The sequence below is a fragment of the Artemia sp. Qi Xiang Cuo genome, chromosome 1 (assembly GCF_049724085.1).
Source record: "Artemia sp. Qi Xiang Cuo chromosome 1, ASM4972408v1, whole genome shotgun sequence".
NCBI lineage: Eukaryota > Metazoa > Arthropoda > Branchiopoda > Anostraca > Artemiidae > Artemia > Artemia sp. Qi Xiang Cuo.
The window spans coordinates 55,766,607-55,838,695 of NC_142794.1; the positions used below are offsets into that span (position 1 = coordinate 55,766,607).

Here is a 72,089-nt window from a genome sequence, read left to right on the forward strand (position 1 = left end):
TTTGGAAGATACCCCTTTGGCTCGTGTCTACAAGTTTATTTAGGTTTGTGTGTAACTCAAACACCGTTTAACTTAACCCCCATTCAATTCAAACCCATGCCACTGAACCCCATTCAACCCGACCCCCATGCGAACTAACTCAACTCAACCCCATTTAACACAAACCCCATTCAAATTTTAGGTTAGGTTGAGATAGGGTCGCGGTTGAATTAGATGTGAGTTGAGCGGCATGGGGTTGAAAGGAATGGGGCTGAGTTCCATGGGGATTGAATTTAATAGAGTTGCATGGGGGTTGAGTTGAATGGGAACTCTGTTTACAATGTTTTCTTTTTTTTGTAATGGCTTCAAATACAATTTTTACTTTCCTCTTTGTATGTCCCTGAGGACATACACAGACAGACAATGCTCTACGTAATTTCTGCTCAATTTGAGAAAACTTGACGAAAATAACGTGAAAAATCTTAAACTATTATTATATTCCGTGACGTAAAAAAATACTCAATAAGTCTTTGAATTCAAAAGATCAAAGAAAATGTGCTTCAATAGTAACAATGAATACTTGAGAGCGGTAACTTAAAAATCATTATGCGAACATCAGCTTCGGCTAGACGCCACAAAGACAAAGCACTAGCCAGTTTCTTCAACGAGACTAGTCATCATTAAAAGCTATTGAAAATCTGTTGTGTGACTATGAAATTTGACTGAAAAGACAATGAAATTTTACGTGCCTTATGTCGGATAGCTTGTCAATGAAAGCGGGTAGCCCCACAGGAAACTCCCAAAGCTGCAAAATAGCCCAAATGATATTTCCTTGGAGCCGATTTCTACTACTACTAACTCACTGCAACACCAAGACGACTGAGGCCAACAACGCTGCGCACGCTCTTCCTCCATCCCAATCTATTCAAAGACTCCCTCTTTACACCCTCCCAAGAAGTTCCCATTTCCCTTAAATCTTTCCTTGCGGCATCCTCCAGCCCCATTCAGGGACGACCTGGTTTTTGTTTGACCCTAGACGGATGGCCGACAAGAATAAGCTTTGGCAATCTGTCATCCTTTATCCGTAGAATGTGTCCTATCCATCTCATCATTTCTTGCATTATAGCCCTAGAAATCAGGATTGAAGCACATTTTTTGCACCGCTTACTGCTGGAGATAAAAACAGTAGTCTTCTCCATTTTTCTGAGTGCCCAAGCGTCAGAACCATACTTGACCACTGTCATTACTGTAGCTTCCAATATTCTAAACTTGGTTCGCAGACTTATCTTTCTATTATTTCAAAACCTTTTCAACTGTAAAAAAATACCCTGGGCCTTTGCTATTTTACTTTGAAGATTTTCGCCGTACCCACCGTCTTTACTAACAATAATACCTAGGTATGTGAAGCTGAGCAATTGATCGATCTTCTCATTACCAAACATCACCTTTCCCCCTTCCATTATTCCTTGTCTTAGCGACTTAGTCTTCTTGGCATTAATTTGAAACCTATTCTTGCATCCTTGCAATCTGAATCTTACAAAAAAAGAAAAAGAATAGAATTAAATTCTACAAACTTTAATTGAAAAGTTGCAGAAATACATATTAAAACATAATATTTGAAATTTTGAATAAAGATCATCACAATACAAACTTTGAGACACATAGCAAGCACTGGCAAGCCACAAAATAACACTCTATTTAAATAGTATCACTGACCAAAGTAAAAACAAAAGGACTTCTCAATAAGGACCAAGTCTACGTTTACAATGCATGGTGCCCCAACCAGTGACAAGTCAACTTCTAAAAATGAATTCATATGAGCGAAAATTCAGCTTTTTTGCGGTTATTTGTCTTTCTAGGGTGATAATAACTTAAGATTTTGAGCTTTAAAGCTAGCTTCAGAATTGCAAAAGATAATTCACATAATAGGGCATAAGTGTGCAACTCTCAAGAAAAAAGAAGTGGTTTTTGTCTAACAAAGATTGTTTCTGGAAAATGCTTTTTCTAAGAGCTCGAAGCATTGAAAGAACTTGCGCCTTCGATTATGACAATTATGTTTTATTCTAAGTCACGGAACTGTTAACAAAATGCATTTTACAAATCGGAAGATCTTTCGAAATAGAATTACACACTTTATTTGGGACACAATGTAAACGTCCCTTGAATGTAAAAAGGGTCAAAGTTTCTATAAGAGCGTTTTTTTTAACCTGCTTTGAAAAAATACTAAAAGGGAAAACTTTTCGGCACTGGTGCGTTATATGGACACTTTTAGGTATTGTACAAGGAAACCAGTCATGAAAAAGCCGTCAAAGAGGTTATTCACAAGAGACCGCTATACATAAATGACTGCAAAGCCGTGGTTTCTCAATGAATCACAATATTTAAACGATTATTTTTTGGGGTTTCATGGGGAAAATGTACTTAGGTTAGGTCACGTATTTAATATACGCTATGGTTAATATACGCCCTTAATTACAAATATATATCCCAAATTTGTTTTTAAACTATTATATATTCATCATATTTTATTTCATTAGCATTAACCAAACTTGACTTTTAAGAAGTGTCCATATAACACACCTGTACCAACTTTTCTTTCAACTTCGTAAACAAAAAGTAAATTTTTCCCATAACTTAGTTCTGCAGATGATGTTATGGAGGTAGGACTTGTCTGAAACTCCCCCAACAATTTAAAAGGTATCTCAATTAAAAGCTACATCAGATTAAGAGTCATCCAGTTACTAATAACTAATTATAATAGTATGATAATAAAGTATTACCGTAATTCTAGAAATTATTTATTCATAACAACCAATTCGTAGGACTAAAGACATTTTCCTCCTAGCTTCTCATCATTCAACTCATTAAGATATGAGCCTTTCACAAGGCAAACTGGCTTAACTCATTCTTCAAGTATTTTTCAGTTTAGTGTTAGAGCACTTGACTGGCTGGCTCAAAGCTTTGCTTGTCCCTATTGAAATCCTTTAATTATAAAGACTAATAACAGAAGATGACAAGATACTGATCATTTTTTTTTCTTTATTTTATGCCAATTTCACTTATTTCTCACTCAAATGTAGGTTAAACTCATTCCACCTACTTGAATATATAAATAAATGAAGAAATGTTTCCTGACAAATGCTTTGTATGCTATAGTCAAAATCAGCATAAATGAATATTATTTGTTACTGTTGTTCTCTCTTTGTTTCATAGAGTGATTAGCAAGTAAATGGCTCAGATATATGGACAAAATTGCACACTTTTCAATACATTCAACAAGAGTGGCATCAATACACGGAAACAAAGGAAGGGGGGAGGAGAAAATAGGCTTTTCAGAATCTAGAGGGAGGGAAGGCAATTTTCTTCTTTTTTCAATTTCGCAATGAAGATACCCAAAAGAATACCATTTTCAATGGAGATAACAAATAAAGGTAATTTTCCAAGGGGAGAGAAAGAAAGGACAAGCGCAACCCTCCCCTAATTGATGCCACTACTCGAAAACTTTTTTTTCAGCAGTACATTTAAGAAACCATTGATACTCTCGGCAATTAGCCACCTAAAAAAGCAGAACTGAAAGTGAAACACTGATAGAGAATCAACCTCTAAAATATGGTACCATGATTTCTGTTTTAAGCAGCATTACTGTAAAACTATAAGAATTAAAAAAATATTGTTCAGTATAGTGATATTCAACGAAAAGGACTAGTCCATTGTACGAAAGTCATCGCATTCTCCACCATCATTTTCATCAACCTCCAAATCAGAATATGGAGAAATGCCATTGGTGCAAAAACTTGATTCATAATCCTTTTCGAGGTGATCTCGCCTTCTATAGAATAGTATATAAGCGTCTTTCGAGATTATATCATCTGACTTGACAGAATCAACCAAAGAGTCATCAAAAAGACGCCAGTCTAAAAATATATATAAATAAACAACTTCTTTTATATTTTATTACCCAAGTAAAAATAAAAAAGATAAGAACGAAAATAATGGCCTAAATACATTTTATTATATTGAAAATCTTCTCCCAAATTTAATTACTCCTTTTTTATCAAGCAGTTCGTGGTAACGAACTGTAATTAAGGAGCGATGCGGCTCAGTAGTAACCGAAACTCTAAAAAATAAAGTACTGATAACAAAAGATACATCAAAACTTCAAAAGAATCAAATTTTGATGCTCATTCAAAATATACAAAATTCATCAAGATTAATGATACCCATCAAAAGTTACGAGCCAGAGAAAATTTTCCCAATTTTTGGAAAATGCGGGAAACAACTCCGAAACATCAAGTGATCTTAATGAAAATCGCACCATCAGATTCAGCCTATCAGAGAGCCTAACTATAGAGGTTTCAAGCTCCTGTATACAAAAATGTGGAATTTTGTATTTTTTGCCAGAAGAATGACCACGGATGCGTGTTTATTTGTTTGTTTGTTTTTCCCAGGGGCGATCCTATCAAACCAGTGTTCCTAGAGGGTCGGAAGAGGGCTCGTTTGATCAGAAATCAGAAGTTCTAATGACCCTTTTAAGTGACCAAAAATATTAGAGGGCACCTAGCCCCTTCCCAAGCCCTCTTTTCCCCAAAGTAACCTGATCAAAATTTTGAGACACCCATCTTATTTAGCATAGTCAAAACATGTAGTAACTATGTCTTTGAGGATAACTTGACCCCCCACAGTCCCCGAGGAAGGACTGCAAGCTAAGAACTTTGCCCATTGTTTACATATAGTATTGCTTACTGGGAAGTATACAGATATATTTCGGAAGGGATTTTTCTGGCGGGGGGAATGCGTGGGAGAATCTTTCCATTGAGAATTTTTCGCGGGGGAGCAGAACTTTCCATGGAGGGAGAGCTGAATTTCATGTCATTATTTAAAAGACATCCATAATTTTTTTTTTCAACTGAAAGTAAGGACCAACATTCAAACTTAAAACGAACAGAAATTATTATATGTGTCAAGGGGGCTGCCCCCTCCTCAATACCTCGCTATTTACACTAACTTTTAGAACTTTTAAAAAGGCTTACTGCTCTAATAAGTATTCTTCAATAATTTGAACAAAAGTCTAACTTTAGCGTAAAGAGTGAGGTATTGAGGAGGGGGCAACCCCCTCAAATACGTAATAATTTCTGTTCGTTTTAAGTTTTAATGTTGCTCCTTGCTTTCACTTGAAAAAACTTGTTTTTTTATTTGATTTCGCACTAGATTGCATGCAAATATGTATAAAGTATATATATATATATATATATATATATATATAATATATATATATATATATATATATATATATATATATATATATATATATATATATATATATATATATGTATATATATATGAGGGCAATTACTTGTAACCTTCTCCATCCCTACAGTTGAGCTTTAAACATGACTTTTGTTAAGCCAAATGATTGCCAATACTTCCACAAAAGTCACTAAAGAGACATCTACCTAATACAATGTGTTTAATTGCCGTAATTTTAGTAGAAAATTTTGATTTGAGTTTCTGCAAGGATTTGAAAGGTAACTAAAGTCTTTCTTTACTTATGAAACCTAAATAGTTATCCTGGGGATTTTTTACTGATAAATCCACTTCTTGGGAGTGGTTTGGAGTAATCTTTTAAACTTGTAATCAGTTCTTACAGGTAGGCCATCTATTTTCTCGGTCTCCCCACGTGAGAATACTGCCCATAAAACGGGGCAAAATAGGTTTCTACAGACACAAATGAAGATCCGAAATCACAATAGTGCCAGCCTCCTATGGAATTTTGTTACCCAGAATATTAACATAATAGCCACAATGCGTTTGAATACATTTTGAATACAAGAAGTATCCAATGACACAGTTAAATAAAAAAGAAAACAGTAACAAAGAGGAAAATAAAAGGCACTTCAAACAGTAATAACAAATCCTTTAGATCATGTTCGAAGACGATAGCGATAACTGTATTGACCCAGATGATTCAGATCCTTCCAGCAACGAAGGAGATGATTGAGGCCTTCATTTCAAGAAGAGGATGCCCAATTTGGCGTCGTGTTGAGCTCAGCAGTTAGAAATATACATGAAAAGGTTAAAACAAAAGACATTGCAGACCAGGAGATGCAGGAAACTGACCAAGCACAATCATTTTATCATTGTTTATTTAACAATTAGTCTAATTTTTTTAGTTCTTTCCAGTAATGGTTAGTATTATGGCGATTTTTGTCTTATGTCGATGTTTCAACGAACAGAAACCAGTGTTGGAGAAACATATTACTCATACTAAAACTCAAATGACACTTGTGCGGTTTACATAGTTTGATAGAGAGCACCTCTCTTATTTGTAAACCTTGTTTAGCTTGATATTGTGATTGTGTGAGTGTGATGATAAATACAAAAAAGACTGCTCGACATTTGAATCATTTTTAAGTAAAGCGCAAATGACGCTCTGGCCTCCGAAGGTTCAGGGGGCGGTAGTCCTACTCCTGTTTCTGGTAATTTCTGTTTTTTTGTTCAGTATGAATTGATTATTCATTTTAGTTTCTGTTTCCTTAGAATTTATTTGTTGATCTACAATCGGATTTGTTACTTTAATGTTTGATGTAATCATTAGTTTTATTTATATATTGGAATATAAAAATATATGTTTTGTTCGTTCTAAGTTTGAATTATAATATGACTTTATTTATACTCGTCTTAGGTCATAGTTTGCACTTTTACTTTTCTTTGAAAAATGTTTTGTTTGGAATGTATTTTTCTTTCTTTAATTCAATCTGGAAAAAGAAAAGAACCGGATTTTCAGTTTCTCCTTATCTTATGAAAATAACATGATCTATCATACAGCGTTTTTAAAGTGCCTCGGTCGAGTGCCTAGATTGGATGGTTGGTTTTATCTTCTGCATTTCGTTTTTTAGATTTTCGGTTACTATTGAGCCGGGTCGTTCCTTACTTACAGTTCGTTACCACAAACTGTTTGATATACAGAATAATTGTACCTGAGACATTAGGCATGTTCTAACAACAATTTTTTTTTTAATGGTTATGCATCACAAAGCCAATATTAAAAGCAATGCCACCGCTCGTATTTTCCATAAAAAACTTATTATCCATTATTCAGTCAAAGTTAATTATTTGTCGGAGGTTCCGATTCACAGCATATTAAGCCTGTAGAAACGGTCATGGCATAATAGTTTTGTGTTTGCACTGTAATAATTTGATTTTAGAAATCAAAATAGATGTGACATAAAGGCACACTGTAACAATGGGTTCTGGGACTTCTGGATAGTCCGTAACATTCTTCATTGTGCTTATTATTCATTTGACATGTTACTTCATAATTTCCAGAATTTATAAAGAGGACTGCAAAGCGGTAAGCTAAAATCTTTTCTCTGCTGAAAAAAGAACGTAAATTGTAACGATTTCTCGGCCCAAGCAATACTTTCTGCACGGTTGGAGACCAGCTATCCAGTGCATCTGAAAATCACAGAAAAGTGTAAGCGAATCCACTAAAACAACCCGAATAATTGTTGGATAATTTTGAACAATAACACAAGAAAAGGATTATGTGAAAAATTAGGATTAGTTTCTATGCAATAAACATTAATAGAGACGCCATGAAAGGTGATATCTCTCATCGGTTTCTTACAAACATTTTCAGGGATAGGGTAGCCTAGTAAGCTAAGGTGAAATTTTTTTTTCAAGCCTTTAAGTTATGGAATTTCCCACCCATTTAAGATGTTTCAGTGAATTATTTTTTGACACTTCTTTTTCAACAAGCTAGCAGAAACTTGTTAGCTAAAATGTCAATCAACAATTAAACGGTAGAAAAAAAACACTTATATCTAAAATCGACTTCTGTCTATCATTGGTGGACCCGGGATTTTTTTTTCTTTGGGGGGGGGGGGCGCAAAATAGGTTGATTCGATAAACTTGCGTTAGGAGCAAGTTTAGTGAACGCAACCCTGAGTTAATTAAGTAAATTACACTACTTTAGACTATGTTAGGGGGGCGCCCCCTGGATCTGCCACTGCTATCAATACTATTGCGAGTAAAAGCAAAAGAACTTGTTTCCTTTTTTTTTTTTTATCAGAACTCAGACCAAAAGACCAAGTTTACCTTATTTTATTACACTGATTACCAATAATTTTAAATTGTTGTACTTGTAAGTTCTGACACCAAGAGCTAAAAGTTTGTTTATCACCATTATAACATAAAGATTAATTTTAGAAAAAATTCTGGAAGTTTCAGCCAACATTTTTAAGACAAAATTTAGATTTTCCGTCCCGGGATCAAATTGACGGAACTGGCCTTACCGGAGACAATCCTTACATTTGGATTTAATTAAGACTAATTGTTATAAGACTCTAACATAGGTACTTACCAAACTGGCCGAGATCAGTGGATTTTCCATTGAGCAGACGTGCATATGCTGTGTAGTGGCCTCCATAAATACTGCCTTTATGGTTTACAACACCAAACAAATCATAAACAGGACTTTCATTTTCTCCTTGTACAAAGGGTGAGAGATCTAGATTATTCAACGTAAATCCTACAAAAGTATCTATCTTGTTTCTAGTAAAGGAATTTTTAAACGAAAATCGTTTCAGATGAATAATTAAAATTTTGGGAAGTTTCCAAATTCCCAGTTGTTTTGTTGCCTGAACGTGTTCTTTGCATTGTGAACAATACCAGGCTTCCTCTTGACTCAACGTTTCAGGCTCTTGAAACAACTTTAAACAATCTTGCACATGTAATGCATGGTCATTCACAAAACCACTCACTTTAAAATCCAACTGCTTTTCTTTCACTGAACAACAAACAGGAGACTCAGGATTACAACGCCAATCAACCGTTAGATATCTCGTAGACGGGTTCACTAAACCAGTATTTTCAAACCTCTTTTCAATTCCTTCACCATCCTCATTTAGGCACTTCAAATAAAAATAGTCGTTCAGGGATGTTTCACTGACCTCTTCCCCTTCGTTTGAATTCAAGTCAAGAGTACCTTTGATAGGTACAACTTCTACAAAACGATGTGCATGGCTTAAAACCTCTAATTGTAACTCTTGAAAACTAATTCCACCTGACGGGATCCCAACACAAAAAGGAACACCAACAAATTTATATCTAGATCTGGGATGGCATGCGTGTACGTTTATATTTTCTATCTTACATCGCTCACTGCAATAGGCAGCTTTGCATCGTGAACACTGATATCTACAACTATCAATTTTTAGATCACACTTATTACAAGTCATTGGTTGGAGAAGCCTTTGAAACACTAGATGCCAGCTCAAGCCAGGCTTATTGCAAAGTTCATAGGCAACTAAAAAGTTTGAATTTCTAACAAGGATTTCATCGTCTACAACATTCTTCAACATTCCATTCAAAATATCAATGATTTGGAGCTCATTCCTAGATATACCTGTTCGATATGACAGGATCTCTTTTAACTGATGACCGGTTGCATCTTCTTTAACCTCAATAGAATGTTTTTCAGGCCGTCTTTTAGTATCAAGATAGAACAAGTGAATGGTATAAACTTTAGGTAGAGTAGGAATAGGAACAGAGAGTGACAAAAAAGGATCAAAGGTAACAGATTTTTTCTTGCACTGTGGACAAATGAGACAACTCTTAAACTGGCCGTGGAAAAGGTCCACAATAATCGAATCATTTCGCAGCTTATATTTGTCCCACGCTTCCTTTGCTTTCGTTTCATCACTTTCATCACTAACATCTTCTTTGTCTTCAACATAGACCTTCTTCTTGACTCGATTCAAGTCCTCATGTACAGCGTCTAATAAGAATGTTAAAAACTCTTGCGCATCATGTTGCATATATCCCGCAAATTGTGGCACCTTTTGGCTTATAAGCTCCTTAAGTCTGGCCGGAGCTATAGACACTTCAAGTCCTTCCCACAATTTCCTTAGAACAGCAGAAAAATTTACAGCACAGCTTCCGTTAGTGCCCAGTGGGTTATCCCTGTTAATATCTTTCACGAAACTTGAAACTTCAAAATAATTTTTCAACTCAATGGTATTTATAAGACACTGAATGACAGAGTTTAGATAACAAGTATTGCCAATATTATCAAGACCAACGAAACCTGACCGGTGTTTGGCTGGAATTCTGTTGAAATTGCCATTAGTGATTGTTTCCTGCTCTGAAATACCGTTAAGGTTTTCACTGGAGCTTAAAGGAGTTCTGGCTGGATTTATTTTTTGAACATTAGAAGAAGACTGGAAGGATGTCTGAGTAGGATGAAGTGTCAATCTATTCCAATTTTCTGCACTAGTTTTAGTGAGAGAAATGGCTATTTTCACTGAGTGCACAGTACAGCTACAATCGTGTGGTTCTATTTCACCAAACAGTTGAGGATTCCAGACAAATGCAGTATTATAGTTCGCAGAGTTGTGGCAAGCGTGGAATGCTGCATTTCTGAAAAGATGAAGAGATAAGTATCTGTCGAACTTAGGCTCAAGTTTTAGGCAGGTTTTGACAAATAAAAAGATTTATTGTGACAAAGAATCATGTTTTAGGTACAAAGAAAGGAAAAGAAATAAGATTTCAGAGTTGTGATACTAAATCACCATTTCAGTTATACATTCTTTTTCTTCTCATATCTTAGACATGATCCGAAAGAATGAAAAACCAGAATACTTTTATAAGAATACTTCAACTTGTAATGTAGCAGATTGAAGGCAAACAAATATACGAAGAAAATAGATAAGAAATTAGAGAAGCAATCATTTTCCATTCGGCACGGAAACTTCATGCAGTGATCAAGTATTACAGAAGCTGCCTAGGGAGGTTTGCTCCCTAGGTCCAGGCTGGAAAGTATAATTTAATTCACCTTTTAACTGGTCAACTGCCAATGAAAAAATAGCAGCCAGGAATATATCCATCTTCATTGAAACGTATTTTTACTAAAATCTAGCACTGTTCTTCTGGCATTGACAGTATTTAAAATTCAACTTTGACTTCAAAAGGTTAAAAGGTCTAGTACACATTTAAAAACGAAGCAAATAAGATGAATATCATTTATTTTTTGAACGTTTCGCAGATACACACAGCCTTTCACAGCGGAACAGAAGAGCCATACCCTACTTGCAAATGATCAAAAACTGCTAAAGAAGCAGAAAAAAGCTGCATCTACACAAGGAACGGTACAAGGTTTCATTAAAATGCCCATTGCCGAGAGTTGCAATGGATCAGTCAATCAGCTTTGTTTGTCAACAGAAAAACCTCACTCAGAAAAATCTAAAAAAAGAAAGAAATATCAAAAGATATATAAATATCAAGAATTCATAGCCATAAAATACGAATTCCAGGTATCAAGCTTTTGCGTTTAGCTGCAGATAATCTGTAACCAAAAAATAACGCCATCGCCTTTGATTTCACTGAGTTTTCTGTTATTTCAAAAAGTTTCATTTTTTTTCCTTGCAAAAAGCATCATTGTTTATTTCTGCAATCGGACAAAGTGTCATTATTATTTTTTTTTTTTAGTGCATCTACAGACTGCACCAATAAAAATCGCTCCCATAGAAACACATTGGTTCTTCTAAATTTTGCCACCTGACAGGTGGCAAAATTTTATCATATTGTCTTTATCATTGGATAAAGTACCATTGTTTTTCACGTCACTGAAAAAACTGCCATCGCTTTTTGTACTTCCAATGTCAGTTGTTTTTATATGTCATCAAAAACTATTTTTGTTTTTATTAGAATCATTTTATCTGTTATAGGTCAAATTAGTCCTCAATAAAGGAATATTTGGCCCTCACCCCCAAAGGAAAGAATTTGCTAGACCGAAAATTATTCTAGTCAGCTAACGATAAGGTTTGTAAGTTTCTGTGAAAATGACTTCCATTGAAATTGCAACCATAGAAGATTGCGACTATTGAAGACACACTTACGGAATATGACACCCATGAAAGATTTCAGCCGTGAAAAACTACATAGACACAACGATGTACCTACAAACATTGCAGCTATAATTAATTCCAACTGATGAAGATTACAACTATAGAAGAAACGACCCTAGCCGAATTCTGGCCATAGTAGTTTTAAGAATGGCGATACAAAAATAATGAGGATTTTTGAAACAGTTTGTGAAGTCTCACGGAAAAAAGTTAGGAACGCAGCTAGAAATACTATTGAAAAAGCTTAATGTTTAATAGAGAGGAGAAGGGGCTCGTAAAAGAATTATCTGAGTGATAGATCATATGAACACAAGAGGAATATAAAGGAAGTGGAGAAAGCATTAAAATGTGAACTAAGGAGGTGTGAAATGGAAACCATGGATAAAATTGCCGAGGATCTGGAAGATGTAGTAAACAGCATAATAGTAAAATATTGTACTGACATGTTAATAAATTGAGAGAGAGTAGTCAATCCGGACTTATCCCAGTCAAGGATAGGAACGTGGCCACAATTAGTGATAAGGAAGGAATTAAAGAGAGATGGAGAGAACACTTTGAGAATGTGTTAAACCGAGATAGAGTTGCAGGAAAAGATGTAAAGCAAAATGAAAAAGTTTGTGATATCTTGGATGTGAAGGTAGATTTGTTTTGTGAGAAAATTAGCGACAGTACTAATATGATTAAAAATAATAAGGCCCAAGGTGCTGATAGTGTTGTAAATAAGTTTCTTAAATATGGTGGCTCTGAGGTTAAAAATAAGTTGCTGAAGATTATGAATATTGTTTTTGGAAAAGAGCAAGTACCTAGCGATTTTAAAGAAAACCTAATTAAACCACTGTATAAGACTGGTGATAAGAGTGAGTGTAGTAATTATCAAGGCATTAGCCTGGTCTCTGTAGGTAGCAAATTACTTAGTAGTATGATACTTTTTAGACTGAGACATGCAGTAGACAAATTTTTCAGAAGAACAGTGCGGTTTTAAAAAAAGTAGAGGATGTTTTGACCAAATTTTCATTCTAAGGTTAATAATTGAAAAATTGCTTAAGTTATCAAACACCTTTGGTACTCAGTTTTATAGATTATGAGCAAGCGTTCGATTATGTTAAAAGAAGAGCTTTAGCGAAGGTCTTATCCTTGTACGGTATACCAGACAAATACATTAAAGTTATTAGCGCTATGTACGAGAATAACACTGCTTCAGTTATGGTAGAAAATGAGGCTAGCAGCTGCTTTCGTAGTATTCCATCTCCCTTATATGGATCATTTTGCTGGAATTTGTCTTAAGGAGCACAGGAAAGGCAATGGGAGAACATGGAATCAAATGGTGAGGAAAAACATCCCTGGACTTAGATTATGCTGATGATTTAAGTGTGAAGTGTGAGCAAAATGAATGAACTTTTAGAGGTTTTGCGAGTTCAGGGTGCTAGAATAGGTTTGAAAATTAATGTGAAGAAGACTAGGTCGCTAAGGCTAGGAATAAGTAAAGATGAGAAGGTAGCGTTGTGTAACGAAAAGATTGATCAGGCGAACAGCTTCACTTACCTTGGTAGTGTTATTAGTGAAGACGATGGGAACAATGAAGACGTTAATAGCCAAAGCTCAAGGTGTTTTCACAGTTAAAAAAAAGTTTGAAAGAATAGGAAGATAAGTCTGCAAACCTTGATTAGAATATTGGAATCTACAGTGATAATAGTGATCAAGTTTGGTTCTGAAGCATGAGTAATCCAAAAAACAGATTAAGATTTTCTTGATGTTTTCCATAGAAATTACCTACGGGTTGTTCTGGGTACCCGGCTGGCTGACCGCATTTCAAACAGGAAGCTGTAAGAAAAGTGAGGTTCAATCACGCTATCTAAAGCTATATTGAGAGAAGGGTTGAGATGATTAGGGTACGTTCTGCGGATGAAGGATGACAGATTGCCGAAGATTGTCCTTTTTGGCCAAACGTTTAAGGCTAAATGGATATTAGGTCGTCCGCGGGGTGGGAGGATGTAATAAAGAAAGATTTAAGGGAAATGGGAACTTCCTGGGAGGGTATAAAGAGGGAGGCTTTGAATAGATTGGGACGGAGGAGGAGCGTGCGTAGCTATATTGGCCTCAGGAGGATTGTTGCTGCGGTGAATTATTAATAGTAGAAATAGCAGTAGTATACTTTTTGAAACGACACTAAAAATAACTAAAAATTAAAATAAAATTTGGCCATCAGACAACGGATCATTTCTTTTTTACATAACCTTTTCCCTTGACACTGCAAAACTTTGACTGTTTTTATTTGTCCTAATTTTTCTATACCATTGCAAAACATGCCACGGCGCCAATTCTTAAAAGCGAGAAAACTCTTTGAAACTGTCTACGTTCGTGGGAAGTTTTTTCTAGGGAATTAAACTGAACAGAGTACATAAAGGGCATAGGTTGTAGCTGGATAATATTATTTGATGTTGATATATCAAGCAATCTTTCAGTCGGTGTCAATAATGATAGATTGCCCGATCACAAAAGATACATACATATTTTTTTTCTTTAATCATATTTCATCCCTTTTCCATGTGAAAGCAAAAGCATCCCTTATTTTACATGATCACTTCTAAGCTAAAGGGAACACCTTTAAAACAAACTAACGTTCATTAATATTGTCATGACGGATGAGGGGGGGGGGGGCTTTACACCGAGTGTATAATATTCACAACCTCCAGAGGATGCAATTTTCATGATTCCGATTTTTCTTGATTAATAAACATTTTGCAGTTTTTTAAAAACAAATTACGGCGAAACGGGAGTTCTTCCTTAGTATGGGGGAGGGGGGGGGGTATGATATTTGACCAACAAACAAGGAATCCTACACACAAAAGAATAACACTCTTTCCAGGAATCACGGGTTAGGGGGCATTTTCCGAATTTAATGTAGTAAAAATTTGTTGAAATAGGTGTTCGGTTTAGAAGTCGGGATACACTGCGTTGTCATATTTTGAATACTGATTAGGCTACATGCAACGCCAAACGAAGATTGTTTTAAAATAGAATTCCAGTTTTTCTCTCAGCAAATACTAAGAATCTTACTATTTTGAGAATTCCTGTAAGTTATAGAGGAGAGGAATAGGTCTACTGAATTTAATTGAGACATAATTTTATTTTGACAATAGAAATATGGAAACGATGGAAAACATCCTGTCTCTCAATTATTATATCAGATCAAGTGCACCTCGAGGTTAGATAAGCACTGGACTATCCAACATTTCCACTTCTCTAGGACTGACGTAGTCAAGGTATCCCTGTTAGATATTTATTAACAGATGCCGTCTTATCAAAAGAAAAGAATCCCGAAAGTATATTATCGCCGAATCGAAAGTATTTGATGCAGATAGAAAATTAAATTAATTCTGAAATATCCTTCTTTAGGTTCTTCTTTTTTTTTTATTCCGATTCTTCCCCCAAAAATAGGTCTAGTTTTCCTCTTAAGGGCTATGGCGAAGGTCACGTATCACGCACATATAGAGGGGGGTGGGGGGATTTTTCAAAATGATATAAACCGAAATTAGTTTACTAGTGTCGAAATAAAAACCAAAATAACACAAAAAGAAACCTCGAGTCCCCGTAGGTAGACTATATGTCCCTTATTTCAATAATGGCTTTCACAAAAATTTTCTTTTATACTTCAAAGGAAGTAGCAGAGAGTGAGTAAAACTTAGTGGAATCAAGTCAAAGATAAATCCCAAAATATTTCTGAAAGTTTCATTCACCTGGATCAACTATTTTCTTTAAAATATTAAAGAAAGTTTGCATGAAAAATAATTTAATTACCATGAGCACCTTTAATGATTTTCACTCATTCGCATTTTGGTCAAAATTGTTATTTTGTGGCATAAAGTGGTACTTTGTTATGGCGCTGACTTAAAAGGGCGCTTAAACTTCTAATTTCTGTTCAAACGAGTCACCTCATGATAAACAATGATCTATGGTTTGATACGATCACCCTGAGAAAAAAAGGAGACAGAACAACTGTACTACCCATGTTAAAAAGCTGTTTCTATCGGTTTTCAAAATGGGGAACTGTAAATCTCCGGCTTTAGACAGAAGGCTTAGACTTTTACAAATCAATTGGCTATCTCAAAATTTACTTTCAAATTGATGTTCCAAGGTGCAAAATAGAGGAAAAAAGCACTTTGCTGCGGCATGCTCTGTTTCATTATTAACAAAAATGTACTAGACATTTTCATTCCCTTTCAGATAAACTTTCTTCCTATATTTTTGGATCCCTGGTTCGATACCATCACTCCTGGGGAAAAAGGAGACGCATCAGTGCTACCCACACAAATGTGATTTCCCACACAAATGTGATCACTCATAACGGGGAAACCGATCAGGAGATCGGTATCTGCAGAACGCGGACCATTAGTCAAAAATAGGAAAAGTTTTTTTTTACGCTTCCAGCCTTTCTAACCCAGAAATGGCACCAAAAATGTCATTTTTGGCACTATACGGCACTTTATGATGGTGCTATTAAGATGACTTTACAAAGAACACACTTTACGATAGAGGCCATAGCTTTGAAATAAAATTCTAAACGGTTTTCTAAGATATTACAGTGCCATTATTTTCTCGTGTTATTGGAATGGGGGTGTGAAAACCTCCAGCTAGAGGTTTTCAACCATGATGATACCAATGGTGCTCTTTTCATTTTTATTCACCGTCATTTTTAATGCATTTCAAGCTCTTTTTCGAAATTTCAATAAAACTATTTCCGCAATATATGTTTACTATACAGGCAAAGCGGAACAATAGTTACTATTTCTGAATTAACTTTAAAAAAGAAAATTTTAAAAAAAAGAAAAGAAAAAAAAAGAAAATTTAAAAAATCTTAAAAAAGAAATTTTTCTCACTGGACAGTTATTTTCGAAACACACTTTTGGAACTTTCGCTTAATATGGGCCGTGGTTCGCTCTTTGCAAGGTTATAGCTACTGCTGCAACCATGATACGTCTAGGAGCACAATGTTAAGAGCAAGTTTTCAGCTAAGTGCAAAATACGCAATTTTTTTTAATTTGAAGACTAATATTGATGCCTTTATTGGCGACAAATTTTTTAGCATCTCTTTTTCTATTAAAAAAGACCATTGTTCCATTAAAAAAAAAGTATTTTAAATTGTCAGCTGATCAACAGTAAAATTCCAAATAGGTTATATGTACATACTTTTATTGCTGGATATTGACTTGAATCCAATCTATCTGCCAGGTTTTTTCCTCAAATCTTACAAAAAAAAAAGGTCTCAGGTGAACGAAACATGTAGGGCAAACTGATATATTTATACATAAAAAAAAATGAGAGTTTGTTTTGCCTTTGTTAGGGCTATCCATAGGCCTCTGAAACTTTAGTTCTCCTTCTCATGGGACAGAAATGTCCTCAAAAAATAGTCCTTATAGCCCGCATTATAGTGAAAGCCACATTCCCTCGCTGCTTAGCGATGATTCATTCTACAATTTAAAGAGGCCTCTCATTAACCTAAAATAATTGCGTCATCCTAGTGGAGAGCTTACCTATTTTCGTTTGCAGAGGCAAAAAATAAGACAGAGGAGTATCATAAATGACTCACACATTGAATCTCAATACTAAAAATGTGTGAACAATATTTTTCTAAATTTGCACCTCTTTTAGGAAATGATCGGTCTTAACCAATTAATTTTTTGTACACTAATTATATTTGTGAGAAGAGAAATAATCAGTGGTAACTTAAAATCTTGTACTTAAGATCAGGGCCGAAATATATACACATCCCTAAGCAAGGGTTGGAAAATTACGCTATCAAAGGGGAAGGCTGATTTCTAATTTTTGTGTTTTCAAGCTAAATTTGACAAGCTATTTGGGTGTAATTTTTGCACAATGTAATTATTTTCCTAATCCTCGAGGGCGGTGCAGTCCGTTCTCTTTGCTCATTTTCCGTTTTCTTCTAATATACAATATTACTATTTTTATTGGTTTTGAGCGTCTCTTATGTTATATAAATATCTCCAATGATTTTCGTTTTCAATTTATTTTAATGGTACTGATTTATTGTTTTGGACAAGTGCACTTTTTTAAATTTAATGTCTATTTGGCACTTGCGAGTTTAGTATTGATAAAAGTAACACTTACCGAGTCTGAAACTTAATTTTAAAAGATGAGACATCAAAATCAGCTTCAAATGTTTCTGGAAGCACTTCTTTTATGTAAACCTCGACGATGAGCTTACGCGAATGGTTACGCTCAATTACAGAATGCTTCATATCGCTCAATAATATTGGGCTGGATGGTCCTACATCAGTAAGGACAGTCATTATGATACTGAAAAATTTAGATAAAATTGGTGCATTATGGTTAGCTAAAAAATTATTGATGAACGTATTTTTTATGCTAAGATAAGCATAATTTATTTCAACAGAGTTGGCTGACCTAAGTATGTACTATTTTAATAAAACAAACTAACTCAGAGTTACAGTTGCACATCTATAATTATGAAATTAATTTGTCCATGAATGCAGCCTTTGAAGAGCTTAAGAAAATTCTTCTTAATTGTAGAAGTAAATGTGTCTCTTTGATTATGACATTTAGGGGGTAGGCATTGGCAGAAACCAAAATGCTCAATCTTTGGGGTCATATACTGGGCTTAAAAAGCACAACCTCAGTCTCATTTACAAATCAGTATTGGGTGGCGGAGAAAGAGTATAAGACAACCAGAAATAATGTTAACAGACTACTGAGGGAAAACTTTAATATAATAGAAATGCAAATAATCCAACCTAGAATAGTCACAGCAAAAAGACTTTGGAATTATGTTCACAGAGATAAAACTAACCTTACTCCAAGCAATTAAAAATTTTATACATCCTTGCTATCAAATTGAAATATAATATGATTCTAGTAGTTCCTCAGTGAAACCACCTTTTCATATTTTTTTCCATGAGCCGTAGGTGGTTAAAATAAGAAACAACCAGTCTAGCATATCCCTAGCAATGCTATCTGATGAGCGAAATTTTATCGATAGCCTAATTGACACCTAGTGAGGCATATAGCTCAGTATTTCGATGGAACCACGTGCTGTTTTTTAAGAAAAATTAAGCAAGTTTAAAATACTTGGTAATTGTAATATCTTTAATATTGTGTTCTTGCCAATTTGCTCTTTGTGTAGTAGAGTACGAACTAGTAGTATCACAGTTTCAGATCTGAAGCATGATATTGGACATGAGAGGCTGGTCATCCCTGATGACAACCTTGCAACATATGCTAAAAATTTGTTTCTTGTTGTTGTTTTTTGAGTGGTTTGAGTTTGAGACCTCTTTGGCAGCTCGACAAAAAAAAAAAAAAAAAAAAAGCAATTTCCACAAAACTGGGTCTACCATCTAAAATCTCAAATTAAATTTGCTCTTTTCAGCTAAATCGTTATGGCACGCCGTCCTTAGCAGACACAGGATATCTCAAAGTTATTTGATGACATACCTTCAGATACAATATCAGAACTTACCATGTCATCAGAGGATGATGCTGATGATTGGCTGCCAGACCTTCCAGTTTCAAATGCTGAATTACTGAGCCACTTACTTGCTGGAGAGCTATCATCAAGTGACGACGAAACCGATAATCAAGAGCATGGAGTAACGGAAGGGAACGACGATCCAGAAGCAAGTAACGACGAAAATTCTCTTCCCCTTGGAGTTATAGTGAATTTATTGCAAAATTATTGGAGCTTAGTTTATACTTTTTCAAGAATCCTTTGTATTCTTGGGCTCCTCTGAAGGAGAAACTACTATAACAAAAGGATATTACCATACCATTTGATTACCTCATCAACGCTTTCAAAATAAGAATAATTGCTACCATGACAATTGCCCCTATTCCTAATGGTGCCAAACATAGCCCCAGGATATAGGCCTATATAAAACTACATGACAACATTATAGCCTAGCAATAAAGTTATTATTTACAATATTCAGACAAATTATTACTTTTAGGCTATTTTTATTCATATTTTTAAATCTATTCTTATTACTGCAGGGTGAACTGGAGTAAGTCTGACCCCTTATAAAGTAATTTTTTTTAGCTTAATTTGGCCCCAACATTGTTATGGAGCTGCTGTCACAATAAAAACTATTTGACATTGCTTTTGGCCATACAAGTAATATTCTTCACAATCAAGAAAGTGTGCAAGTTCTTTTGTTTCTATTAGCAACTGCAACAAAGTAACTCATCTCAGGGAGGTCAAACTTACCCTAAGTCCGGGGTAAATCTGATACTCCCCAGCAGGGGTGTAGCTCCAGCATCTTTATTGGGAGGGCAAGAGGGTTCAAAGCTAAGATGATCTCCACTTTCTGTTATTGTGTTATACACCAAGACATCAATGGGAATCAAATCCAATCCCTTTTCAATACCTTCTTCTTCTTGTTCCACTTTCCATTGTTTTTTAAAGCTGGTTCTAAGCCAAACAAAGAAAGTAAGAAGCTCTGCCTTTTTTTGGCTTTATTAGCCTGCTATAATTAAACAAAATTGATACAAATTATATTTTTAACAATGTTATAAAACACATCAAAGTTGAGACCTGTTACAAAGCTGGTTTTTACAGAACTGGCTATGGAACTGAAAGTTTGGCCATCTTACATTGCTGAGCCTACAGAGATGCTTATTCTGAATTAATAAGTTATAGAACATGTAGCAGCCCAGCTATCTCAATCCTGGGACCACATGTGCATGCGTTTTTCCACCTGATGGGGGGGGGATGTACTAAGTGGTTAAAAAGTAAAGATAGCCTGTCCCTTCCTTAAGTCTTCAATAGGACATTTTTCTTCACATGATAACAAAGAAAAGTTACTAAATTCAAAAACATTACAGAATATATAAATAAATAATGCACATGCATCAAACAAACATAAATGAGGTAATAGACTCAGCTTTTACTTAGGCATTCAGCAACGATTTGCTTTAGATAACAATAGTGCACTGTAAACAAGTTTTTTGGCGGGTGATGGTGGGTTTAATAAGCACAGCTTTTTTGCCAGCTTTGCCATTAAGGTAAAAATTTAGAATTGTGGCCCCTGATAAGGAGACATATTAAGAAAACAATTCTTACTTTAAAACATGTATAATGATCCTAGTTAATATATTATCAAAGGGGAGAACCTTTACCATCAAGTCTTTCCTCTAAAAATCCTTCTTTTTCCAGCTTAAAAGAAAAAGTTTCCAAAAACTACCATGCTGAGATTCAATGTTTAAGCCTTTTGAAATTGCCGCTTTGAGCTGCCAAATAAGTTGTTTTATAGAAAGCGTTCATGCTGGTCTTTAGTATTCATATTTGGATTTTTGCCACTGCTATTAATATTCTGCATTTGTTCCACTGCTCATTAAAAAAAAGGTTTTAAACAGACTGGTACGAACACTATATATAAAAAAACGTATTTGGCAGCAATTTACCAATTTCAAAAGACTTAGGAATTGAATCTCAATGTGTTAAATTTTAGGAAACTTTCTCTTAAGCTGGAAAAAGAAGGATTTTTAGAGTAAAGACTTGATGATAAAGGTTCTCTCCTTGAATAATATGTTAACTAGGATCATTATACATATTTTAAAGTAAGAATTGTTTTCCTAACATGTCTCCTTATCAGGGGCACAATTCTAAATTTTTACCGCCATTAATATTAAAGTGCATATCCACTTCCTTCAACTCCCACACCCTTCATAGGAGACTAAAACATGCAGTTCAAATATGCACTAATCCAACAGCCCTGCGCATCATGTCATTCAGTTGCATGGGATTTGAAAATGATGTCTTAGCAACTCAAAAAGTAAATCCTTTAAATTACGGAGAACATTGAAAAAAAAACCATGTGCACTGTGAAAAAGTTCAGATTGGAAATTGCCTCAATTTGTGAGACATAGACATTTTTCCAAATATTCTGTGATTTTTCCCATATTGCATAGACCTAGAGTGTTCATTAAATTGTGATTTACCTCAAATTACAAATCTGATTGCAGTGTTTAGAGACTATTCTTTTAAATTCCCTAAGGAATTGAATTATTTGCCGATTACCATATAAGCATTACCACACGACAATTTAAGAAATTATTTTCGGGCGGAACCGAGAGCATTTCACGGGCAGTCCCCTCCCAAGTCATCAACTTCTGTGAAGCATGCTAGTATCCGTAAAAACTAAACAGCTGAAAAAGAAAAAAACAATCCAAGCTACTAAGAACGAAAATTTTCAGATGGTATCTCAACCTACAGCACCAAGAAAAAGATCAAGATGTTCATCAAACACACAGTCAAATATTGAACAAAACATAATCAAAACAGATCCTATCTCAGTTTTGATAAGGAAAACTAATGGAGAGCCGTTTAAACAAGAAGAGATCCTAAATTTAAGGAAATTAATATTTTCTGCTGCAAAAGGTAATTTTGATGTGCGTCTTCTTAGATCAGGTATGACTGAAATTTATTTTCAAAATGAAAATTGGGCAAACATTTTGATTCAAAAGTCTAACACGTTATCTTTTGCAGGTAGTACAGTCGAATGTAAAATTGTAATAAAATAGGCCCTCCTCAAATATGTGGTATATGGACTTGACCCGAATCTTTCTAATGAAGAAATTCAGCTTGAGCTACTAGATGCATCAGTACAGCTAGTAGAGCCAGCAACTGTAACTAGACTTCGACAAAAGAAGGATGGTGATCTAGTGGACAGTAAATCTGTCCTGATAACCAGCCAAAATGAGATAAAAGTTGGATTATATCTGTACGGCCAAACAGTATGGTACAAACAGTACAAACCGAAACCGTTCCAGTGCACTATTTGTCTGATGCACAGCCATACCAAAAATAACTGCAAGCAAACGATTCCTGCATGTCCACAATGTGGAGGAACGGGTCAGAATCAAGATGCTTGCACAGCACGTGAACCATACTGCAAGAATTGTAAAACAGATAGGCACTGTTACCTGCAAAAGCAAATTTGTCCTTTATATCAGAAAAGAGCAGTTATAGTAAGGTCGTAACACCAAATGAGACTTCCGTACTCTATGGTAGCATCAAGAATTCTCAATTCAGAATTAGCTCAAAGACTGACAACAAGACCAGGTCACTCCAAACCAAACCCCCCAAAAGAGACTGTGAGTCAACTTCATAATAGAGATTTGGAAAGCAGCAGAGGTGCTCACCAAAAACAGCAAATATATGGCATTGAACCTCTGCCATAAAAAAAAACAAACACAAAGAAAAGACACACAATCTTCTCAGAACAGACCACAGACAGCCGCAGATTCAAGCGAGTTGGAAAAAAATTGCAACTTATTAACGCAGCAAGTGAAGTCAATTATGACTAGTAAAGCTTTCACTACAATCTTTGGCCCAACTATTTGGGCATCTGCAACCGCTTAATTACAGCTCCTGAAAAGTGCAATAGCCATCCCCGTTTTGTTGGACAAAAGTGAAAACTAAGAGATAGATGGAATAGATTTGATAAGCCTAAAGTAAGTTAGCAAATGAAAAAGCCCCTCGTACCCGACCTAATTGAAATCATCAAGCATATACATAATAGTACGACGATCTCCTCTCCTTTGCAAGCGACAGTGAATCAATTGATATGGCACATCTAGATGGAAATGATGGACCGTAATGAACTGAAAATCCTCTGACGGAATGTGATTTCCTTTTACTCGACTAAGCTTCTAGATTTAACAAATTGGCTAAGCAAAAATAATGCCGACATTGTATGTCTGCGAGAGACAAATCTACATGAGATAAAAAAGATTAGCATTCCTGGTTTCAAAATATATAGAAAAGATAGGTCTTCCGATCCCAAGGGTGGAGGTGTTGCTGTACTTGTCAAAAATAATCTACCTCCCTCTGCAGTGCCAATTAAACCATATAATCAAGATGTAGATATGGTTGGGGTCATTCTTCACTTAAAAAATGGTGATCACCTTACGATATGTTCATTTTATAATCCTAATGGAAGAAATCTAATTTTTGATGTATTACGCGATCAGGTAACCGGGCAAAAAACAATTTTGTGTGGTAATTTTAATGCCCATAGTCCCCTGTGGGAAGATGCAAATCAGTCAAACACTGCAGGAATGTGCATTGAAAAAGTAACTCTAGAGGTCCCAGTTGCTTTAGTCCTTACACCGTTTGGTCTAAACACCTATTACAATATAAGGAACGGAAGCTTCTCAACCAATAACATACAAATAGGACCAGCATATCTACTTTCACATGTAACAATACACAACGTACAACACCTACAGAGACCATTCTTCTATTCTGACCACAATAAATGATGTAAGATGTGAAACTGGGCCACCTACCTCTAGATTTAATTACAAGACAGCTCATTATGAGAAAGGCAAAGATTGAAACACATCTTAAGTAATACAAATTATGAAGCGGTTTTTCAAGCTCTGGAGGTTGACCAAAAAGCCAAAATCCTAACACGTGTTCTAAAAAAAGCTGCTTTGGAATCCATTCCAAGATCTTCCAACCAGCCTACACTACGCCAACCAAAAAAAAAAACAAAGAAAGTATGGTGTAATGATGATTGTAAAAAGGACGTCGATGAAAAACGCAAACGTAGAAAAATTTTTAATAAGTTTTCTATCCCAGAAAATCGTAAGCATCTCACTCGAGCAGAAACTAAAGTGAAAAAGTAGGCCTAAATGCAAAGAGATCAACATGGAAAAATTTTTCAAATAAACTAGACGTGAAGAGCCCACTGTCAAATGTCCATGCCTCATCAATCGATTAGAGGGGGAAAATCCAAAAGATGGTGTTATACAGACATTGCAGCATAACAGCATTCTCTTTACCAGTAACCAACAAAAAGCGGAAGCCTTTTCCAAATATTTCGAACATCCAGCCCCCAGTAAATTTCCTCATCTCACCCCGCATGTCTGCAAACTCCACAACAAAACAAAGGCCAAGGAGGAACTTCTGGAACTATTTACAGAACGAGAGCTTCTCGAAGTTCTGGAGGAAGTGAATGTGGACTCAGCATCTGGAGAGGAGGAAATAAGTTACTTGATGCTGACCAATTCAGAGCCGAGATTTAGAAAAGCTCTAATCGATGTATATAACGAATCCAGGAAGCAAAGTTCTTTTCCAAAAATATGGAAGAAGTCAATAAGTACTTCTGTGATTAAACCAAACAAACCACCAGAAATGCAATCTTCTTACAGGCCTGTATCACTCTTACCCGTCCTTGGAAAAATTATGGAAAAGATGATAAAGAAAAGGCTTGAATGGTTTTGCAAATGTAATGGCCTCTTTCTGCAGCAGCAGTGTGGTTTTAGGAAAGGCTTAAACCCAATTGATTGTACTCTCATGCTGGAGGAGGCTATAAAAAATGCTGACAGTCAAAAGAAGGTCCTCGTAGCAGCATTTGTTGACTTCGAATCTGCTTTTGACAAAATATTAGAGAAGAGGCTATGTCAGATTTTAAAAACAATGGACTTCCCAGACAAATTCATCTATTTCATCTCTGATTTCCTTAATAATAGAACATTCAAAGTGAAGATCAATGAAGCTACATCCTCTATTGTAGACTCCATCAGGGTTTACCGAAAGGATCGCCGCTTAGCCCACTTCTTTGCCTCCTCTTTCTATCCGAGCTCGAATTTTTAAGTGAGAGTTTAGGGCTAGCAGCCTTTGCAGATGACCTCACCATTTGGGAAGTAGGATACAGCAATAATGAGGCAATTGGAAAGTTAAACGCTGCTCTAAACGAATTAGTTCGATTCTTCAAAGCATTTGGAATGAGTGTATCAGCCCAAAAAACAAAAGCGATGATGTTCAATAACAAAAACATTCCCACTCCAATGGCTCAAATAATTATTGGAGGAGAGAGACTTGATTTAGTCAAAGAATGCAGATTACTGGGATTGAAAATAGACCATCGATGGACTTAAAATAAACAAGTAGAGGTGATGAAAGAGGTCTTCCTGAAAAGCATTGTAATTCTTAAAAAGACTTGCCTCTACAGAATGGGGAAACTCACGAACTGTGTTAGGAACTTTTTACAAACAATATATAAGGCCAAAATGGAGTATGGAATAGTTGCTTATGGCCATACCAATAAAAAAACATGTTGAAATTGGAAACTATCCAGAACATGGCGCTCCGACTGGCTCTTGGCTTGTACCCACACACTTCCAGTGATCGTACCAGGAAGCTAGCAGGAGTTGTCCCTATAAGCGAGAGAATGGACAAAGCCATTGTTAAAAATTATACCAGGATCCAAGCCTTTGGGGGGCGGCACCCCATTTTCACCCTTTTTCATGGGAGCGCTAGGCAGCAGAATAAAATCGGGATCGCATCATGGCAAATCACTGAATAAAATCGCACCACTGGTCAAAATTCAGGTTGATTCTTTTAAATTTCCTCCTCCATGGAAGTTTTGCCAATCAATTGTCAGCCTAAAACTTGTACATGAAAAAAGAAGAATAACTCACATCAACTAATTATGGCTGAAATTTCCAGAAACAAGACTACAGAATTTAAACATTAGATGCAAATTCATACTTGTGAATCCCTACTAGGGAATAAATCTGGCGCAACAGCAATAATTCCACAGACCTCTCTGTCCTTTCAAAAGCCTCTCCCACTGAACTCCTCAGTTTTGAAGGCTGAACTGCCAGCAATAGTTGAATCACTAGATCCGGTCAAAAATATACCTCTCCATTTCAGCAAAGTATCAATCTTCTCGGATTCTCAGACTGCTCTTAAACTACTCAGAACCTTAACCTGGAACGCAAAGGACACTGATTTGCAGGAGATAAGAGAACAGCTTGATTCTCTATATAAGATTATCATAGCAGTGGCTTTCCAGCATATTGCTAGCCATGTAGGCATCCACTATAACGAAAAAGTGGACATTCTTGCCGCAGAGACTGCAAAGTCTATCAACCTACAGCTTGTTCAAAATTATTCAATCGCACTTAGAGATGCAATTAGAAACCGCCATCCTTATAGAAAGCCTCCTCCTGCTTTGGCTCCAATTTTCAAAGAGCCTGAAATAAATCTGGCGTACTTCAAAATAAAAAACTTAGCAGTAATACTGAGAAGAGAAGAATTCAGATGGAAGCAGTATAGTGACCCAAATTGTAGACTCTGCAACCTGACTGAAGAAACTTTGCAACACCTTCTCTTTGAATGCGCTGCAAGTACTCCTGGAATTTATAAACTACATACCCTATCCCAAAATTTTAAACTTCCACTAGACATTAACCTGATTGTGGATGCTCCCTTGCCAGCCTCCATTGAAAAACAGTTTTACAGAGAGGCAACTGATGTGTTAATGAATTTAGATCGAAAGTGGATTATAGCTATTTATGACAGAAACTAAGGATTAAAAGTTGACTTGATTTAATCTATATTCCAACGCTTGACTAATTCCATCTGTGTTACCTGTTTGTGGATATTTGCCAAGTGAAATGCCAATTAAGGCAATCAGAGTACCGTTTGCCATGGAATAAACCAAATATTTCACTTTATGGATTATATAGTGTTTAAAATGCCATATATCAGGTAGTCGCCATTTGACAAATTTGTTAATTTATTCAGAGAAAACTAGACAAGATAATTGCGTCTCAGGTGGAGTTTTCCAGCAAACTAGACTCAATTTCGGCGGAAGTTGCGTCATTAAAAAGTGAAGCAACAACCCGTGATTCAAGAATATTTGAACTAGAATCTACACTAGAGGAGCAGAAGCTTAAACCTGAAGCTCTAGAGAAACTACACTAGACTAGATTAACGAATAGTTCAACTAGAATCTACACTAGAGGAGCAGAAGCTTCAATCTGAAGCTCTAGAGAAACGATTGCTTGCTTTTGAAGTAAAAGACCGAAAGCTTAACTTGTTGATTCATGGATTACCGGAAGAAAAATCTAATGAAACGCCTGAAGCTAATGTGAAAAACCTTTCTGTGAATAAGCTAAGAATTGATGAGCCAGTAATGATAACGAAGTGCTATCGTATTACTTCTCGTTCGGCAAATATTACTGACTCCCGCCAACGCAAAAGTAAACAAAGGCAAGTGAAGCCTTTTCTTGTATCGTTAGGTTCCGAAAATGAGATTCAAGCTATAATGTCAAACGTCGGTAAACTTAAGGCCAGTGGTATCGTTATTTGCACAGACTTGCCACCTGAACTGAATATCCGAAGAAGTGAGCTATTGGCCAAATCACGTGAGATGAAAACGAAAGCCGAAATAACTTTCTCTCGGGTTCGTCAAAAACGCATAGAAATGTGGCTTGAAGTTAAAGGATCTACTTCGTCTTTGTGGTCTAGCTTCCAGATCAGTCAATGGATTAGTTGTGAAATGGATTTTGATTTATTATTATATTCTACGAGTGAAAACAGAGATTTGGATTTATCTCGTCATGATGTGTTTTTTGTACCTTTTCATTATGTATGATTATTTCCATGCTTTCCTTCTTTTCTGTCTAGCTCTAGTTGTGCAAAAAAAGTTCTCGTTCTGCTCGTTTTTTCTTTCCGCAGCAAACAAGCTTGTTGTTGCGCTATCCAAATTAGAGACCCAAATGTCTGTATTGCTATTGTTTAATTTTGATCTAGTTCGGCGACCTTCTCACTCCTCGCATGCTGGGAATTATCTGAGGTACCACCTTTTACTCATTAGCCTATCATTTCATATTGATTTTGGTAAGTTTTATGTATATGATATTATGATGATAATAATTGTTAAATAAGAAAACATCGGACCGGCTCCATGATTTTGAGAAAAAACAACTTGACCTAAATGAATTATTTAAATCGGTAGGATCAACTGGTGATGAATCTTCTCATCTTTTTACCCAGTCTTTTCCTCGCAGTAAATATATAAATAATGACCAAATCCCTCCATTTAATCAGTTAGAATCCTCCCGAATCGCGTTTTGGAATTGTAGAGGAGTGCTTAGTAGTTTAGATTTTCTATCCACATTCCTTTATAGTAATCGTATTGGTATTCTGGGACTATGTGAGACTTTTCTTAGTGATGGTATTAGTTCTTTGGTTGGTGTATCTGGGTACAGGATAGTTACTAGAAACAGGTCTACCCGTTCGAAAGGTGGACTTGCCGTGTTTACTGACCAGAATCTCCCTACCCGTAAAATTACGGATTTTAATGATTTGTATCAAGAGATGGGGTTTGAATTTTTTAATGGTTGAGATCAAGTCTGGTAAGGAGAAGCTACTCCTATGCTTATTTTATCGACCACTGGGATAAAGTGCGTCAAATTTTATTGGTAAGTTGAATGATCTAACACAATGGATGACTTTTAAGAACCATAAAGTGGTTTTTATGGGTGATTTTAATATAGATTTGGGACAGTTGAGTTCAGAGTCCCATGAATTAAGATCTCTACCTGTAGATTTACTAACTACTTTCTTTTCTGCCTGAGTGGTTTCAATAGCAAGAATACCAACACGTATTAGTGAACAGTCGGCATCAGTTATTGACAACATTTTTACGAATTTCAATCTACATTCGAGTTATGTCGTATTAACTGATGAATCGGATCACTCTATGTTACTTGGTGAATTTTTGATAAATAGACTGAAATCTAAGCCGAATATAAAAGTAAGAAGGACTATTGGTGACAAATCGTTACAAAATTTGAGAGCTAAATTGGCTTGTTGCGACTGGACTTGGCTACCCTATTTATTGAGAAATTCTCTTCTGCCCTTGACTCTGCCTACCCCTTTTCGAAAAAGCGCTCCCGGTATGCGACCCCAAAAAAGCCTTGGATCACCCAAGGCTTACTAACCAGTATTGAACACAAAAATATGCTATTCAGGCAATATATTGATAATCCTGAGGTACTTGGTACGAAATTCAAGAATTATAAAAACATTCTGACCACCCTGCTCAGGAAAGCTAAACAGGCTTACTACCATAAGCAGTTTCAAGAAGCAGAAGGATCGCCAAAGAAGACATGGATACTGATGAATGAATGCGTGAATAAACAAAAAACTAATACGTTTCCTGGGACCAAAACCAAGCCTGATGGAACATCTTCAACATCCCAACAAGAAGTAGCCAACACGTTAAATGAATTTTTTGCATGCATTGGAGAAGCAACCGTAGAGGAAGCTTATGACATTTCAACTGTCGTCACGGATACTTATAAAAAATACCTACCTTCACCATCTTGCTCCTCTATGTTTCTGTCGCCAGTCTCTGAGGACGAACTGCTGAAGATTGTTCAAGCCATGAAAAACGGTCACTCCGAAGGTCCAGATGGGTCGTAAATTACCTCATAAAGAAGACCATCAATTGCTATGTCGTCGTTATCGCACAGATTGTCAATTCTTCATTTAAAGATGGCATCTTTCCTACTGTCTTCAAGTCAGCGAAGGTTATACCCCTCCACAAAGGTAGCAGCCCCAAGCTGCCTTCAAACTACCGCCCTATGTCTATTCACTCTGGTTTTTCGAAAATTATGGAGCGTTGCATCTACAGCAGCGTGATAAATAATCCGACTAAGTCTAATTTTTTATCATGCAACAGTTTCGATTCAGGCCTGGCCAATCTACCAAACATGCTATACTGGTTTTACAACAGTTTTTGAATGATGCGATGGACTGTGATGTGATACCAGCTACAATATTTGTGGATGTAAAAAAAAAGCGTTTGACACCATTTGTCATCTGATTCTTCTGGATAAGCTTGACAAATGCAGAATACGAGGTAATACTCTCTTACTCATCCAGTCTTACCTCAGTGGTCGGAATCCATTTGTGGATGGAGGTGCACTAAGATTGGTAAAAACACCATGTTCTGAAAAGGTAGGAGTACCACAAGGTTCGATTCTTGGACCACTACTATTTTTAATATACGCCAATGACCTTCTGGACACTATCACCGATGATGGACTTGCTCTACTTTTCGCAGACGACACGGCTAATTCTGTCACAGGTACAGATGAATCATCCGTCAGAGAAAACCTCTGTTTTGGTCTAAAGAAGCTATTACAGTGGTGTGCTGACAACCTCATGGTGTTAAACTCTTCAAAGACCCATTTTATCATCTTCTCTCGAATTTCACATGCCATACCGTCGATTTCTCAAATATCTGTCCGTTCTAATGGAGAACTAGTTACCATTGCCAGGAAGGAGTCTTGTAAGTATCTAGGGCTAACAGTTGATGAAAATTTATCTTGGAAACTTCATCTTGATAGGCTAAAGATACAGCTAGGAAGGAATGTGGGTTTACTGCGGTATCTAAAATTCCACCTCCCTTTCCCTGCTCTTAAGTCAGTTTATTATTCTTTAATCTATTCTTATTTTAATTATTGTCTGATTACTTATTTAAATACTTTCAAATCTCTAATTAAGCCCCTTCAACGTCTTCAAAATAATGCCCTTCGTATGTTAAAAGCACTCCTTCCTTCCCCACCTTCCCTCCCCGATAAATCCCCTACAAAAAGCCTTTATACATTTTTAAGAATATTGCCAGTTGATCTAGTCCTTCCTGTACATTGCATCCTTTTCAGACTAAAACAATTAAAAGAATTATTACCGTTGGCTTTAAATTCTAGAAACTTGTCTATGAATAGTCAGGTAGGCTCAGGCATCAAAGATATTTTATACAAACAAGATTTTTATTGGGAAAATCAGGCACCCTTCTGATATACCAGCCTTGTTGATCAAATTTGGTATTACATGCTACAGCAGAGTACTCACTTAGCTGTGTGTTTAGCTTCTTTTCTTAATGCAGGTATTTTGAAGACCAAACTGGCTTTCCATGATGTACAAATAACAGTTTAATAGGGATAAATCCTTTTATTAGAAAGTGAAAACTATGAATCATTCTATTCTCTCTACAGAACCGCATACTTCTGTCATCACTAAGCCAGATAAGATAGGGGTTTTGGAGTTGACCCTGTGTAGGACTTGCCCTGGTTAACTCTATTTATCCAAGTTTCCTCACTCTGTAACAGTGAATGTAATTGAATGACAATTCAAGCAATAAAAAGTAATGGACAAATACATCACTTAGGGCTGTGTCTAGCCCCATTAGGAAAGATTGGGCATGAATTTAGAGGTTGGTCTCTTGATATTTAACCATTAGGGGGGTTAAGTAAATTAATGCACTTTTAGGAATAACATACACTAAGTAGGTATTTTAGAATTTTTTAAAAAGGGTTTTTAGAAATTTACAGTCTTTTTTGGAGAGATCAACCACAAGAGTTTTCAGTTATTATGTTTTCAGAGTGTATGTTTCAGTTACTGTATGTTTATGTTAAGTCATCTACATTTTCATAGACTTTTTTTTATAATTGTTTAGTGTGACAAGCTTGTTAAAGCTTACCATATTTTGGTGTTAATAAATAAATAAATAAATAAAATCAGAACCAAAATTTGAGTATATTGTCAAAATAACAAATAATATCGTAAAATTCTACTTTAGCTACTTTTGGCTATCTTGGAAAGGGGTTAGGTTAAGAAAATGAAACTCAAGGATGGGTCTACTGGCTAAAGTATGTCCCAGGAAGATGTTTTGAACAACCTATCTCCACTCCTTCTCTCTCTAGAGGGTCCTGAAATCTGTGCGTTATAAAAGTGAAACCTTGCAAAACAGTTCTCTACTTAAATGAAGTACAACACAATTGTTCTTAACTTCACAGCTTTGCTCAATCCTAATTTATAAGGTTTTATAAATTACAAGATATAATAATAATAATAATAATAATTTATTTTTGACCCACTAACAATTATAAAAAAGTGGAGTAACAAAAGAAAATAAAAAGTAGACATACAAAAACAAAACACATGCAAAACAATATCAATATAAAAACTACAAATACAAATCAAAACAATCGCACAAGAGGATGAAAAGGACCCAACCGCTTGCAGGCCTCATCTTTTAACTTGGAGTCCAACTTGTTATATAACGTCAATATATCAGTTGCATTAAACATTCGAATAATCTTACGGTTTCTATACCAACGTGGCAAATACAAAAGATATTTACAATAACGGAAATACAAAACTAATATCCTGCATATCATTATTATTAAAAAATGGGCGCAAACCTGATAGAAAAAGAATGGAATGGTCACAATACGTAGAATATAGTTTAGCCAATGCCTTACGAGAATGTCGGCCACGATTTGGAACAATTTTAGCATAACCTGCTTTAAGCTTATTCTTAATATCTGCAAGTGCACTAGCACGGATAGCTGAAATAGAAGAGCAGATACTAATCCCGAGCCAACGCAACGCAGGAGGCAGCTTAACTGAAAAAGAACTACAACACAAATCACTACTTGGGTTTTTAGCATTGAAAACTAAATATTCACATTTTTCAGCATTTAGCACGAGGCCAATTTTTTCCAAAAGCTTAGAAACAAACTGGGTAGACTTAGCTAGGGTGAATTTTGAATGGCTAATAAGTAATAAATCATCTGCATAAGCAATATAAGATAAATTAGTTAGACCCATAAAATATGACGGAAAAATACAAGAAAGCACAGGGTATAAACAAGCATTAAAAAGGTATGGTGACAGAACCCCTCCCTGCCTAAGTCCAGACCGAATTGGAATATTACCAAAAAAGATCTCTCCTGACCGAAGTCGAACATATGAATTTGCACACAGAAAACGAAGGACACATATAACAGATGAATTCCCTCCTAGCTGGGTAAGAGAATACCATAGTTGGCTGTGACAAACCGAATCAAAAGCTTTTGAAATATCTAACGCACATAAATGAACTTCAGATCCATCTTTTTGTGCTTGAATTAAAAAAGAAGTAAGAACTCGATGCGCATGTTGGCATCCAATATTTGGTTTAAACCCAAATTGATTGGACACATAGTCAACATTTGGAAGAATTTCAGGAAGCAGGACATATTCAAAAACTTTGCTCAGCGAACAAGCTACCGTAATAGGTCTATATGATGCGCAATTAGTCGGATCTTTCCCACGTTTAAGAATCGAAGTGACACTCCCGCACAAAAAAGAATCAGGGACCAAAGACGTACATAGACAAATTTGAAATAATAACTGCAAATGATAAATCAATTCTTTCGAATCAATATGAAGGTTAAAAACACTAATACCATCAATATCACAAGATTTAGATTTTAAATTATTAACACAACGAATCACACGGTCAGCAGAAACGGGAGGTACATGGCCTTGGTAAATTTTCGCAGGTAATACATAAGAACAGAGGTTAACATATTGAGAGTGAACCGCACAATTCATAACATTAAAAATCTTATTATAATGATTAATCCAAGAGGCATTAGGGATCCGATCGGCATTAGGAGGTGAATCAAATTTCGCAACATTAATCACTTGTTTCCATTGACTAGAGGTCTTCGGAAATTCTACACCATTGTACTTTACTTTACGAATATAACGTTTAAACTCCAACTTCATTTTCTGTTTAATGTCTAAAAGGTGACACCTAAAAGGGCAGCCACACGCTACCCAAATTCTAAGCCAGAATTTTGCACTATTTTTCACAATTTTTAAATTAGGGTCAGATTTACAGATTGAGCCTCTAGTCTTAAGCTTAAAACGACAAAGCGGGACAGCCACTTCTTCGGCTTTTTTCAGGCAGGAAACAATCTGGCTGTAATATATATTCAGCTGAACTCGAGCTTGTGGGGAGATAACACTGGTACAGAGTAAATTAAATGGAACTTTAATTGTAGACAGAAGAAGAGCAAGGGTAGATAGATTTAGAGGTCAGTCTGCTTTATTCCAGTCTCTTTTGATTATCCACTTTTTGTAATTAGTACATAAGTTCTGTTCAGCCCGAGTCGTATTGATGGTGACAGTGGCTGAAAGGGGCAGATGGTCATAATTACGTTCATCCTGGTCAATGTGAATATCACTAATAGAAACACCAGAAGAAACAACACAGTGATCAATATCAGACAATGAACCGCTATTATGTATGTATGAATGGGATGCATCTTTATCCAAAACCCAATAGCCATTAGGTAGCGAATCCAAAAATAAATCAGTTTGTGTTGAGGTAGAGTTTATATCACAGTTCATATCGCCTAAAAGGATCCAATCCAATCCATTACTCTCAACACTAATAAGAAGGGTCTTTAACGATGCACATGCTTTAGTATACTTTGTTAGAGAGGGAAATGATCTTAGGTTGCAAGGGAGGTATACATTAATAAGAACTAGGTTAGCAAAACGGATTGCAATGAAATAATCACATTCACGATAACACACAGGAGATAGCAGGACTAGTGTATGTTTTAATAGGCATGCCAGCCCACCTGAAAGTCTCCCCGAAGTTTTTCGGGCACTTCTAGCGAAAACCAAGTGTTCTTTACTCCTGCGAAGGGAGTTCAAACTTACCAAAGGCAAAAGATGTTCTTTTAGAAACAAAATGTCGAAATTAGATAATTTCTGGTTCAAAGAATCATCCTTATCCTTCGTTCCGTTAATGTTGAATGAGCATATAGAAATTTCGATTTTAAGAGTCATTTTCTTAGCTGACTAGAACGTTTAGCTACAGCATTACGAAGGATTCGGCATTTTAGAGAAAATGAAACATGATTGCCATGACAATTAGCACATTTAGGGGTAGCCTGGCACGGAGAATCGTGCGACGATTCATGCTCTTCTGCACAGCGGGAGCAACGTTTAGGGTTATTACAAGATAACTTCAAATGATTAGGCGATTGGCAATTATAGCAGCACCTTGGTGGACGCTGGAACTCATGAACACGGAAAATCTCATAACCAACTTTCACGCCAAGCTTCAGTGCATTAGCAAGAGCAATTGCATTTTCAAAAAAACACTTCGGCAGTGAAATAATTGCTAATCCGTTTTGCTTCCTTAATAGTTACGCAGCCAATTGGCATGCCAACGTCTAAGGCATGGGATAGACTTTCCATAGTACCGATGTATTCTGTGTCATATATTATCACTCCGTAGTTGAGAATTATAGAGGAAACAGAAAAGTAAAAGTCTTTATCAGCAGTCTGATCAATCTACACCACAATTTTATCGCTGGAGTGCTTTATGTTATGAACACAATCATGACAAGGTATAAGGTAAATTACTTCACGGCGTTTTGCAGGATTATTTTGAAAAAAAACAACATTGATATGGCTTAAGATCCAGTAAATTTTTTATTATTCATATTATTGACTTACAAATAAAGTAAACATACCACTCTATGCCTTTTTTTAGGCTCTTTCCAAATATAACAATCATTTTTGTTGGAAATGAATTTTACTCCTGTTGGGGTTCCACCTGTTGTTTTTTTCTTATCTATGATAAATTAAAGGAAATAGTAAAAATGATCATTATTTGGGTGGGATCAAACTTTTTTGAAGCTTAATCTTTTTCTAGAGCCCAACTTAGGATTACTTCTAGTTCATTCATTTTTATATTCTATTTCTTGTGTAACTATGAGCATGGTTAATGTTGGAATACCTTCATATTCCCGAATTTCCAGAAACAAAAAGTAGAATCCTGCAAAAACGGTAATTTTACTGTGTGAATTGATCATTTAGAGCCGTTCCAGAATTTTTAGCCGTGTCTCTAAAATTCAATATTTTGAGGAGGGGTGGGCAAACTTTGACCTAGCAAACAAGTCTTGTACGCAAATCATTTAATTAACAAAAGTTAATTGTTTTCTTTTTTTACGAGTTAAACGAGTTTTACGAGGAAAACGAGTTTTTGCGACCATTAGTAAAATCGGGAGAAAAAATGTTCCGATTATGATTTAATTGCCAAAATTGATTTGTGTCCAGGAACAGCGAGATAAGGGATAAATTGAGTCTTTTAACGATTCAAGGGCAGTCTTTGAAGCCTTGGAACAGTCGGGTAGAGAGCGTTTTCTTGGCACTTTACTGTTAAGGTCACACTACATGATGCTGCAACTAGCGCTTCCATGTGGAACTAATAACACATTTTTTCATTCGAATTCAACAATATTCAGAGTATTACAATTTGAAAAGTATGTATATCATATAAAATACACATATTGCAGAATGACGGGACGTATTCAACTCTTCTGCTGAATAGGCAATCATACAGAGAACGCAGCGTTTCCACATTAATAGATGTTTTCTCTAGATCCCATGTTTTGAAGGATCGGAATTTGGCACGCTTGTTGACCTGGGTCTTGTGTCACGCGTAAAAAAGTTTGAACCTAAAACTTAGAAACTCGGACTAGCACAATAATTCACGCGTTTCGGTTTTGAAGAATATCATAATGTAGGAAATGGAAATCTAACTTTAAAATATAGATAATATATTCAGTCCTGCTTTAAGAAAATATAGGGTTTGCCAAAAATAAGCAACTAATCTTTGCACCCTTTTTGTATGTTTTTCCAAGAAGCTTTGAATCTAAATCTCTGTGTTTTTTATTTCCCGTCCATTAAAGACCAAGATATTTAATAGAACTATGATTAATTATGATTTATCTAATAATTTGTAATTCACACTATCTTTTATTCTGGTTTTTTACTTTTTGCTTATTTCTTTTCGTCACTTCATTTCGTCTTTTTTATTTTAGACTTCGATTTTGGCGATGGCAGTAGTACCTCTGCTTCTAGTAGTATTGACTATGTCATGAGCGGTGTGGATGCTTCTTGCTCGAAGGGCTCAGACATGACCGAATTTCACCAGCCAACTGAACAGGATTCTGTAGACTCGTCCTGTGTTCTTTTAAAGTTTGATATTGACTTGTATGCCAGAAAACCAGCTCAAAAAGCTTTCAGACGAAGGAAACTACAATCTGTCACCTAGTCACTTCTAGCCGAACCAGAACTTTCCATTTCATTCGAAAGCACTTACCGAAAATGGAAAAACGAAAGTTCGATCCTTTCAGTGCTCTTGGTTACAAACTTTCCCAGAATGGTTGGTCTTCAGTCCATTGTGCATGGGTGTCTTTTGTGCAAAATGCGTTTTATTCACTTGTCAAGCTGCTGGGAAGGGTAGCCATCAGGTTCAAGGCAGTCTAGTCTCGAAACCATACACAGGACCCAAGGATTTCCTTTCAGACATTCGGTTGTATCAGAACTCTCGTTACCATCTTAATTCAATGATTAGCGCCGAAAGCTTTGTCTCCGCTTATGAAAAACGAACTAGGAGCATTGTGTCTGCTATATCGAGTGCAGAGCCTGAAATAAAAAAGAAAAATCGCGAAATTCTAACACCAATTCTGCACGCAGTCCTTTTTTGTGGGCAGCATGAGTTACCTCTGCAGGGACAGAGAGGAGAGTAAACTATGAGACAAAACTAACGCAAATGAAGGCATTTTTCGTGGTGTTTTGTGTTTAATGGTAGAGAGTGGAGAGCAATGTCTAAAAGAACACTTCGAAAATGACGCAAAACATTCGCAGTTTATATTTCCCGTCATTCAAAACGAACTGATCGATTGTGCCGCATCCATTATTGTGCCAAGCATTGTGAGTGATGTAAACAGTTCACTAGCATTTTCAATCCTTGCCGACGAGACTACAGACATTTCCAATAAGGAACAGTTAGTTATTGTAGTCAGATACTACAATGAAACTCATGCTTTACTTGAAGAGCAGTTTCTTGGGTTTCATGTTTGCAGAAATTTCACCGGCTCTGCAGTAGCAGAACAAATCACGCACCAATGCATTGTGTTCAGCTTCAAAATGGAGAAATTTGTGGGTTGGTTTCGATGCAGCCAGCAACATGTCAGGCTGCTGTTCTGGCACACAGGCAGAAATTAGGAAAAAAATCTGCATGTGATCTACACCCACTGTGCATTGCACAGCTTAAATTTGGCTTTATGTAAAACTAGTAGGGTAGGACTTGTTAGGTCACTTGCTACTATATAGCAGATTATATCATTTGTATCATCCTCACCAAAGAGAACAAATATGTTTGTAGAAGTGATCACTGTCGTTTGTCCTGATAGTCCTGTGAGAAAGCTTGTGAAGTTGTGCAAAATGAGATGGGTGGAGCATCACGATTGCATTTTAGTTTTTATTCCTTTGTATTGTGCAAATATTTCTATACCTGAGGAAATAGTTTGTAGCATACGGTTTGATACGGAAGTTATTTCAAAAGCGAATGCGTTGGTTTCAGCAGCAACCGAATTTAGTTTTATGCTCATGATGACTATGCTAGAGTTTGTAAGTGCCATAATGCTCTCTGTCTCTAAGGTGCAGCAAGCCAAAGATTTAGACTTAGTTGAGCGTTGTTGGCATATTAAGCTATGTTCAGATACTTTACTGCAGTCAAAACAAAATGATTTGAAACAATTTTTCAGAATGCCTATGAGCTTGCACAAGAGGTAAATGTGGCTCTGGCTGTTCCAAGGTCTATCTGCCAAAAGTCCATCAACGATAATGAGTCCATCAAGTTTTTTTTTATCGCGAGTCATTGTTTGAACCTTACTTTGCTTCACTTATTGAAGAACTTGATCAACGATTTTTGCGCCATCAGGAGGAATCTTTCAAAATTGGAAGGCTTTTGCCAGCTAACAGCAAGTAATTAAATATTAATGAATTTGTGAGCGCTGTTGCTGTTTACGAGGGATTTCACGGGGGTAGACGTGCGCTTGAATTTGTGAGCAAGTCTTTTGAAATAAAAAAACCATCAACTGTTGCTTTGACTCTTGCATCATGCAATGCAAGATTTTTCCCATGCATTCAAGGCTTTTGACGATTTTTCAGACTTTACCAGTGACTACCGCCTCTGCTGAGAGGAGCTTTAGCTGTCTTAAGCAATTAAAACAATATCTGCAGAGCTCCACGGGCGAGGAGCATCTGAAAGGACTGGCTCACATGACCCTGAACCACAATATCCAGGTCAATGCTGACCAAGTTTTTGATCAATTTGCAGCCAAAAAAGACTGACGGCTGTTACTGTGAGAGGTTAGGTTGTCTTTTGTTGCTGGTTTCTCTAAGTGCAGTTGATTCTGTTTTTTAAACTTTAATTGTGCTTTATCCTCTGTAAACAATGTTAATATCAATACATTTCTTACTTTCATGGCTGCTAGAATAGGTAGACTGAGGCCCCCACCCCTCCAAAACCAAATTCTGGGCAATTGTCTTTGATATAATATTATTTTTTATTTATTTGGTTCTCTAAAACAAGGGTCCCATAGAAAAATATAAGGAATAATGCAATTCTTTTTTTTATATTTTCTAAATTCTGCTGCTTCATGGCAGTTCCAAAACAACTACTCACCCAAAATAGAAACTCTCACTGCTTCTAACTTTTTTTTAAATTCTGACCTTTGTTGGCAAAATTTTGTCCTCCATTCTCAAACAAAAAAAAGTCTACAACTAGAAATACCCATGACAAGTATGTACTTTTTATTTCTTTACCTAGCTACCCCCCCCCCTGAAATCTTGCACTATGATAGATAATTTTCTTGCTCACATGACTGCTATAAAAAGGTAGACTGACAGCCCCCCCCCGAAACAAAATCCTGGATACGCCACTGGCCTACAGTATGGGCTATAGGCTGTAAAAATCAGCAAGGAATAACAGGGTCGAAAGATTGCAAATTTAAAATTTTATAAGCCAGGCTCCTACCTAGGATTGATGCAGTGCATGGGAAAGGTTAGAGCCCCCTTTCATTACCTCCTTTCATCAAGGCTTGGGCTGAACCTAAATCAAAATTAGAGAAAAAAAAGGAAATATGAAAATCTAAAGGGACTGTGCCCTGTTAGACAATAATAAAAAGAAATAACGTGAAATTAATTGTGTTTGAGTTTACAGTGGGGGAATTTCCATATTAGAAAGTATTACAGGGTTTAAGAATGGATAAGAAAAAAAAGTGTAAGTTGGGTTATTATTTGAGTGAATTGATGGACTTAGATATAATCTTCAGTGACAAAGGTTATGAGATTATTGAAGACAGCAAATTAGAAAAATTTGTCAGTTTCGTGTGCACATTTGATAAGGAAGGCGGGAGGAACCTGTCCTATTGAGTAAGCGGCCTAAGAGGAGATTACATTTGGAGTACAAGTATCTAGGGAGGATATGTGATTTGTTTTACAGGGTAGTTCCCCTGTTTGAGTTTAGTCCAGCTAATTCACTAGTGGAATATTTGCGTGGTTTTTCAGTTTACTTGCTTGTCCAACCACTGTTAATTCGTTTTTTTTTTTGGAGATATGTTTCACTTGTGTAAAATTACTTGCTGTGAAAGAAGTCGTTATTCCCTAATGAAGTCAAGATTTTCTGGTTATTTGAAAATTTGGTGAATCTCATTAAATGGCGGTAATAATTCACAATAGTAATTGCATATCAAGGTCCAAGACCCATGGGGAATAAAACAAGATGACTACAAAATAGGGTTGAATGACCTACAATGGGCTGGGGAAAAGTTGGGAGATATTGAATGTTGAGTTGGATTGGAAAAAATTGGGAAGAAATCTGGGATCAGTACTACCAACTCAAATAATATTTTGATCCTTTATGAGGGAGAGGAACCTCTTGGGGAAGATCCCCTGCAGGAAGTCATGAAAGATAGCCCTTTTCCTCAATGCACAACTGGCGGACAAGTTGTGATCCCTTTACCAAGATTTTGCCTCTCTGATCTGGAGTCCTTGGGGGATACTGTCTCCCAGTCACTTCATATTTCATGCAAACCTTTGTCCAGTAGCCCTATTCATAGTTGTTATTCTTCATGGGAATCGACAATTATTTCTGGCAAACTGTATTCATTGGGAGATGTATCCAAATTTCATCTTCAATTAGCATCAACGCATATTCTTCATTTGGTTATCCCAGGGGAGGGAGCCCAGAAAAAAGGTGATTCATGGTTTGCTCAAAATTTTACTTCATTCCCTGTACACTTATCATTTTCACAGGCCTGTGTATTTTCAGCCTTGGATTACTTCAAATTATACCAAGGGGCATTTTATATTGTAATTGAGATGTGGGGTTGTTTCCACAGATGGAAATTAAGAGGCTAGTGCAGCCAATTTTTTATGATGGCTGGCATCATCAAATGTGCCATAACTTTATTCTACACTTCTCCTAAGTGTAAATTTCATGAGAGCGATAAATATTTTGTTTAATCATGCTGTGCAAGATTAAGTTCCACAAATCTTGTGAATTCTTCTGTCTTTGAAATCCCATGCTTGGTGAATAGAGCTGTAGAGACAATAGCTTTGATTGGTTAGACACAAATATGGAACAGCAATGGATAAAAGCCAAGGGGATGGTATAGTTGTGAGGCCATAAGCTAATGTTTACCTGCAGTGGAGATGTCCAAAAGAAGAAAGAACAGAAGATAGACAAGTTTGGTGATTTTCAAGTTAAGAGTTATATTTGTAAAGATGGACCAGCATGGCGCATGGGTGGTCATTTATCTTACAGAGGGAGGGGTTGGGGTCCCACCCCTTGGTTTCTTTTCTTTTTAGATAAATGACCCATTTTCTTTTCTGTAATTACATTTGCCTATAAGATAATTTTTAATCCTAAGTTGAACTCTGGTTGCTAGGCTAGATTCTTTTGCAATAACTAAGCTTTAAAATAAATTCTATTTTGATCTTTCAGGTCTGAGCCATTGAAGGATAAAATTAAGAAAAAGTAGAATGGATTTTGAATGGGTATTGAGAGCATTGGCTAGGGCCAAGCAAAGGTGAACCCCTATGCAAAGTTTGGTGTACAGAACAAATATTATTTTTGAGTTAGTCTATGTTGAGACCCTGTTTGGGGAAGTCTATTTTTTTTGTTATATGTGTGTGACCTTTTGAAAGAATACAAGTAAGTTATTTTCTACAACTGTGCAGACTATTTTTTCATGAACCCTGACAGTGTAGGAAAAGAATTATAAGATACTGTTGTTCGTGTTTACTTATGCTGCTGCCACCAATGTTCGTAGTGCTAGCTACCGCTGGCACCACTTATTGGGGTGTATGTGTGGGGTCACCACTTATTAAAGGCAAAAATGGTGCAAAAGGTTGCTATGCCACTTACTCGAAGGGGAGAACCCCTTGTCGGCCCAAATGTTAGTGAGATTCCTGCTCTTACCCCAACGGTTCCTTTATACTAACGTGATGGGGTGTTCTATGGCCACATTTAAAGCCAAAGTTTACCGATAAGATTGTCTAATTAACCCTTTAGTCTCGGCCTAAGCTGAAAAGTAAAATAGGTACATAGAAAAATTCTTACTGTATTAACACTTACGCTGTATAAAAATGAACTGAACTGAAAAAGGACAAATTCTCCCAGCCCGCTAACCGCAGCACGCCGTGAGGGCTACTAGGGGTGGTAAATGAATCTTTCCAGCCAATCCCAGGGCTCCTAATATACTGGCCAACTTCCCTAACTGCGCACTTTTTCCCTCGTGGTCAATTAAACACGTACGCAGTTAAGAGGACCCAAAATGGCGTAAAAAAATAATAGGAAAATTAACATTTATTACTTAAAGAAGGAAAATAATGAAGGGCCCAAAGAAATGAATCTGGGAGGGACATTTATCTGACAAAACTGGGACCAAGGGTTCCAACACCTGTCATATTATATCAACAGGGGGGTTTCTTACCTTCCATGGAGATAGCTAGGGATTTTAGTGGTGACCCGAGTTGGGTGCACCCTTGGCCTTAGAACTTGGCCATTTGATCACATTATCATACACTTGGGCAGGGTATATTGTAAATTGGGTATTAACAATCCCTATATTTATCCAGGGGCTTTCCTCTCCAGTCAGTGGTGTAGCACCATTTTTGGGTAAATATCTACCAAATCATATTATTGAGTTAGGACTAAAGTGAATACACCATTCGATGCCTTTTTTATGCTTTTTACAAATATAATAAGCATTTCTATCGGAAATTAATTTCAGCCCCCCCCCTATATATGCCAATTCAGGCTTAGGTTAGGTTGGGTTAGGTATATATAGGGGGGGGGGGGCTGAAATTAATTTCTGATAGAAATTCTTGTTATATTCATAATCAGCATAAAAAAAAGCATCAAATGGTGTATTAACTTTATTCCTAACTCAATAATATGATTTGGTAGATATTTACCCATTTTTGTACCAATAAATGGTGACACCATACCTTACCACTGCAATAAACCCACCCCTATATATACCAATTCAGGGTATATATTTGCACATTAGAGGGGTGGGGGTAAATTTTATTTCTGATGTAAATGAGAGGTAAGTTTAAACTTTCCTCTGCCCCCCCTAACATGCAAAAATATACCCTGAATTGGTATATATAGAGGGTGGATAAAATTCATTTCTCATAAAAATGATTATTATATTTGGAAAGAGCATAAAAAAGACATCAAGTGGCATTTTTACTTTATTTGCAAGTCATTAACATGAATAACAAAAGATTTACCTACAATCCTACTCAAATAACAGGAATTATAATTTCAGAACTAAAACCAGAGAAAAAGAAACTGAAAATTAAGGTTAAATGTTGTTTTGTTAAAATTTTAACAGGTATAGACCTGTCATGTAGGCAAATTTCAGGATCTTCTAGAAGGAGAAGGAGTAAAGGTAGACACTTTAAAATACTTTCCTGGGATATACTTTAGATTGTAGACCCATCCCTGATAGTTTCATTTTCCTCACCTAACCCCTTTCCAAGATAGCCAAATGTGGCAAAAGTAGAATTTTATGCATATCCTACTTTAATCTGTAGACACATGCCTGAAAGTTTTATTTTCCTAACCTAACCCCTTTCCAAGATAGCCAAAAGTAGAATTTTACCCTATTATACAAAGGAAGTATGCCATTGTTGATTGGGAATCCAAATGGTACTAGCCTTGTATAGGCTACTCTTCTGTTGGTACAGTGTTTCAATTAATTGAATCCATAGAATAGCCTAGAATGCTACCAACACTAACGCAGGTGATAAATTTTATAAGGATCCAATGCTAGGCCATCAATTAGAATCTTTTCCATAGCTTATCTGTTTAAGCAGCTTCAATTAAGCTGGATGAGTCAAGACAAATTTCATTGGCTTCTTTGTGAGATGTTCTTTTCTATTATGTGCTGCCTGTTTTAAAAGTGTTTGCTTTAGACATGGAAAATACCAATTCTGAGAAGTCAAAAAACGTAAGTCAACTCTAAGAGTCTAATTCTAATTGTAATAACTGTTTCCTCCTCCAGAAAAAACAATTAACTTCATGCTTATAATATATGGAGGAACTCGTATAAGCGTACGTTATCTATTGTTTTTCGTTTCTTTCAATAAAATAGATAGCACAGTGGTATATTTTATACACATGAGCCAGAGTTGCCACGGAGGTTAAATGAAATTACCATTTTCTCTTACAAAAAATAAAATAAAAATAAGCGGCAAAAAACTTTAGTATAATGAATACATCCATATATAACAAGTAAAGCCATTAGAATACTTTTAATGAGCCTACGTAACTGGTGGCAAGTTGCACTTTATCAGACACTATCATAAATGCCCTCATTATTTTTAGGCCTCATGTAGTAAGGTCCACCAGAATAGAAAGAGCATTTTCCCTTGAAAATGCCAGAGATTGCATTTGAAAAAGGTAGAATTTGCCTGTTTCTATACAGGTCCGAACATCTACAGGAGTGCTACATCAAACCAGTCATTTCAACATTCTGACAGCTGAGTAAAAACGTTTCAACATTGGTATTTTTTTTGTGTTTAATGACAGGTATTAATTATTTTTTTCTAAGATTAATCAAATTCCAAGGCAGAACTGTAGAAGTGGAAAATATTTGTGATACTATCTAGTGAATGGATTCTTGAACCTATATTCTTAAAGTGGATTTATACTTGCAATTGATATATACATGTTTAGGTGAACTTATACATGCTACTTCCCTCTACTAGTATCTAGAACTAAGAGAAGCATTTTTCATACCAAAAGCTATTAAAATGCCAAATTCCTAAAGATTTTTTCCACAGCACTAATTACAGTCTCCATTTTAAGTGTTCATCGCCAGATGCTGCAGACTCTTAGACATTAGGGGCATTGGTATTATGAACCAGTTAAAACATTTAATTCCATATTTCACACTTAAGCAACTTTATTTTACTTTAGTACTATCTCATTTTAATTATGCAGGGTTTACCTAAATATATCCCAGTTTAATATTATTCCATTTCAAAAGATACAGAATAAGGCTGCTTGTGTCCTTAGATCATTTCTGCTGTCTCCGTCCCTTTTGTGCAATAAATCAGTCACAGAATCGTTATATACAATTGTGGATATTTTCCCGGTGATTCTTAGTGTCAAGTCTTCTATATTTTTGCTTAAAGTTAAATTTTACCATGGAGCTCTTCTCAAATATTTTTATAAAATGAACTTTTATGCTCATGATGACTATGCTAGAGTTTGTAAGTGCCATAATGCTCTCTGTCTCTAAGGTGCTGCAATCCGAAGATTTAGACTTAGTTGAGTGTTGTTGGCATATTAAGATATGTTCAGATACTTTACAGCAGTCAAAACAAAATGATTTGAAACAATTTTTCAGAATGCCTATGAGCTTGCACAAGAGGTAAATGTGGCTCTGGCTGTTCTAAGGTCTATCTGCCAAAAGTCAATCAACAATAATGAGTCCATCAAGTTTTTTTTTATCGCGAGTCATTGTTTGAACCTTACTTTGCTTCACTTATTGAAGAACTTGATCAACAATTTTTTCGCCATCAGGAGGCATCTTTCAAAATTGGAAGGCTTTTGCCAGCTAACAGCAAGTCATTAAATATTAATGAATTTGTGAACGCTGTTGCTGTTTACGAGGGATTTCACGGGGGTAGACGTGCGCTTGAATTTATGAGCAAGTCTTTGGAAATAAAAAAACCATCAACTGTTGCTTTGACTCTTGCATCATGCAATGCAAGATTTTTCCCATGCATTTGAAGGCTTTTGACAATTTTTCATACTTAACCAGTGACTACTGCTTCTGCTGAGAGGAGCTTTAGCTGTCTTAAGCAATTAAAAACCTATCTGCAGAGCTCCACGGGCAAAGAGCATCTGAAAGGACTGGCTCACATGACCCTGAACCACAATATCCAGGTCAATACTGACCAAGTTTTTGATCAATTTGCAGCCAAAAAAGACTGACGGCTGTTACTGTGAGAGGTTAGGTATCTTTTGTTGCTCATTTCTCTAAGTGCAGTTGATTCTGTTTTTTAAACTTTAATTGTGCTTTATCCTCTGTAAATAATGTTAATATCAATACATTTCTTACTTTCATGGCTGCTATAATAGGTAGACTGAGGCCCCCATCCCTCCAAAACCAAATTCTGAGCAATTGTCTTTGATATAATATTATTTTTTATTTATTTGGTTCTCTAAAACAAGGGTCCCATAGAAAAATATAAGGAATAATGCAATTCTTTTTTTTATATTTTCTAAATTCTGCTGCTTCATGGCAGTTCCAAAACAACTACTCACCCAAAACAGAAACTCTCACTGCTTCTAACTTTTTTTTAAATTCTGACTTTTGAATCTTGGCAAAATTTTGTCATCCATTCTCAAACAAAAAAAGTTTACAACTAGAAATACTCATGACAAGTATGTACTTTTTATTTCTTTACCTAGCTACCCCCCTACCCCCGCCTGAAATCTTGCACTATGATAGATAATTTTCTTGCTCACATGACTGCTATAAAAAGGTAGACTGACAGCCCCCCCCCCAAAACAAAATCCTGGATACACCACTGGCCTACAGTATGGGCTATAGGCTGTAAAAATCAGCAAGGAATAACAGGGTCGAAAGATTGCAAATTTTAAATTTGATAAGCCAGGCTCCTACCTAGGAATGATGCAGTGCATGGGAAAGGTTAGAGCCCCCTTTCATCAAGGTTTGGGCTGAGCCTAAATCAAAATTAGAGAAAAAAAAATGGAAATATGAAAATCTAAATGGGCTGTGCCTTGTTAGACAATAATAAAAAGAAATAACGTGAAATTAATTGTGTTTGAGTTTACAGTGGGGGAATCTCCATATTAGAAAGTATTACAGGGTTTAAGAATGGATAAGAAAAAAAGTGTAAGTTGGGTTATTATTTGAGTGAATTGATGGACTTAGATATAATCTTCAGTGACAAAGGTTATGAGATTATTGAAGACAGCAAATTAGAAAATTTTGTCAGTTTCGTGTGCACATTTGATAAGGAAGGCGGGAGGAACCTGTCCTATTGAGTAATCAGCCTAAGAGGAGATTACATTTGGAGTACAAGTATCTAGGGAGGATATGTGATTTGTTTTACAGGGTAGTTCCCCTGTTTGAGTTTAGTCCAGCTAATTCACTAGTGGAATATTTGCGTGGTTTTTCAGTTTACTTGCTTGTCCAACCCCTGTTAATTCATTTTTTTTGGAGATATATTTGTGTAAAATTACTTGCTGTGAAAGAAGTCGTTAGCCCTAATGAAGTCTAGATTTTCTGGTTATTTGAAAAATTGGTGAATCTCATTAAATGATGGTAATAATTCACAATAGTAATTGCATATCAAGGTCCAAGACCCATGGGGAATAAAACAAGATGACTACAAAATAGGGTTGAATGACCTACAATGGGTTGGGGAAAAGTTGGGAGATATTGAATGTTGAGTTGGATTGGAAAAAATTGGGAAGAAATCTGAGATCAGTACTATCAACTCAAATAATATTTTGATCCTTTATGAGGGGGAGGAGCCTCTTGGGGAAGATCCCCTGCAGGAAGTCATGAAAGATAGCCCTTTTCCTCAATGCACAACTGGCGGACAAGTTGTGATCCCTTTACCAAGATTTTGCCTCTCTGATCTGGAGTCCTTGGGGGATACTGTCTCCCAGTCACTTCATATTTCATGCAAACCTTTGTCCAGTAACCCTATTCATAGTTGTTACTCTTCATGGGAAGCGACAATTATTTCTGGCAAACTGTATTCATTGGGAGATGTATCCAAATTTCATCTTCAATTAGCATCAATGCATATTCTTCATTTGATTATCACAGGGGAGGGAACCCAGAAAAAAGGTGATTCATGGTTTGCTCAAAATTTTACTTCATTCCCTGTACACTTATCATTTTCACAGGCCTGTGTATTTTCAGCCTTGGATTACTTCAAATTATACCAAGGGGCAATTTATATTGTAATTGAGATGTGGGGTTGTTTCCACAGATGGAAATTAAGAGGCTAGTGCAGCCAATTTTTTATGATGGCTGGCATCATCGAATGTGCCAGAACTTTATTCTACGCTTCTCCTAAGTGTAAATTTCAAGAGAGCAATAAATATTTTGTTTAATCATGCTGTGCAAATCTTGTGAATTCATCTGTCTTTGAAATTTCAAGCTTGATGAATAGAGCTGTTGAGACAATAGCTTTGACTGGTTAGACAGAAATATGGAACAGCAATGGATAAAAGCCAAGGGGATGGTATAGTTGTGAGGCCATAAGCTAATGTTTACCTGCAGTGGAGATGTCCAAAAGAAGAAAGAACAGAAGATAGACAAGTTTGGTGATTTTCAAGTTAAGAGTTATATTTGTAAAGGTGGACCAGCATGGCGCATGGGTGGTCATTTATCTTACAGAGGGAGGGGTTGGGGTCCCACCCCTTGGTTTCTTATCTTTTTAGATAAATGACCCATTTTCTTTTCTGTAATTACATTTGCCTATAAGATAATTTTTAATCCTAAGTTGAACTCTGGTTGCTAGGCTAGATTCTTTTGCAATAACCAAGCTTTAAAATAAATTCTATTTTGATCTTTCAGGTCTGAGCCATTGAAAGATAAAATTAAGAAAAAGTAGAATGGATTTTGAATGGGTATTGAGAGCATTGGCTAGGGCCAAGCAAAGGTGAACCCCTATGCAACATTTGGTGTACAGAACAAATATTATTTTTGAGATAGTCTATGTTGAGACCCTGTTTGGGGAAGTCTATTTTTTTTTTGTTATATGTGTGTGACTTTTTGGAAGATTACAAGTAAGTTATTTTCTACAACTGTGCAGACTATTTTTTCATGAACCCTGACACGGTAGGAAAAGAATTATAAGATACTGTCATATTATATCAACAGGGGGGTTTGTTACCTTCCATGGAGATAGCTAGGGATTTTAGTGGTGACCTGAGTTGGGTGCACCTTTGGCCTTAGAATTTGGCTATTTGATCACATTATCATACACTGGGGCAGGGTATATTGTAAATTGGGTATTAACAATCCCTATATTTATCCAGGGGCTTTCCTCTCCAGTCAGTGGTGTAGCACCATTTTTGGGTAAATATCTACCAAATCATATTATTGAGTTAGGACTAAAGTGAATACACCATTCGATGCCTTTTTTATGCTGATTACAAATATAATAATCCTTTCTATTGGAAATGAATTTCAGCCCCCCCCCCCTATATATGCCAATTCAGGGTTAGGTTAGGTATATATAGGGGGGGGGCTGAAATTCATTTCTGATAGAAATACTCATTATATTTGTAATCAGCCTAAAAAAGGCATCAAATGGTGTATTCACTTTATTCCTAACTCAATAATATGATTTGGTAGATATTTACCCATTTTTGTACCAATAAGTGGTGACACCATACCTTACCACACCAATAAACCCACCCCTATATATACCAATTCAGGGTATATATTTGGGTCAATATTTACCAAATCATATTATTGAGTTTCAAATAAAATGAATACACCATTCGATGCCTTGTTTTATGCTGATTACAAATATAATAAGCATTTCTGTCGGAAATGAATTTAAGCCCCCCCCCCTATATAGGCTATAGTTAACCTAACCTAACCCTGAATTGGCATATATAGGGGGGCTGGAATTCATTCCTAATAGAAATGCTTATTATATTTATAATCAGCATAAAAAAAGGCATCAAATGGTGTATTCACTTTAGTCCTAACTCAATAATATGATTTGGTATATATTGACCTATATTTGCACATTAGAGGGGTGGAGGTAAATTTTATTTCTGATGCAAATGAGAGGTAAGTTTAAACTTTCCTCTGCCCCCCTAACATGCAAATATATACCCTGAATTGGTATATATAGAGGGGGGATAAAATGCATTTCTCATAAAAATGATTATTATATTTGGAAAGAGCATAAAAAAGGCATCAAGTGGCATTTTTACTTTATTTGTAAGTCAATAATATGAATAACAAAAGATTTACCTACAATCCTACTCAAATAACAGGAATTATAATTTCAGAACTAAAGCCAGAGAAAAAGAAACTGAAAATTAAGGTTAAATGTTGTTTTGTTAAAATTTTAACAGGTAGCCTATAGACCTGTCATGTAGGCAAATTTCAGGATCTTCTACAAGGAGAAGGAGTAGAGGTAGACACTTTAAAATACCTTCCTGGGATATACTTTAGATTGTAGACCCATCCCTGATAGTTTCATTTCCTCACCTAACCCCTTTCCAAGATAGCCAAATGTGGCAAAAGTAGAATTTTATGCATATCCTACTTTAATCTGTGGACACATGCCTGAAAGTTTCATTTTCCTAACCTAACCCCTTTCCAAGATAGCCAAAAGTAGAATTTTACCCTATTATACAAAGGAAGTGGGCCATTGTTGATTGGGAATCCAAATGGTACTAGCCTTGCATAGGCTACTCTTCTGTTGGTACAGTGTTTCAATTAATTGAATCCATAGAATAGCCTAGAATGCTACCAACACTAACGCAGGTGATAAATTTTATAAGGATCCAATGCTAGGCCATCAATTAGAATCTTTTCCATAGCTTACCTGTTTAAGCAGCTTCAATTAAGCTGGATGAGTCAAGACAAATTTCATCGACTTCTTCATGAGATGTTCTTTTCTATTATGTGCTGCCTCTTTTAAAAGTGTTTGCTTTAGACATGGAAAATACCAATTCTGAGAAGTCAAAAAACGTAAGTCACCTCTAAGAGTCTAATTCTAATTGTAATAACTGTTTCCTCCTCCAGAAAAAACAATTAACTTCATGCTTATAATATATGGAGGAACTCGTATAAGCGTACGTTATCTATTGTTTTTCGTTTTCTTTCAATAAAATAGATAGCACAGTGGTATATTTTATACACATGAGCCAGAGTTGCCATGGAGGCTAAATGAAATTACCATTTTCTCTTACAAAAAATAAAATAAAAATAAGCGGCGAAAAACTTTAGTATAATGAATACATCCATATCTATCAAGTAAAGCCATTAGAATAGTTTTAATGAGCCTACGTAACTGGTGGCAAGTTGCACTTTATCAGACACTATCATAAATGCCCTCATTATTTTTAGGGCTCATGTAGTAAGGTCGACCAGAATAGAAAGAGCATTTTCCCTTGAAAATGCCAGAGATTGCATTTGAAAAAGGTAGAATTTGCCTGTTTCTATAAAGGTCCGAACATCTACAAGAGTGCTACATCAACCCAGTCATTTCAACATTTTGACAGCTGAGTAAAAACGTTTCAACATTGGTATTTTTTTGTGTTTAATGACAGGTATTAATTATTTTTTTCTAAGATTAATCAAATTCTAAGGCAGAACTGTAGGAGTGGAAAATATTTGTGATACTATCTATTGAATGGATTCTTGAACCTATATTCTTAAAGTAGATTTATACTTGCAATTGATATATACATGTTTAGGTGAACTTATACATGCTACTACCCTCTACTAGTATCTAGAACTAAGAGAAGCATTTTTCATACCAAAAGTTATTAAAATGCCACATTCCTAAAGACTTTTTCCACAGCACTAATTACAGTCTCCATTTTAAGTGTTCATCGCCAGATGCTGCAGACTCTTAGACATTAGGGGCATTGGTATTATGAACCAGTTAAAACATTTAATTCCATATTTCACACTTAAGCAATTTTATTTTACTTTAGAACTATCTCATTTTAATTATGCAGGGTTGGTTTACCTAAATATATCCCAGTTTAATATTATTCCATTTCAAATAGTCCCCGAAGCCGTGCCGCGCCGAAATGACGGCGGCGAAGGTGTGATTCAGTATCGGCGGCGGCGCACCGCAATTTTTCTGGCGGCGCGCATCCGATTTTAGACTGGCGGCGCGCCACGGCGCGCCGATTTTTCTAATTAAAAATAATAATAAAAATTCCACATCACCAAGCACGTTCAACCTCGATTTTAGTAAGGATGTTTAAATGACCAAGTAGAATTCTCATTTTTAGCCACTAGACCCAGGGAAACCTATGTTGTGTTCATGTTTAACATCGCATTGTTCCTATAAAATCCCGTGTTTAGTCATTTCCTTCTTGTTAATTATTTTGGCTAATGTGTTTATAACTTTCAAATTTTGAAGTTCAAACATCTCCTGTTCATCAAATACATACGAAAAGGAAGTGAAAAAAAAAAAACAAATAACAACACCGAAAAAACACTGTATACAAATCAGATACCATGGCTTAACAACACCAACAATTTTAAATCAGCGGTTACATCACTTCAGTTACAATTGATGTAACAAAAGTCAGTTTGTTCTCTCTGCCTGGAGCCATTGATCTTTTTGCAGTCACTATCAGTCCTGTCGTGCTAAAAAGCCGTTTAGCTGGGGCACTTGTGGCCGGTACAGCCAGAACTTGACGAGCGTAAACTGCCACTCGCGGAATCTGATACTAGTACTGGACCTTGGGGTCCCACAGAATGCCGCAAATGGGCTTCTTCTTTGTATCTGCTGAAATAAGTTGTTTTATAAGGGAGAACAAACCTGCACCTTCACCATAGGGCTCCTGCGCACTACATTACAGGAGGAACTAAACTGCACCTTTACCCTCTTTTCTTATCAACACGGAATAACCCTCCGAAATTCTTTTCTGAAAGAAGTGGTCAATATATAACGTTTCAAGTCAAAGTTTAAGGCTACTTCAACTTCACTGTGCTCTGCTAACTGTGTAAGAAAATGTAATTCTTTTCTATAGATATATTTCTATACTAGCTCTAGATAATCTACCAAGCGGGAAACTACCGTAAATAAGCATCGATAAATAAATGAAACCCAAAATGAACAACAATAACAATAAATAACTGAGTCAAACTCAAAACGAGCAGAAATTAACATTAGTTGGACTCAAAACCCCTATGCCTTCCCAGGGTCAGAACGTAATTTTCACTTTACAGAAAAAATATAAATGTTTTTGCTTTTATAACTTTAATAAATCAAATAATATTAACATTTTGATTACTAATTATCAGTATATGTATATTAAACTTACAATGCATATTCATTTGTATTTTTTTCAGTAAAGTGCAAATTGTGTTCTCGCCTTGGGAAGGCATAGGGGTTTTGAGCCCAACTTATGTTAATGTCAGCTCGTTTTGAGTCTGACTCGGTTAATTATTGTAATTTCTATTCGTTTTGGGTTTCATTTATTTATCGATACTGATTTGCGGTAGTTTTACACTTGGTAGATTATTTGATTTTATTTTTGCTCATTTTTGGTTTAATGGAGTTCTTTACTTCTCTTTGAAAACTTATTTATTGGAAACAGTTTTTTTTAAAATTAATATTTGTTCGTTTTATATTGACATAGTCTTTTAAGGGAAAAAGAAAATCATACTTTAAATCTTTTCGTTTTTTTTAAGAATTTATAGTTTGGCCTGCTATTTGTTTGCTGGAAAACAATTTTCAGCAAAATTTAACAACATAGACCCTTATAAAAATCTGGACACAAATAATAGTGTTTAATTTAGTTTCATACCTCCTCTAGTTGACCTGAAATGGAAAACTGGATAACATTCGCAAAAAAATTTGTTTACTTTCTTTGATAGCTTGGATACACTTACGCTATTTTGATTTGGTCAAATTTTAAGAGCAGAAGAAGCCCTGAAAGTTTGAACATAATACCCTCAGTCGTTCTTGGGATACTGCTGAGATGCCTTATTGGAAATTAGCATTAACAAAGTGCATTTTGATTTTATCTTATGGCAACACTTCCTTTTAGCCAAAACAGTCAAATAACAGAAGTGCCGTGGGAGGGGGATTATTTTCCCTCCTATCGATTTCGACCACTAGAGAGAGCATTAGCTCATTATATTTTCAATTAAAAAGGCTCTTTTCGAAGTTCCTACGACAAATTCTTTAATATAGAGTACCATGATCCCAAGAATAATAAGAACAAAAAATGATACATTATACCCACATCGATCTCTACTATAAAATGTCAAGCCTTCCAATCACTTTCGATTATTAAAAAGGGCACTAGGATTTTCGATTTCCAAACTAATGATCCCTTTTTGAGTTTCTACGACAACGCTTTCTATAAACACCGTATATGCCCCCAGGGCATAAATTACAGCCCTTACCCTAAGGGCTGTGAGGGTGGTTGTCATCCTCTAAGACCTAATTTCCAGAATTTTTAACTAAATTGAACAACATGGCTATTTCAAAATTTTTACGTGACGTATTTCGGGAAATGTTGGGCGTGGACGGAGCGTTAGCTGCCTTCAATTTACTTTTGACTATTAAAACGGGCACAAGCCCCTCCAATCTCTAACTGAATGAGCCCTTTTCAAAGTTTCTAAGACAACTTCTTCGATATGAAGTGCCCTGGTCAAAAAGAAAAATAATAAATAATACATTGTGCCAACATCGTTCTTATATACCTCCAGGGCATAACTACAAAACCCTTGCCCTAGGTGTTGTGGGGGAGTAACCTCCTCAAAAAACATATTTTCTCTCTGGAAGTCAGTTACTCTGAACAAAATGGCTATCTTAAAATTTTGACTGGATGTGTTTGGGGAAAGGGTGGGCGTGGAAGGGGTGTTAGCTGCCTTCCAATCGCTTTCGACTATTAAAAAGGGCACTAGTTATTCCGATTTCCAATGGAATGAGCCCTTTTGGAAGTTTCTACGACAACTCCTTCGATACAAATTGCCCTGGTATGGAAAAAAACAAAACAAAAATAAATAAATAATACATTGTGCCAACATTGTTCTTTACTTAGACAGCTCGATTGCGCTGCCTATGACAACATCCTGAATTACCTAATGCTCTTTTACCTACCTCTTTTCATCCGAAAAATCAGAAAGAAAAATGAACAGAATTTTAAAGTGGAAGGTAGAATTTTTGTTTCAAGAAAAATTTCTTCTTCTCCTTCCTATGAACCGATATACACTGGCGAGCCCAAGATGACAGTATTTGTTTTTAAGAAACAGATTAGCCGGGATGACGGTTGAAGCCCGGAGGTCGATATCGATAACCAAAAAGAGAAAAAAAACGGCGGCGTCCTAGGCCCGCTACCGCCTGTCAACTCCGAGGCGGCGATAGCGCACGGCGGCAAGCTCGGCGGCGTGCGATGGTTTTTTTTTTCGGCGGGACACCGCCCATTTTCGGCGCGGCGTCGGGGTCTAATTTCAAAAGATAGAAGGCTGCTTGTGTCCTTAGATCATTTCTGCTGTCTCCGTCCCTTTTGCGCAATAAATCAGTCACAGAATCGTTATATACAACTGTGGATATTTTCCCAGTGATTCTTAGTGTCAAGTCTTCTATATTTTTGTTTAAAGTTAAATTTGACCATGGAGCTCTTCTCAAATATTTTTATAAAATGAACTTGTGTTCTTTATGTCCCAAAATGCTTTTTTCTACTTTATCAGGGCCTTGTCTATTAATCCGTTTGCCAAATTGTGAGAGACCAAAATTTACAGTATTGTATATGGTTCTTTTGATTTGGTCTCGGCCCTGAACGTTGCACATTAAATGCTTTAAAAGTTGAAAACTTATTTTGGTGTAGGATGGTGTCTTGCATTTATTATTTTTATTATTTTGCGATTGTTTGAGTATGGTCTTTCTGCACTCCCTGACAACTGTAGCCTGATATTTGGTATTATTAAGTTAGTACTGTCTTTAATGAACGTGTGTTGGCGGTAGGTTGGAGTGGCATTCCAATGTTATTCGTTTAACAAGAAATACAGGCAAGAATAATTGTGTTTATTTCAGTAATATGATGTACTGTTTTTTGTTTTTGTTTTTTCTCGTTAGTACACAAGCTCTGCTCCCCGCCAACAGAAAAATGTATAAATCCTGTATTTTTTTACTGTTGTAATAAAGAACCTTGAATCAAAGACAAAGAGAAAATTGATTTAAAAAGATTTCCTTACCTACAGTGTATTTATCATTATTTTGTACCCAAAACTCCCAAAATGGCATATATGCACAAATTTTTGGCTGTAGCATCGTTTATAATTTATATTTTAGGCATGCGTTTCCAGTTACTACAATGTATTTGGTGACAAGTGTTATCCTTTTGTTTTAAGCCATATCAATTTTATAAACATTTAGCATTTATCCCATACCTCTATCAGGTTTGAGTAAAATGGTTGCCTGATAATAACCCCACCAAAAGACCCAACAGCGTCAACTGTTTCAACTCAACCGAGCTCAACTCAACTGTAGCTGCCAGTCATTTTATTATCCTCTTTAGTGTTTTTTTTTCTGGCCAGGATTCCCCAACATAGAGCCTTATGGAGGGTATGGGGTGTTGTATTTATATATGTTCTTGAAAACGTGCATATTTCATCTAAGAAAATATGTTATTTTGCCTTGAAATCATTTTTAATACCTAAAATCCATTTTTTCATAAAAGAAAAAACAAAGTATGTCTTTCTTGCTGATAATTATCCACTAGCTGTATAACTGTTTAGCAGTAAGTTGGAAAAAGATCCCAAATAAGTATAATTTGGTAAAGATTCTGGTAAAAACTTTGGAGATATATTATTCCAACATTCTGTCATTTCTTTTAGGCCAAGAGAATATTTCTCAGCTTAAAAATACAAGGATATCTAAATAACTAAATATTATGATTTTCTACACAAAATTCCTTTAAACATTTCCTATCCTTTTGTATACAAAAATTAATAAATAAGAAGCTAAAGGAAGAATTCATTGGTCATCACCCAGACGTCATTTCTTTTTCATGGAAGAAGTGGGCAAAGATTTAATTGGGACGTGAAATAGGACGCGAATTATGTCTAAGCTTTCCTACTTTATCTTAAACCGACAACTAAAGAGTAAAATATGATTTTCCCACTTCTTCTTGTATTTAAAGCGAAAAATTATACTAGCTTTGGAACTGAAATGAAAAATAGTAAACTATGATTTTTGAACTGACAACAAAGCATAATTACTTTGTTAAATTGTAAATCAAATGCTTAGGTTACAAGAGTAGTAATCGTTAATCTTCTGTGGCTTCTTGAATTTCCATTTTTTCCCCTTTGAGACAAGTGCATCAGATATGCCATACGATACATCCTTCAAAAGCTATAAACATGCATAAGAGAAGAAATGGTGCTGGGTTCAACTTGTTTCCTAGAAGGCTCTTCATGAGCTCGAGTTGAGAAAATTGTCTCTCTGCTGAGGCACTGGAGTGGGGAAGGGACATCAATAGCGCGCAAACATAAGCAGTTGTAGCACAAACATAGTAAAATCACCAGTTTTTAGGTAAAATCACCAAAAACAGCCAAACAGAAAAAAACACCAAATTTGGTTGCAACCCTGACCTTAATACCCGATAAAATCCGAGGGACTTTAAGAATTTCCAGAATATTTTATTCTTTCTTTAGTTGTAATTATTGAATTATATGGTATTAATATGTTATGCTTTAAGTGGAATTCAGTAGCATAACCGGTAAAAAATAATTTAGCGAGGATGAATGTGAATACATCACTTGATGCTTTTTTTTATGTTATTTCGTAATTCAATAATCGCTTCTGGGGGGAATCACATTTTGAAGCCTTAAAGGGGCTAAAACCTAATCCAATCTAACCTAATGTTTAAAAAGCACTTTTAAAAGAGCCTGAAACCCCGTGAAAATGACATCACAGCAAAACAAGCATCGTTTTTGTGGGGTTTCAGGTCCTTTTTAAAAATCTCTGCAAATATGTCATGATAACATTTTAACATTAAGTTTAATGAAAACAGTCATTGTTATTCCTGAATTAGGTACAAATGGCAAATTTTTTCTCACTGGTTTTTTAAAATATATTTGAAATATCTGGTTACCATGGGCTGTTTAGAGCTCTTTTAGCCTTTTAAGGGTCCAAAATATAATTTCCCCCAGAAGCGATTATTAAATTGTGAAAGGGCATAAAAAAAGGCATCAAGTGATGTATTCACTTTCATCCTAGCTAAATTATGTTGGAAACTGCAAATTTACCGCATGACCAATATAAAAAACGAGGTTGCCGAAGCTGTCCAAATTTGACTCCATTTAGGCATTGGAAAAAAGTATACGAGTTATTAAAGGAATGTTGTATTGCCAGAAATAATCAGTATATTTTCTTTCTCAAAAATCATAATTGATATAGCTCATTGGTAGCTCAGAATATTTTCGCACCCTAAACAAAATTGTTGCTAGCCCTCTTTGCCTAAATAATTAAGCACTTAACTATAGCACATTACAAAAAAGAAGCAAAAGTCAATTATAGTTTAAATTCACTACTTATTCATTGTGCTGTTTTTAATCTTATTATTTCTGGAAAATGGTATGAACAATGTTTTTGTTTCCAAATATTGAGGTTTCTCGTTGTTAGAATATGTTTACTTGTATACATTAAGCCTGCATTGTGTCTGGATTGCTCATTAAATATGTTGTGCATGGATAACGGTTCAGTATAATAATGTTTTCTGTTTTTTTTTCAGTAATCCTATTACGCATATCCCACAGTTCCCTTGATAGGTTCAACTTGATATCCTTAGCCGTTCCTGAAATATTGCAGATACGCCCTTTTGACACCCTGGATGCAAATAGTGCCTTTTGATTATGTGCAACATCCCCTCAACATTCCCTGAAAGTTCCAGCTTATTACCCTAATCCGTTCCTGAGGTATTGCAGATGCACCCATTTGACATCCTGTATGTAAATAGTATCTTTTGGTTTAGTTAAATATTCCCTTCAACATTCCCAGAGAGTCAAAACTAGGTACCCTTAGCCTTTCCTGAAATTAATTTAAAAAACTTTTTCCACCAAATAAGTTTTTCAAAAAAAAGTAAAGAACTCCATTAAACAAAAAATGAGCAAAAATAAAATCAAATAATCTACCAAGCGCAAAACCCCTTTGCCTTCCTAACCTGTCTTGGCTTTTCTCTGTCTACAATTAGCCATGTCTTGATGTAACCTATGGAACCTACTGCAAAATACTTGATAACTTCAATTCAAAATACTTGATAACATTTACATTTAAATTTTTGCGGGATATTTGTTACGAAAATGATAGGATCCACAGTTTTGTTGGATCAAAACCCCTATGTCTTCCCAAGCCCAGAACAAAATTTGCACTTTACTGAAAGAATGTAAATGTTTTTACTTTTATAACTTTAATAAATCAAATAATTTTAACATTTCGGTTACTAAATATAAGTATGTGTATATTAAATTGACAATGCACATTCATTTGTATTTTTTCACTAAAGTGCAGATTTTGTTCTGGCTTCGGGAAGGCATAGGGGTTTTGAGCCCTACTCATGTTAATTTCTGCTCGATTTGAGTTTGACTCGGTTATTTATTGTAATTTCTGTTCGTTTTGGGTTTCATTTATTTATTGATGCTGATTTGTGGTAGTTTCAAGCTTGGTAGATTATTTGATTTTTTTGCTTATTTTTTGTTTAATAGAGTTCTTTACTTTTCTTTGAAAAACATATTTTGTGGAAAAAGTTTTTGAATTAATTTCTGTTTGTTTTATATTGACATAGTCTATTTAGGGAAGAAGAAAATAATACTTTAAATCTTTTTTTAAGACGTTATAGTTTGGCCATCTTTTTTAATGGTTTTGAAAAATTTTTAGCGGATTTTGACAGCAGACACCCACAACTGAGTTAAAACTAGAAATGCGGTGTTTAGTTTAGTTGCTGTCCTCCTTTTGTTGACCTGAAGCGTAAAACTTTATGCTATTCGCAAAAAAATCTGTTAAATTTCTTTGAGAGCTTGTCGCCTTCCAATCACTTTCGACTATTAAAAAGGGCACAAGCCACTCCAATTTACAATTGAATGAGCGCTTTTCGAAGTTTCTACGACAACTTCTTCGATACGAAGTGCCCTGCTCTAAAGAAACAAATTAATAAATAATACATTGCGCCAACATCGTTCTTATATGCCCCCAGGGCAGAACTTAAAATCCTTGCCCTGAGGGTTGTGGGGGAGTGTCCTGCTCTTTACTTAGTCCCCGTTACTTGTCTTGTTCTCGAGTGTCCCCGTTCTTTGCTTAGGCAGCGCGATCGTGCCGCCTTTGATTTATGCAACAACTCTCTATATAAACCTTAAATGCCCCCAGGGCATAACTTACAACCCTCGCACCGAGGGCTCTGACGGGGTTATCATCCTAAAAGACCTAATTTCCAGAACGTTCAACTACGTTGAACAAAATGGATTTATCAAAGTTTTGATTGGATGTGATTTGGAAAATGGTGGGCTTAAGAGGGGCGTTAGTTGATATCCAATCACTTTCAACTATTAAAAAAGGCACTAAACCTTTCAATTTCCAATTGAATGAGACCTTTTGAAGTTTCTACGACAAATCTTTCAATAAAAACTTTATATGCCCCAGGACATAACTTAGAACCCAGGCCCTGAGGGCCTTGGGGGGAGGGGTTGTCATCCTTAAAGACCTAGTTTCCAAAACTTTCAACTACGTTGAATAAAATGGCTATCTAAAAAGTTTGATTGGATGTGTTTGGGAATAGGTGGGCGTGAGTGGGGGTTAGTTGCCCTCAAATCACTTTCGACTTTTGTTTTGTTTTTAGTATTAATAAAATTGATTGATTGATTGACTATTAAAAAGGTAAAAATTTTTATTGGATGTGTTTGAGGGAGTTTTGGGCGTGGGGGGGGGCTAGTTGCCCTCCAATCACTTTTAACTATTAAAAAGGGCACTAGCCCTTTGAATTTCCAATCGAATGAGCTTTTTTTGAAGTTTCTACGACAACGCCTTCTTTAAAAACCTTATATGCCCCCAAGGCATAACTTAAAACCTTTGCCCTGAGGGATGTGGGGCAGTGTCTCAAAAACGTATTTTATGAGTGACTCAAAAACGTCTTTTCTATCTGGAAATCAACTACGCTGAACAAAATGGTTATCACAAAATTTTGAGTGGATGTTTTTGGGGAAATGATGGGCATGGGGGGGGGGGCTAGTTGCCCTCCAATCACTTTCGACTATTAAAAAGGGTACTAGCCCTTCGAATTTCCAATCGAATGAGCCTGTTTTGAAGTTTCTATGACAACCCCTTCTATAAAAACCTTATATGCCCCCAGGGCATAACTTAAAACCCTTGCCCTGAGGGTTGTGGGGGAGTGTCCTCCTCAAAAATATCTTTTCTATCTGGAAATCAAATACGCTGAACAAAATGGCTATCTCAAAATTTTGATTGGATGTGTTTCGGGGAAGGATGGGCATGGGGGGGGGTAGTTGCCCTCCAATCACTTTCGACTATTAAAAAGGGTACCAGTCCTTCGAATTTCCAGAATGAGCCTGTTTTGAAGTTTCTACGACAACGCCTTCTATACAAATTTTATATGCCCCCAGGGCATAACTTCAAACCCTTGCCCTAAGGGTTGTGGGGAGTGTCCTCCTCAAAAATATATTTTCTATCTAGAAAACAACTACGCTGAACAAAATGGCTATCTCAAAATTTTGATTAGATATGTTTGGGGGAATGATGGGCGTGGGGGGGGGCTAGTTGCCCTCCAATCATTTTCGATTATCAAAAAGGGACATAGAACTCTCAATTTTCAATCGAATTAGCCCCTTTTGAAGTTTTTACGACAACCCCTTCCATATGAAGTGCCCTGCTCTAAAGGAAAAAAAACATAAATAGTACATTGTGCCAACATTGTTCTTATATGCCCTCAGGGTATAACTTAAAACCCTTGCCCTGAGGGTTGTGGGAGAGTTGTCCTCCTCAAAAATATTTTTTATATCTGTAAATAAAAACGCCTTAACAAAAGGTCTTCCTCAAAATTTTTTTTGGATTTGTTGGGGGGTAGGTTTTGGGGGGGGGGGGGGGCTATTTGCCCTTCAATTACTTTCGACTATTAAAATAGGCTCTAGCCATTCCAATATCCAATCGAATGAGCCATTTTCGAAGTTTTTACGACAACTCCTTCGATACGAATGCGCGGCTGAAGAAAAAAAATCCAATCGAAAATTTTTTTGATTGGATGTGTTTAGGGGAATGATGGGCGTGGGGGGGGCTAGTTTTCCTCCAATCATTTTCGACTATTAAAAAGGGCACTAGCCCTTTGAATTTCCAATCGAATGAGTTTTTTTTGAAGTTTCTTCAACAACACCTTCTTTAATAATCTTATATGCCCCCAGGGCATAACTTAAAACCCTTGCCCTGAGGGCTGTGGGGGAGTGTCCTCCTCAAAAAATATTTTATCTGTAAATCAACTACACTGAACAAAATGGCTATCTAAAAATTTTTATTAAATTTGTTTGGGGAACGGATGGGCGTGAGGGGGGGGCGCTAGTTGCCCTCAAATCATTTTCGGCTTTTAAAAAGGGCACAAGCCCGTTGAATTTTCAATCGAATGAGCATTTTTTGAAGTTTCTACGACAACGCCTTCTATAAAAACCTTATATGCCCCCAGAGCATAACTTAAAACCCTTGCCCTGAGGGTTGTGGGGGAGTGTCTTCCGTAAAAATATATTTTCTATCTGGAAATCAACTACGCTGAAAAAAAGGCTATCTCAAAATTTTGATTGGATGTGTTTGGGGAAATGATGGGCGTTAGGGGGGGGTAGTTGCCCTCCAATCTTTTTCGACCATTAAAAAGGGTAGTAGCCCTTTGAATTTCCAATCGAATGAGCCTTTTTTGAAGTTACTACGACAATGCCTTCTACAAAAACCTTATATGCCCCCAGGGCATAACTTAACACCCTTGTCTTGAGGGTTGTGGGGGAGTGTCCTCCTCAAAAACATATTTTCTATCGGGAAATCAGTTACGCTGAACAAAATGGCTATCTCAAAATTTTGATTGGATGTGTTCGGGGGAATGAGTGGCTGGGGGAGGGGGCTAGTTGCCCTCCGTTCACTTTCGACTATTAAAAAGGGTACTAGCCCTTCGAATTTCCAATCGAATGAGCCTGTTTTGAAGTTTCTACGACAACGCCTTCTATAAAAACCTTATACGGCCCCAGGGCATAACTTACAACCCTTGCCCTGATGGTTTTGGGGGATTTTCCTCCTCAAAAACATATTTTCTATCTGGAAATGAACTACTCTGAACAAAATGGCTATCTCAAAATTTAGATTGGATGTGTTTGGGGGAATGATGGGCATGGGGGGAGGGTTGTTGCCCTCCAATCACTTTTAACTATTAAAAAGGGCACTAGAACTCTCAAATTCCAATCGAATGAGCCCTTTTGAAGTTTTTACGACGACCCCTTCCATATGAAGTTCCCTGCTCTTAAGGAAAATTAATTCATAGTACATTGTGCCAACATCATTCTTATATGCCCTCAGTGCATAACTTAAAACCCTTGCCCCGAAGGTTTTGGGGGATTGTCCTCCTGAAAAAGATATTTTATATGTGGAAATCAACTACGATGAACAAAATGGCTATTTCAAAATTTTGATTGGATATGTTTGGGGGAATGATGGGCGTGGGGGGGGGCTAGTGGCCCTCCAATCACTTTCGACTATTAAAAAGGGCACTAGCCACTCCAATTTCCAATCGAATGAGCCCTTTTCGAGATTTCTGCGACAACTCCTTCAATACGAAGTGCCTGACTGAAGAAGAAAAAAAAACACATTGTGCACACACCGTTCTTTTCTTAGGCAGCGCTGGCGCGCTGCCTATGATATTGGAGATACACCCTCTTGACTAGCTGTACATAGGGTGCTTTGATTTAGTTGGACATGCCCCTCAACATTCCCTAAGAGTTTCAACTTGATATCCTTAGCTTTTGCTGATTTATTGCAGATACCCAATATGATAACCTGGATCAAATAGTGTCTTTTGATTTATTTTCGGCATCTCCCTCAATGCTTCCTGAAATTTTCAATTTAACGTCCTTAGCACTTCCTGAGACGTTCATATATGTTCTTGTTAAAAACAGGATATACATACTGTCTTTTGATTTAGTTCACACAGTCTTAACCTTCCCTTAACTTTCAACTTAATAGCCTTAGCTGTTCCTCAGATACTGCGGATATGAAATTTTTACCATAGATTTTACGGATATGAAATTTTCCAACCTTGATGCGCTTTGTGTCTATTGATTTAGTTCCCACAATATTGTCTGAAAGTTTCAAACTAATACCCTTAGTAGCTCATAAGATATTGCAGATACGCCCTTGTGAAAACCTGGATGAAAATTATATATTTTTATGTAGTTCCACATCCCTCGTCAATTTAATACCCTTAGACGTTTCTGATATGTTTCAGATACGCCTTTGTGAAAATCTGGATGAAAATTATATCTTTTGATGTAGTTCCGCATCTCGTCAACGTGCCTTCAAAGTATCAAGTTTATACCCTTAGCCATCCCTGAGATATTGAAGACACGTCCTTTTGACAACGAGGATGAATATAATGTCTTTTGATCTATTTCAACATCCCTCTGATCACTCCTTGAAACTTGCAATTTAATATCATTATCCGTTCCCGGGAACGGATATTGCAGACACGCCCTTTTGACAATCCGGAAGTACGGGGCATGTTATGTTTCAACATCCCTCTCAACGTTTGATAAAAATTTCAACTAAATATTCTTAGCCGTTCCCAAAATATATCACATATCTTTATTTGACAACCTAGATGTATGAATTGACTGAGGAGGATGAAAAACAACAAAGCACCAGGAACCTGCGGGATCACCGTAGAGCTGCTAAAATTCACAGGACCGACGATGCTACTATGGCTGCACATGCTGTTTTCCCTCGTTTGGACAACAGAACTGATTCCACAAGAATGGAAGGAAGGGATAATCCTCCCCCTATGGAAGCATAAAGGTAGTCAAAGTGATTGCTCGAACTACAGAGGAATCACCCCCCTGTCGATTCTCGGCAAATTATTTGCAATAGCTTTGATAGATAGAAGTACCCAGTTAATCCGTAAGTGTCGCCGGATTCAGCAAGCAGGTTTCATGCCGAACAGATCCATGACCAAGCAGATCTTCACCATACGCCAGGTCATCGAGAAAGCTCGTGAGTTCCAGCGTACAGCATACCTCGCCTTTGTTGACTTTAAAGCAACTTTTGACCCGGTCGACCGTGAGTCTCTTTGGCGGATTTTAGAACGAACAGGTCTCCTGGACAAATACTGCCGCCTGTTCAAGGCGCTCTACACTGGTACAAAAACTCCGTCCAGGTTAATGGTCGTCGAAGCTCACTGTTCGAAATAAATACCGGTGTACGGCAAGGTTGTGCTACTGCTCCTGAACTGTTCAACGCGGTGATTGATTATGTCATGGATCGAACGACGAACCAGCTCCCCTTCGGACTAAAGTATGGCGATAGAGTTTTAGCCGATTTCGACTTCGCTGATGATATTGCTCTCATATACACTTCTGCAGCTGAGCTCGAAGAAGCCCTTAACACACTGTCGGAAGAAGCCCTGAAAGTGGGACTACATATTAGCTGGCAGAAAACAAAAATAATGATCGCTGACTCCGCATGTAATACCGCCAACTCACCAGCATTCAACGTATCAGGGCACACCGTCGAGGTTGTCAAGTCTTTCACCTACCTTGGATCTGTCATCACGGAAAACGGCTCAGTCGAAACTAAAGTTCAGTCGCGCATCGGAAAAGCCGTATCAATTATGGCACGACTATGCCGTTCAGTGTGGTCAAAGCCCAACATCAGCCGAAAAACAAAAATGCGGATCTACAACACCACCGTAACCCAAGTCCTTCTCTACGGTGCTGAGACCTGGCCGGCTGCTGCTTCTGCTCGTGATGCCATAGACGTGGCCCAAACAAAATTCTTGAGAATTATTGAAGGGATCACATGGGACGACTTCGTCTCGGAAACCCGATTGCTGGCACTATCAGATCAGACCCCCAATTCTCGTCAGGTCGCTGCACGAACCCTACGGTGGTTCGGCCAGTTGGTCCGCATGCCAGCAGAAACACCCGCCAGCACTCTCTTCAATTTTGATTCCCCTGTGCAGGGGTGGAATCACCCCCACGGAAGGATCCGGTTCATATGGAGGGACAACCTCACCCAGTACCTCTCAATGATCGGCACTGATATACAAGAAGCAGTCACGCTTGCACAAGACCGTTCCGAATGGAGGCGAAGAGTCACGTGTCTCTCTACGCTGGACCACCAGCAGGAGTATTAAGTCAAGTAAGTCAAGTAAGCCAATGTATATAGTATTTTTTTTATTCTGTTCATCATCCTCCTCAACATTCCCTAAAAGTTCCAACTAGATATTGTATATATGCCCTTTTGACAACCTATTTCTATCAAAAGTTGAGAGGGATTTAGAACTAAGTCATAACACACCCTGTAATTTAGAGTTGTCAAAAGGGTGTGTATGCAATATCTCGAGAACAATGTTCAATTAAAATCAAGTAGTCGCGGACTTCAAGCCATGGCTAATTATAGAAAAAGCCAAGACAGATAGTCCGAGCTAATGAGATGGCAAACCTGGCATTTGCCCTTTTTTATGATTGTATAAAAATGATATCATTTCAGTTGTTGATAGTCAAGTCTATCATCCGTCCATACGTCATTCCTATGACGTACTCCGTCTTACGTCATTCCGTTGATTTTGAATTGAAATCAAGTAGTTGTGGACATCAAGCCATGACTAATTGTAGAAAACGCCAAGACAGATAGTCCGAGTGAGTGAGATGGCAAATCTGGCATAAGCCCTTTTTAACGGCTAAGGAACAGCGAAGGGTATTAAATTGACGAGGAATGTGGATCTGCATCAAAAAATACAATTTTCATCTGGTTTTCACAAGGGCGTATCTGCAATACCTTATGAACTACTAAGGGTATTAAGTTGGAACTTTCAGAGAATGTTTCTTTTTTATTTATTTATAACCTACAAAATACAATGGATAAACTTAGGAGTAAACAAAAAAAGAAGACAAATACGATTCTGTAAATAGCTTAACTCAATTCCAAAAATAGCCAAAGAGGGTGAAAAACACTATTACATCCAGATTTTCAAAATCTCAAATCTTAGCAATGACTATTGGTATTAAGTTGAAACTTTAAGGAGATGTTGGGAGGAATGATGAACTAAATAAGAGTACTCTGTGACTGTTTTGTAATTCCAATCTAATTTCATGTAGGGTGATAAGGGGTCATGGAGCGTTTCAGGCATGTTAAGCATTGCCCTAAAATCAATTTGGCTCTTAGAAAGAGCATCAGAGCTTGGAATTTGTAACTGAATGACTTTTCGCCAATTTTTTTTACAACCAATTGTTCTGTTGTGTTGGATTTGTTAGCTATAACTATATTTTTCCTTGCACAACTTTAGCATTAATATTAGGAAAACTAAAGTTTATTAACATTTATGGATATACAGTTCAATGTATATCCCCTCGTTTTTTTTTTAAGAAGAAGAAGGATTTACCTATAAAACGCATAATAAAAAAAAAAATTTTTCTACCTCTCCTAAAAAGCAAAGCTTGTCCAAGGGGAGGGGGCAGTAGAGAAAACGAAATTCTTAAAAATAAAAAGAAGACTCGGCCATCAACACCAATAACACCATCACCAGGTATGCTAAAAGTTCCAAACCTGGCAGTAGTAGAATTCCGAAAAGCTGCCAACACTTTAGCCGCACAACTTCTGTTTTGACAGCTTTGCTTTGTGCAAAAAGTATTTTTATATGTAAAATTGGCAGAACAGTAACAAATGTAACTCAGTATAGTTTGCAGTTAGAAATATTACTGAATGACAATTAACAATGTAAACTAATTCAGTGGCAAGGAAGATGCTAGCCATAAATATCATACTTTATAAGTTTATATGTACCATTTTATCAAAAATACTATATCATATCTACTCTAATACTGCTAGTGGAATATAGTAGTCAAAGTCTGAAGTATACCTTATATAGCTTACGTTATATTATTTAGAGAAGTACTTTACTTCTCTAAATGCGTGCTAAAGTCATTCTAATGTACTAATGGAATTTGATACCAATTTATAGGATTACCAATATCTTTGTCTTGAAGGACGTACTAGTATTCATAAAGTAGGTAGAACACGGGGCTGCCGGTCTACTACTTCACTAATGAGAGGAAATTTCCGTTTTTCAGCGCGATCAGTTGTGCGGAAGAAATGCCACTTCTTCCGTGAACCGAAGTTAACGTCCAAGGCCGCTTCAATAGATGGCTTACATGTTTTATTAATAAGGAGGCTTTGCCACTGGATAACAAACTCACTGTGAGAATTGGTGGAAGTAACACTACGGCCACAAGCACATGTGTCCACAATATTGCCCATAATCTCGACAGCAGATTCACATGACGTTTTGCACATACAGCACAATAAGAGGTGAAGAAATTCGAGGATTCCATCGTACAGTGCTGGCTGCTCAAAAAATAAATAAAGCTTTTACAACACACTAAGAGAGGAATGCTTAGGATCTGCATTTACGCTACAAATACGATCTAACCATGTTTTTGGCTGGTCGAGAACTGCACTTCATGACAAATTCTGAAAACCCTCTGAATTTGTAAGATCAACCAAGTGTCCAAGCTGATAAGATTTTCCGATCATCAATTCAACCGAACTGGTATCAAATATATTCCCCATAATTGCAGTCCATTCGTCAACTGGATTGTACCTATTTGTGGTAACAAAAAAGCGTGAACTGAGATTGTTCAATAGCTTGTCTAAGAAGCTGCAAAGTTTTCAGGAAGTTGCAGCAACTGCCTTTCAAGCCATTCCTGCAGAATTCCCCAACTCAGAAACCACATCGTTATCAATCACAGAACACGTTATTTGCAATATCAGGGGTTCCTAGCGTAAAACTACGGGAACTCCATGGTGTAAAAAACCAGTCGATAAGGAAGACGCTGCTTTTGAGAAGCAAGGAAGTAGCTGAGAATCAACTGGATCATCTGCTGACAGTTGTAACTTCGTTCTGGCGATGTCATCAATGTATTTGTTCAGTATATTCGTAATTTTCCATGGTAAGAACTCTACCTTTTGGAATGAAAGGGAAAGGCTAGATATAGTTTCGTAAATGTCAGTAATCCCTTCTAAACTTATTACAAAATTGGCATGCGAGATCTTATTCAAATAATCATCTTGATTATTGCTGAGTACGTAAAATATCAGGGGGTAATTGTCCCTGAAAATTTTAAAACTTATGCTGAGTATGTAGCAAGCCTAGTGGAGGAAAAGAACGATGACCTCTTGAAACTGACACCTTGTGTCTTGGTGAGGGTAATCATGGTTTCAAAACTTTTTCCATAACCCATCTTTTTGTTACCGGTGGATATGGTGTCACAAAGACCTGAGACCTACTGTGACGAGTTTAGGGCATCTCCATCAGCCAGTCCAACGCGATGTGCTGGATTCCAGTTAAATTTATACCAGGAAGAATCATAGAGACCAATAAGTGTCAAAAAAGGAGTTGGCCCATGAAGCGTGAAATATTGTCCATCCATTGCACCAAAAGCTGCTGCTTGATATCTTCTACCGTCAGAGAGTGATGCTTCAAAGCTTCAAGCAGAGCACGTGCGATGTCTAATTCTGTATGTTACTAACGACTGGCAAGTCCACAACGAAAGAATCAAGATGTCTAGTAAGGAAAGAAATCCGGGACGTTCGCCTATTCGGCGTCATCTTGTCGGCAATAATATCAAATGGTGGTTGCAGTTTAGTTGCGAGTAGATTTCTAATAAGACATCTTTGCAGTTGGGAGTCAATAAGTTTGGCAAAAATGGGAGTTAGACTAGCAACAAACATGCAACTGTGGTTCATTTCACCTATAGGAAGGCGTTTCAAGCTGTCAAGAGATAGTTTGCCTTCGTATTAGAGCTGGGGGCCATGACCCATCTAAGCTGTCGATAAGGATTCAGACCACAGATCAACCCCGTTCTGTGGTTTCTACACATAAGCTGATATACTTTAGACTTTTTGGCAGCGTCATCTAGCAAATTTTGCTTATGAGCTGACGATTCTTGATGCTGGACGATATTTGTCTTGAGATTCGGAACTCCCTAGGTTGGTAAGGTAAAATTGAGTAGGTAAAATTAGTGCCAATTGATACATTGTAAGTGATTGGATTAGTGTTGGTGCTAGTTAAACAATGTGTCCAAAAGTCAGTTTTTCGTCAAAAATTAGAAACTTGAACAGCTCGTCTAAAAGAGTCCCAAGTCTTGTCGTCGTTTTGGCACTATCAGTCAATATCGCCAAAGCTTTGGAATCGTTAGTACTACTAGGGTTGATATTTTCTAATACAGAGCTTGATGATGATGTTCATTTGTTCTGAAGCTTTTGTGGAATTCTGAGCTTTTGTCATACTTATAACTAAAGCTAGCTGGTCTGACTCTACGGTCACTGTACAGTTGGTGCCATCGGTTCTGGGTCCTTTCAGGGGATTGGCTGGTGTGGAGGGTCTAGGAGGATTAGAGATAACTATAGGGTTCACATTGGTAGGCTCTGGGGTGCTTAAAGACCTACTGACTGTTTCGTTATCATGTTTGTCTGGCTTTTAAATTTATTAATTTTTTGGATCAGGAAGTAAGTCAAGCACAGCCAATGAGCACTCAACTCCTGAAATTGGCGGTAGAATTGAACTAGGTACACTACAAGAATAAGTGACGGGAAATTTGGTGAAAGCACTAGCAATTGATTGTTCCCCATTTAATCTGAAAGGCTGATTAGGGTGCATGGGCGCCTATAGGCTGAACTTTAGAATGTGGGGGGGGCTTACCTGATCTAATCGGCACTTCGTTTTGAGTTTATAGGTATATCAAACTGACAATCCACAGTCATTTGCTTTTTTTTTTTAGTAAAACCTAAGTTATGTTCTGGTCTTGAGAAGGCATGGGGGTTGTCAGCCCTAGTAATGTTAATTTTTGCCCGTTGAGTTTGACTCGGCTATATTATAATTTCTGTTCCTTTTGAGTTTCATTTAATTGGTGATAGTGATTTGTGGTAGTTTTGCGCTTGAAAGACTATTTTATTTTATTTTTGCCCATTTTTTACTTAATAGAACTCTACTTTTCTCTGAAAACTTATTCGGTGGAAAAAGTTTTTTTAATTAATGCAAATGTATGACACCATGATTCAGCCATGGGGGGGCTGGCCCCCCCTTATGGGCGCTTATCTTAGTTTTTTTCTTTGCAATATGGTTTTTGACCGTGTCGTACCAGCCGGATACCTTGCACAACCCGCATTCTACAAGG

General features: G+C 36.6%; 2 protein-coding genes across 4 annotated transcripts in view; one reads left to right on the plus strand and one right to left on the minus strand.

Annotated features, from left to right (window-relative positions):
* Nucleotides 1-1,544: 1,544 nt before the first annotated feature.
* On the minus strand, nucleotides 1,545-51,786 carry LOC148956500 (ubiquitin carboxyl-terminal hydrolase 19-like). Of its 3 annotated transcripts, none has more exons than XM_089108394.1 (5): nucleotides 51,514-51,786; nucleotides 20,119-20,374; nucleotides 18,009-18,197; nucleotides 8,342-10,398; nucleotides 1,545-3,893 (listed from the first exon to the last, which is right to left on the minus strand). In XM_089108394.1, exons 3-5 carry the CDS (start codon nucleotides 18,188-18,190, stop codon nucleotides 3,682-3,684), a joined length of 2,451 nt encoding a protein of 816 aa, XP_088964520.1. In that variant the 5' UTR covers nucleotides 18,191-18,197; nucleotides 20,119-20,374; nucleotides 51,514-51,786; the 3' UTR covers nucleotides 1,545-3,681. The 3 variants fall into 3 exon arrangements, with proteins under 3 accessions (XP_088964520.1, XP_088964512.1, XP_088964521.1); XM_089108386.1 differs by having other exon boundaries at nucleotides 20,119-20,377; XM_089108395.1 differs by lacking the exon at nucleotides 20,119-20,374.
* A 14,572-nt stretch (nucleotides 51,787-66,358) lies between these two features.
* The window catches only part of BORCS6 (BLOC-1 related complex subunit 6), a 150,198-nt gene continuing 144,467 nt past the window's right edge, over nucleotides 66,359-72,089 (plus strand). Inside the window, exons 1-2 of the mRNA XM_089091057.1 lie at nucleotides 66,359-66,810; nucleotides 66,963-67,053. Coding sequence (XP_088947183.1) covers nucleotides 66,359-66,810; nucleotides 66,963-67,053 — 543 coding nt within the window. The remainder of the gene's footprint in view (nucleotides 66,811-66,962; nucleotides 67,054-72,089) is intronic.

Bases quoted from the DNA above. Each gene is read 5' to 3' on its own strand.
- LOC148956500 (XM_089108395.1), bottom strand. From the start codon at position 18,190: ATGACTGTCCTTACTGATGTAGGACCATCCAGCCCAATATTATTGAGC. The intron at 10,399-18,008 runs GTAAGTGTTACT...TCATCTTTTCAG, and splicing joins AAAATTAAGTTTCAGACTCG to AAATGCAGCATTCCACGCTT. The intron at 3,894-8,341 runs GTAAGTACCTAT...ATATATTTTTAG, and splicing joins CACTGATCTCGGCCAGTTTG to ACTGGCGTCTTTTTGATGAC.